Source organism: Triturus cristatus, chromosome 10, assembly GCF_964204655.1.
Source record: "Triturus cristatus chromosome 10, aTriCri1.1, whole genome shotgun sequence".
NCBI lineage: Eukaryota > Metazoa > Chordata > Amphibia > Caudata > Salamandridae > Triturus > Triturus cristatus.
The window spans coordinates 693874515-693946603 of record NC_140593.1 but is presented as its reverse complement, the minus strand read 5'-3'; positions in this window follow the sequence as shown (position 1 = coordinate 693946603).

The window sequence follows — 72089 nt, the reverse complement described above, 5'->3', positions numbered from 1 at the left end:
AGGGAGACAGAGAGAGAGAGGGAGGCAAAGAGGGGGACAGAGGGAGGGAGACAGAGAGGGACAGAGGGAGGGAGGGAGACAGAGGGGGACAGAGGGAGGGAGGGAGACAGAGGGGGACAGAGGGAGACGGAGACAGAGGGGGACAGGGGGAGGGAGGGAGGGAGGTGGAGAGAGAGGGTGACAGGGAGGGAGAGAGGGTGACAGGGAGAGAGGGTGACAGGGAGGGAGGGCGACAGAGAGGGAGGGCAACAGAGGGAGGGTGACAGAGGGAGGGTGACGGAGGGAGGGGGGAGACGGAGGGAGGAGGGCGTTGGAGGGAGAGAGAGAGACAGGGAGAGAGAGACAGGGGAAGAAAGAGACAGGGGGAGAGAGAGACGGGGAGAGAGAGACAGGGGGAGAGAGACAGGGGGAGAGCGAGAGAGAGTGACGGAGAAGGAGGGGGAGAGAGGGAGGGAGAGGGAGGGGGAGAGAGGGAGGGAGAGGGAGGGGATAGAGGAAGGGAGAGGGGGAGGGGGAGGGAGGGAGGGGGAGGGAGAGGGAGAGAGAGGGAGGGAGAGAGAGAGAGAGAGGTGTGTGTATACCGGGTCTCGTGGCTCAGTGGACGAAGGCGTCTGCTGCAGGGACCTGTATTAAACTTTATGGTCACAATTTTTTTTTGCTTTAGCCTCGCCCCTCCCCCTCTGACCCCGCCCCCACCGGTGTGGCCCTCGGCCACAAACCACACTGTAAATTTGGCCCCTGAGAGAAAGTTTGTGAGTACCCATGACCTAGAGGATCACCCATATGCTGCACATGCCTAAAGGACCTGCTGTTGGCTGTCCACGAGGGGTTGGATGCAGGTGCTGGACACATACATTTTGGAGTCATTTTGTTTATTAGAATTTACTCCATTTTTCTAAACTGGTTTAGGATTATTATTGCATTGTTTTTTCAGGTTATTACTGTTTTTGTGCTGTGAAAATAATGTACACATTGCCTCTAAGTTCAGCTTGACTGCTTTTGTGCCAATCTACCAGAGGGTTAAACATAGGGTGATTTAATGACTTTCGTGGTTCACCATGACAAGGACTGTGGTTGTTGCTTGAGTGGGTCTTTCACCCCCTTCCTCAACAAACAAACAATTTCTTACATCTAGACCTATAGTTGTCCATATTGTTGCTTGAGTGGCTCTTCCACCCCCTCCCTTAACCACTTACCAATTTTTGTCATCCAGCCCTATAGTATCCAGCAATGTATTTACTTTTGGCTTCACTGACCATTTGACTAGGTATCCTCTGATATAGCAAGAATCATCATTATGTTGTTGATATGACACATTATTCTTTATATTTATTGGCCAAAGGACTACATTGCCCCCTTGATCCAATTCTCTTGTCACACCATCTGATCTTTTCATTAATTTGTACACTAGGTTACTGCATTCCTTTGATTTTGTTAATATCATTTTTTTCTTCATAAGGCAAACCTTTGTGTACAGAATCATAAGTCCCTGTGTAACTAGGTCAGAGAATATGTCTCCAGAAGCTCGCTGCATAAAAGGAAGAAAAGATGAAGGGGACGGAATGTGGTTGTTCGCTCCCATACCAATCTAATACAATTGGGCTAAAGGGTTCTCACTCAGTAATTGTTTTAGAGATTCCTAATGTTTCTTTTTACAGGTTTCTTTTGTTCTCACACGAGTTTTAGGTCAGAAACTTGCAGGTGTTCTTTGTAACTTTGATTGTTTTTTGTCTTTTGGTTTGACTTGACTATGTATTGCGGCAAATAAATTATCAATTTTTATTATCCTGATAAATTTGAAAATGTCAATCCAAGTTTGGCTGTTATTAAATGATGGTCGTGCACAACAAGATGGACCTAGGGATAAGATAAATGTTTGTACTTCGTCAATGTAACAGGCAAATTAACTACTGAGTTGGGGTGATAGTCTACTTCCTTATCTTCCATTTAATTTATTTGACTATCAAAGATCCTTTTTTTTCCTGAATCCCCTTCTTTGTCTGTCCCACATACTTTGATTTTTCTTGTGTTCCTCTTTCACCCTCTGATCAGCTCTCCTATCTAGTCTTAAAAAATGCAATTCATCAATAAATGTTGGGATAGACATAACTGACTATTTGTCTCTTCCTGATGTGCCATCCTTCGTTCTGAACTTACATCAGAGCAAGTATCTGACTGTTGCTGCTTTTGGCGTTTTCTGTTACTGTCAGTTAACCTTTGTCTCCTCAATTTATCATATCTTCTGCTGAATGTAAATATTTGGCTTCTTTCATAATCAAGTTTGTCACGCCTGAACCTTTTGGTTTTTCTATTCTTAATCAATTCTTCCTGCTTGGACACTCTTTCATAGCATTGGCAAACTATTGATGTGTTCCTTATCTGCATCTTTTTAAAGATCTAACATCAAACTACTTATTTCCTTGAGGATGTACTGCCAATCTAAATTGGTATCTTCTGGATGAAAATGGACTCATTAATCTTGTCCACAGCCCATTTTCTAAACATGTCAAGGTGTGGATTTTCAAAACTCAGTGCAATGAGTGTGAGGAGACTTTGTGTGATAAATCTTACCTCCAAGTACCTTTTTACTGATTTACTCTCCCACCATTTTGATATTTCATTATGGGGAAGACCATAATAGTAAATCTATTCTTACCTATATATACTTTACTTCGGGGAACAACCTTTACAATGCAACTTTTACAACGCACTACACTTACAACACATTTTTTACAACGCAACATCCACTACAACGCATTCCATTACATAGCATGACACTACAACGCATTTTTAAAAACTACCTTTACAACGCATTCCATTACATCGCATACTACCTTTACAACGCATACCATTACAACGCATAATATTACACTACACTATCCAACACTTACCCTACTGTTGCACCCCCTGGAGTTAGAATAGTAATTTTTACCCCTATACTATCCAACACTTACCCTACTGTTGCACCCCCTGGAGTTAGAATAGTAATTTTTACCCCTATACTATCCAACACTTACCCTACTGTTGCACCCCCTGGAGTTAGAATAGTAATTTTTACCCCTATACTATCCAATACTTACCTTAAATGCAATTTAATATTATGCGTTGTAATGGTATGCGTTGTAAAGGTAGTATGCGATGTAATGGAATGCGTTGTAAAGGTAGTTTTTAAAAATGCGTTGTAGAGTCATGCTATGTAATGGAATGCGTTGTAGTGGATGTTGCGTTGTAAAAAATGCGTTGTAAGTGCATGCGTTGTAAAAGTGTGCGTTGTAACGACATACATCCCTTTACTTCACAACAAGATAGGTAATGTTTGGCCACAATCTTTGGCAGGTCAATAGTAAAATCTCAATATAGAAAAATACATATAGTGGTGCACCAACAGTCATATAGATCCAAGTGTTACAGAAATAAAAAACATATTTACTGTGTTTCGTTCACCACAGGGTTGTAATATAACAAACACAAAAATACTTAAATAAAATTACAAATACAATACATAATATACCAAAACTACAATAAACCCCCAAAAAAACATCTATACCCAGCTTTGAAAAACATAGAGAGGGCATTTTCCTTAAAAATATTATCCTGCTGCCTACATTGGTGCAATGGATTCATAGAACTGCCAAAAAACCCACTAAAAACAGTCACCATATACATTGTGGAGTAGCAAGCAAACATGCCCCACAAATGTCTCATGCAATACATGTTACGGTTACATACGATAACACATAATACCAATTATTCTCAATATTTATCTCAATATTTATCTCAATATTGTGACCAGATTTAATGGCATACATCAACAAAAGTAAGAGATACAAGAGTCCATAGATTCTAAAGTATATAAACATGATTCAACTCATGTTCCAGTCAGTACACTTGTAGAATTCATAACATAACAGACAAAGGAAAAGATTGAAGTTGACAAAGTCAATCTTTTCCATTGATATACAATTTGTGGGGCGTGGCCAAGATGGCGGAGCGGTAGGACGTTCTTTCACTGGCTCCTGCCCGCCACCCGCCCGGAGCAGCACTACGCGGCCCGCGTGGCGCACGACCCGCTCATTGAGACCTGGGCTCCACACCCGAAGTGTTCCGGTCCTGCGGGGAGCCTCCGGGGATAGCGGACAAGACGAGGGTGAGCGGTTAGGCGGCGCCGAGCGGAGCTAGCACCGGGCGCCTGGAGCAGCCTGCCCAGCCAGCGACGTCACCGGAACGTGCGGTGGCGCCCCCGGTAGGCCTGCAGGGACAGCAAGATTTCTGGACTGAGGAGTGCGGCCCTGAGGGGCTACGGCAGCAGAGGATAGTGCGCCGATCGGGGCGGACCTTCGGCCCCCGGGAGGGGTCTGCTTCAGCATTGCTGTGACGGCGGCTCCGGGATCGGTGGGGGCTCCGGGGGTCGCGATGACTCGGCGCAGCCTGTGAGGCCTTGGAGACGACACGGGGGCCCGAGGAGTGGAGATAGCGGCCATGCAGTGGGTGGTGAGCCTTGGTGAGCAGTGGCGGCAGTGCAGTGGCCGCGACAGGTCCAGAAGAGTGGCTAATATCGGGAGTGGGGGGCAGAGACTGAGAGGCCATGCCGGTGGCGCCGGATGGTCCTGGTGGTGCAGCGCCCCCTCATCGAACACTTGGCTCCCCGCGGGTGTGCCCTAGGACTGGGGCAGAGCGCGGCGGATGCAGTGCCTCATCAGACAGTCGCGGTAAGGAGCAGTTGCTACGAGGGGATCCCGGAGGGGGCCAGGGCCCGCGAGTGATTGAGACCCCAAAGTAGCCCTGCAGCGCGACAATGGCACTCAGAGGAGAGATCCTACCAGAGCCAGGCTCGGACAGAAGAGGCGACTTGCGGCGAGTGGCAGAGGTGTGCGGCACCTCAGGGCTTCTCCAGGCTGTAACTGCTGATGCTCCAGTGAAATTCCTTGCCCAGAGGATCGGCTGCTGGAGTCGTGCAGCAGGGCGGTGCGGCCCCTCTGGTGGCAGTGGCGGGGCCCCCTCTCTGGTGTGACTAGGGGCGCTGGCCCAGACTCGGGGTTGTTGCTGCAGCCTGAACTCGACTGATTGCGTCCCGGGCTGCGCTCTGGACCTAGCCGGGGTGGGCCCTGCTGCTGAGAGTCGGGCCGGGATTGCGCACATGTCTGGGGGGCCCCTGGGCATGCTCTAGCGGACTCCCCCGCGGATTCTTCCCAGCGGCGGCGCTGGTCTCCGAGAGGGCTCGGCCCTCCCTGGTCACGTGCCCCCGGAGACCCAGCAGAGGAGGATGAGCATGTCCAAGACCAGGCCCCCCAAGCGGAAGCCTCTGAAAGATATTTGGCCATGGCTGGCGTGATGCCCAGCATCGCGCCCCCGGGCCTCCCTCGGGCACCGGGGAGGAGCCCATCACGAAGGCTTTCTTGGAGTCCCTGTTCCTTACCTTACATGCAGATATCCAATCGGTAAAAGCTGAATTTGCTGCTGAACTCAAGGACTTGCGTAAGGATGTCGATGGAGTTGGAGAACGGGTTGCCACCCTTGAGGAGAAAAGTGATACGGCGGTGAATGACACGGCCCTGCTTCAACAAGAAACCCTCAGACTGTGGGATCAGAACAGGGATATCCAAACGCATCTGGAGGACCTCGAAAACCGGTCCCGCAGACACAACATCCGGATCAGGGGGGTCAAGATCACTGAGGACACCAGGGACCTGCTAGCTTTCGCCGCGGCCCTCTTCCGGCACATCCTGGGGGGCGGGCCGGACACGGACATTGACTTGGACAGAGCGCATAGGGTGGGTCCGCCCCGGGGCCCCAATGCTCCGCCAGCAGACATCCTGGTGTGTGTGCAAGACTTTAAAGCCAAGGAGTCGGTTCTAGCCAGGGCCCGAATCCTCCATCCTATTTCCTTCCAGGGCCAGACCCCTGACCTATATCAGGACCTGGCCTTAATCACCCTCCAGAGGCAACTGCAGTTCCGCCCCGTCACGGAGCATCTCCTACAGGGGTGTATCACCTACTCGTGGGGGCATCCATTTCGCCTCATATTTCGCAACGAAGGGAGGCTCCACCAACTGCGCTCTCTGATGGATGCGTGCCAGCTGCTGGGCCTGGCGGCGCCAGAAGATGAAGGCGATGGCGGAGGAGTGGCGTCGGGCTCAGAGACTCCTTCATCTGGATGGCAGAGGTAGGCTAGACGGCGGCGTTCTCGTAGGCCGGCCCAGTCAGAGATCATCCAGAGTCAGCAGGCAGCACTGACCGCAGCAACGGAGGCACTTGCTGGGAGCGACAACACGGCCACGTGCAGCTAGAGTGCGCCTTGGATGAATGCACTCGTTGAGCATATGTGCTGATTCTGGGTGGGCGGCGGGAGGGAGGATGCTCTTCCGGAGGCTACGATATGGACCCCTGTTTATTGACTTACCAGTTGTCCTGGGACGACGGACTATGTTTCTTGTTGTGTGCGGTTGGTAGGTTGCTTAGGTTCAGGGGGAGATCCCCCCTTTTAGTTCTGTTGGGGCTTTTGTGTTGAGTTGGGAATGGTTCCTCTTGTACATCCTTCTTCCATCCACAGATAGGTGTTTTTCTGGTAATACGTGGTATCCCAAATGTCTCTGTGTTGTATCCAAGCATAGGCGCCGCGCGCTACGCCTTAGCATGTCTCTCCTCCATACACTGAATGCCCCAGAAACCACTTAACATTCTGACCCTTAATGTGCGGGGACTTAACAACCCAGTTAAGCGTAGGGCGGTCCTTTACTTCTTAGAACATTCAGCCGCAGACATATGCCTCTTAAAGGAAACACATCTCACCCCTAAAGACCACAATAGGATGAAATTGCGTGCCTTCCCCACGCAACTCTTCTCCTCTAACCCCACCAAAACAGCCAGGGTCGCTATTCTGGTCCCCCATTCCTTTCAAGGTAGGGTCCTGCAGAAGGAGGCTGAGATAAGGGGCCACTTACTTATCTATCAGTTCCTGGTGGCGGGGATCTCCCTCATAGTGGGCTCTGTTTACGCCCCAAATGAAGGTCAGGATAAATTTTTCCACACCGTTCTTACTGAAGCCACGGCCAACACGGGCCAACAGCTTATTGCTGGGAGGGGATCTGAACTTAGTTTTCGACAATATAAGCGACCGCTCGGCACAGCGGACGTCTCAGGTGGGAGCTCTCTCTCAGGCGGGCCTGGCCCGCCTTGGCGAGCTTGGACTAGTTGATCTGTGGCGCCATTTTCATCCCCGCAGCCGAGCTTACACACACTTTTCGGGGGCACATAAAACATATGCCAGACTTGATTACTTCATTTGCTCTCTCCCATTGCAGGCGCTCGCGACGGGCTCCGAGATCCTCACTGCATCACTCTCAGACCATTCCCCAGTTATGACCACCTTCCACTTCCCCCGAGCCCAGCAGTCACTGCGGCACTGGCGGCTACGCGACACGCTGCTCCACTCTGCAACTACTGTCGAGCAAATCAAGGCAGCAATTGCCAACTATCTCACCCTTAACGCGAACTCGGACATGTCCCTAGCGACATAATGGACAGCTCTTAAAGCCGTCCTAAGAGGGGATTTCATAGCCATCTCGACGGCTGGTAACATGGAACGCAGCCGCAAACGGGCAGAGCTCACCCAGAGGGTGAGGGAACTGGAGCAGATGCACCAACGCACTGGCGGTTGTGTGTGGAGCGGAAACAGCTAGCGGCACTAGACCAAGATAGAGCCGAATATGCGGCTCTGCGGCTGCGCCAGTCCTTTTACGTTGGCGGCAGTAAATGGGGCCGTCTACTGGCCCACAAGTTGTGAGCGACTCGGCAGCGCCAGGGAGTACAGACCATTCGTCAAGGCCTGGGGGGTGACCTCACATCAGATGATGGGGAGATTGCGGAGGCCTTTCGGGATTTCTACGCGACTCTCTATTTAGGCGACTCCCTGGACCCATCCCACTGCTCTGCCTACCCAGACACCGCGCAGATACCGGCTCTTACCCCGGAACAAGCTGGCCACCTCGATAGGGATATAGGGACAGAGGAGGTCATTGCGGCAATCTCGCGTCTAAAATTAGGCAATCGCCTGGTCCGGATGGTTATTCGGCAGCCTTCTACAAATCCTTTTGTGCGCAGTTGGCTCCCTTGCTGAGAGACCTGTTTAACACCTTCTCCCAGGATGGTGCCATCCCGGTGGAGATGTTAGAGGCATCAGTCGTGGTCATTCCCAAGCCGGGGAAGGACGCGACATTGTGTGGTGCGTACAGGCCGATCTCCCCACTCAACATTGATCTTAAATTATACACGAGTATCCTCGCAACCCGACTGGGGCCACACATGCCACAACTCGTGGAACTGGATCAGGCAGGGTTCATATCGCAGAGGCAGACGAGTGATAGTACCAAGAGAGTCCTTCACCTCATTGAAAAAGCGTCGCACACAGACGGGGAATACATGTTATTAGCCATAGATGCTGAGAAGGCCTTTGACAGGGTAGACTGGCCATATCTAGAGCAGGTCCTGCAGAGGTTTGGATTGGGGGAGAAATTGCGCACACGGATCCTGAATTGTTACCGGCTGCCCATGGCTATGGTCCCCGTGAATGGACAGACTTCTTCCCGGTTCCCCATTAGCAGAGGCACGAGACAGGGATGTCCCCTCTCCCCCCTCCTCTTTGCGCTATATATGGAACCGTTAGCTCTCCGGATCAGGCATCGCCCCCTCGTAACGGGCATTAAATTTGGCAGAGCTATACATACCATCAGCCTATAAGTGGACGATATCCTATTGTCTCTCACCGACCCAGTCCAGTCGCTTAGAGCACTCTTCATCGAACTTCATGGTTTTGGGCAGGCTTCCGGTTTTAAAATCAACATGGAAAAGTCGACGGCACTTAATATCTCCCTTACCCAACACACGTTGGTTAGGCTACAAGAGGAGCACTCGATACAGTGGGCGGACTCCACGGTCCCCTACCTGGGAGTGCAGCTAGGCCCTACCATCCGAGACACAGTCGCCGCTAATTATGATCGGCTCCGTGCCCACATCCGCAGTGAAATGGGCCAATGGAAGCATCACACCCTTTCTTGGTTAGGTAGAATTGCGGCCACCAGAATGACCGTTCTTCCCCAGATCCTATATCTTTTTCAAACGCTTCCTCTTCGCCCTCCAACTGGCTGGATCCAGCAAACTCAAGCAGATCTGGCGCAGTTTATTTGGCAGGGCCGCAAGCCCAGATTTAGGCATGCTATAGCAATCCTACCGCCCGAATGGGGAGGAGTGGGGGTTCCAGATCTGCAGCTTTACTTCAACGCCACACAGCTCCGTTATCTTGTGGAGTGGAGTCGTTTGGAGTCTGAGAAGCATTGGTTGTTCCAAGGCCAAGCGGTCGCGGCAACAACCCTGCAGGGTGTACCCTTTTTACGTAGGGCACATAGACCACCGAATCTCTATGCTTCCTATATTACGGGTACGATTTTGGAGGCGTGGGACCGTACCGCAGTCACAAATGCTCTGACAACCTTTCCCTCCACCTTATCACCACTCTTTAACGACCTATATCTTTTTCAAACGCTTCCTCTACGCCCTCCAACTGGCTGGATCCAGCAAACTCAAGCAGATCTGTTGCAGTTTATTTGGCAGGGCCGCAGGCCCAGATTTAAGCATGCTATAGCAATCCTACCGCCCCAACGGGGAGGAGTGGGGGTTCCAGATCCGCAGCTTTACTTCTACGCCACACAGCTCCGTTATCTTGTGGAGTGGAGTCGTTTGGAGTCTGAGAAGCATTGGTTGTTGCAAGGCCAAGCGGTCGTGGCAACTACCCTGCAGGGTGTCCCCTTTTTACGTAGGGCACATAGACCACCGAATCTCTATGCTTCCTATATTACGGGTACGATTTTGGAGGCGTGGGACCGTACCGCAGTCACAAATGCTCTGACAACCTTTCCCTCCACCTTAACACCACTCTTTAACAACCCTGAATTCCAACCGGGCATGGCAACCAAGGCCTTCGCACAATGGCGGCCCTCTCCGTGTAGATGCCTCGGGCATCTGTTTGACACAGATAGCATTCTTCCCTTCCCACAGATTCGTATGGACTATGGCCTCCCTGAGACCGAGAGGCTTCCATACCTTCAGCTCAGACACTGGGTCCTGCAACCCCAAGTGAAACCTGGCGCCCAGCGCTCCCTCACTGCTTTCGAGAAATGGCTTATTACTAGATCGTCAGATAAAAAGCTCATCTCTGATCTTTACAAGCACCTCCTGGTTACAACCACGCATACATACAAGGCGGGCCGGACACGCTGGGAACGCGAGATTGGCAGATCTCTTACCCACAAGGAATGGGATGACATATACTACAGGGCCCGACATTCAGCACATCACGCAGGCCTTACCGAGACAATGACCAAGGTAGTCACCTACTGGTACTACACACCAGAGTGCCTCCACTGTTTTGACCCCCGCCAGAGTGCTCTCTGATGGAGGGGTTGTGGAGAGGTGGGCACGTTAGAACATTTACTGTGGAGTTGTAAACACATTCGGCCATACTGGGCCCAAATCCTGGACGATATAGATGCTCATTTGGACACGCAGCTCCCACGCTTCCTTGCCTACATACTGCTGGGCTTACCAAATCCATTGATGTAGCCTCTTAAGTCCCAACGGGGGCGCCTGATCGCTATAGCCTTGGGGGCGGCCACACAGAACATACTGGCGCACTGGCGCTCTCCCTCACCCCCGCCCTGCTCAGGGTGGTTGCATAGATTGTGGATGGTACCGGGGATGGAGAAGCTTACTCTCACTCTGGCAGGCAGAGGCTCTGAATTCCCAGAGCTCTGGCGTCCCCTCCTCACTCTCCTCAGAATTTAATTTAGGGAACTAACATGCCCCCGCTATCTTAGATTGCTGCGTCTGGAAGATACACAGATTCCGCAGAAGGCCCTCCCACGCAGATCTACTAGACTGAGATGATCCGCTGTGGTCTCGGGCTCTCCTTTCCTTTTCCGTGGGTTTATAGTTGATGGACGAGAGGAGGGGGGGCGGGGCGGAGGATAGACACGTTTGGGGAATCTTTTGATTTATGTTTTTTAAAGGTTATCTTTATTTCTTCCAACATTCTGTTTCTTACTATGTTTTCTTTAGTAACCTCGCTCCATGCTTCTTACCTTGGTAGTGTGATTAGTAGCGGCACTTGTGTCAGTTCTATATTGTACTCAGGAGTCGAGCTCTAATTTCTCTCTTTCTATGGTTGATGTGTGAAAATTAATAAAAAAGAGTTAAGCTATAATATACAATTTGTACCATAATATTGTTTTGACAACAAAAAGGGGGGAAAGAAAAACACAACTATCGACAAAAATGAAATTCATCATTCAATGGACATTAGTAAGACTCATACTAACTAATATATCCATTGTGTGACCATCTATATGTTTTAAAAACAATTATCAATACATACCATACAGCCAATGTACCATGATATGTGTCTTGTGGAAGTTGCAGTTTGTCTACTAAACTGGACATGGACTAAGATAACAGTCATTTTTGTAATTTGGATTGCTGCTGTTTATAAATTATGATTCCTGGTGGGATGTGATATGTTCTGCTGTGGGTGCTAATGCTGTGTGTTATGCATTTTTGGTTGGGCCCCCAGTGATTTATATATTTTGTGTTAGTGTGTAACATATGATTTAAAACATGTTTTTTGACTGTCTGTAATGTGGAACGGGTAATCTAAATGTTAAATTTGGTCACTGAATGGAGCCTACCCAGGCTGCATTTTTCAGTAATGAGCAGTTTTCTTCATTTTTTAAAAAGGAAGTACTGTAGGATGGATTAAGCCACGCCCTATTTACAACACTAAGTTAGCATCAACGAGATAATTGTTAGCAAGCCAGCATGTCGTTTCTGCTGCGCTGCACATGACACTGTTGTTATGTGTTATTCATTTTAGAAATGCTGACTCGACTTTGCCTTAAAGGATAACAAACTGTTGTTTCACATTCTTAACAGTGAAATGTGCCCTTGGTCTGTACATCATGCAAAGAACGAGTCTGGGTCACTAGAAGGTACAGAGTGTTGTGATTAGATTGATCGTAGCACTTCTTAGACATATCATACATGCAGCTGCCAATATCTGAAGGACAAGCGTCTTTAATATTGCAGAACAGTTTGGGTTTGCATTCATTTGAACAGAAGAGCTGATGCATGAGAGAGCTAGCTGATCCTTTGATGTGATTCTACTAAGCTGATCTATACGGTATGGGGTCCCCCCTGTTAACCTAAGAGACCTTCTAATAGTCTAATAATAATAATGTATTAGATTCTAGAGAAAGGAGTGTGGCTGTATACCACTGTCATTATTAGTATGATTGCTCCTTTCATTCTGTATGGCATTGTAATAATGCTTGTGGTTCTGATCTGTACTGTTAGTCTGCTAGTGTTAGCCAAAGTACTGCATCTTAGGACGCGAGGTTTATAAAATAAACTCTTTAAACTTTACCGTGTCTGTTTTATTATGTTTTGGACTATCAAATAGATACGAACAGGTATTTCGGATTCCCACCACTCCTGAGAAATATCTAAGTTGCTTGTTCTGGTTTGTCTATATATTGGGACCGCCTAGCTAGGTCTAGGCTAATGAATGGGATACTAAGCTAGTCAGATAAGGGGTTCTGGGTTCTGAGGGGAGTTTTCTGGTACACCACAATTCTCTGAGGTCCTGGTCTCCTGCGCATAGTTCTGTGCATAAGCAGAATCCCTGCAACATGGCGCACCTAACGTTTGGTCTTATGATCTGAGACGCTTTAGTAGTACTTGTGTTAGTCCACAACCACCCTCACTCTCGTTTCCGGATAACAGGAGTGACGGTTTAACCTACCTAGGTTTTTAACTATAGGTTCTTACAAGCTTGAAAATTATAAAGGTTATAACTTTTGAGCCCAAGTGCTACTGTAAATATCGTTGTTACTCTTCAGGGTGTCCTTATGGCGGTTAATATTCCCGCTCATAGTAGGGTTCCTCTGCGCGCTTATTTGAGGGCTTATGGGGTACCTGATGACGGGATGGCCGTGGTCTTTGTGGTCAGTGCTGATGCCACCTACCCATGTGAGTTGTTTTACTCATGGGTGACCTTTGAGGAGGTGGATACGGACGATAATTTGTTCCACGAATATACAGCCACGCCTGTGTCTGCGTCTTATGCCCCAAATAGGACGCTAGAAATACCTATTTCTGCCTGCCAGCATACGATTTGGTTTAATGCCGCCCTCCCCCATGAGGTCGTATCGGCGAGAATGGGCCCGTTGTCAATTGCAGGGGCCACTTGGCCGGTACTGGCCGGATATACTCCGCACCCACGCTACCTGACGGTGGGAGTGGGTGATTTACGAATGCTACACACAGCCCTGATTACGGTCCATAGGGCTTTAGTGCAGTATGTGTCACGCACAGTTCAGGTGGGAGCACCTGCGGTTGCTGGGCACGGGACGGATCACCATCACGCGGTGGTGATTAGCCCTGTTGTGGTTAATGCAGTTGTCGGCAAGCGCCCCCTCAGTAAGGATGAATTTCCTTACTGGCTTGTGGGAAAATTTGATCAATTGGAAGCCGGGTTTCCAAACACTACACCTGTGGGTAAACACAGGATACTCACCATTACTTTGCCGAAGGACCTGGTCCCTGATCTTGTTGATTGTGACAATTGGGGCAAGGTCTTTGCTGCGACCTATTCTAAGTGCTACGGCACTCCGTCTATGTCTGTACTACCCTCCGTCATCAAGAAAGTCCAAGAAAGTCATGGTGCGGAGGCAGCTATTGAGTTAGGATTAAGGCTTGTCGACAGTTTCGATGTGGTTTGTTCCATGGTAATGGGCAACCTCAAAGGAGATGTCATGCAGTTCCAAGTTGGTAATATGCTGGAACTAGTGGATGATGCCGATAAACCCAGGGAGTTCGCAAAAATTATTGCAAAAGCCTACAGGATGGTTGGACGTAGTGCCTTAGGCGTGAAACCCACCATCAAAATTCCTGATGTAGTACAGCAAACTAAGGTGAGTTTGTCTACAAAAGACGAAAAGCCCAACTTTCCTAAACAAAGTTGGAGAGCCAAAAAACAAGAGAAACAGCAACAGAAACAGGTTTTTCGTTCTGCCTCACCCGTACAGTCGTATAGTGAACGCACTTATGATTTGCGCGATCGTACTCGTATTAAGTCACCTGATAGGTTTCAGGTTTCTGAACAACGCTCTCCTCGTTCTTCACAGGAAACATCGACTTCGCACACTGGTGGTGGAGAGCGTGGGAGAGGACGGGGTGCTCAAGGTCGAGACCAGCCCCGCCAGACTGACGGTAAAGGCAAGCAGGAAGACACTGCCAGACAACGTCCACCGTTTCAGAAAAAGAAAGTTGCTGCTATCTCGGCGAGATATGCATCAGATGGTCAGGACACAGCTTCGGAACCTGACATGGGCACTAACGCTGCTAGACAGCGCAGCGGAAGTTACAGTAGTGCGGCAAGCATTGCGTCCATTTCTGGAGGCGACAGCAACTGACATTTATGTAACAGTTGAAACTGCTGATACTCACGTAGCTCCCCCAGAAAGATTATTTGAAATAGTCCTTAATATTGAGGGTGACACACAACGCAAAATTAAAGTGTTTTTTTTGGGACAATCTTACGACCACCTATGATATTCTTTCGGGCGAGCCCGTCTAAGCCCGTCAAAGACCGGAGGAGACTGGACTGGGCCTCCCCTTGTCGATTTTAATTCCAGTAAGACTGTAAGACTTTATTCAGTTAACGTCCTTTTTTAGTTGCAATTTTGTAACACCGTTGCTGCCCACATTTATATAGATATTTTATCTTGTGGATTTGGGTACCTGAGATAGGCTTTGCAAATATGGTATTGAAAAACATCCCTCACTCTGGAGGTGTTGGAACTGGGCTAGTTGGCACTATAGACGCCTTCTTTACAAAGGCAGTGACTGTTCGGAGAAGGAGATAGCATTAACCGAACAAAGACTATCTCTTGATCCCGTGTTCATGAGAAAGTCGTCTTTGGGGAAAATTGCCAATGTTCTGTCTCCTGACCTAATAGTGACCCAAAATGTTCATATACCATGTCAACAACACAACCTCTCCACGGTATTGGACATAAGTGGCATTGACACAAGTCTGGAATCCTTCATGGCCTATCCAATTATGGAACCGTGTCGATGTCAAAGCCTTCCACCAATTAATAGCAAGCCTCCACTTGAATGTATTCACCCCGAACCAGTAGAGGGAAATGTTTCTAGTTTAAAACGTAAACGAGGCGGAAAGCAGCATAAGGGTGTGCGCAATAAAAAGAGTAAGAGTATTCTACCTATGCGCCACGAAAAGGGGGTCACATATAGGGATAAAAACCCCATACAAGTAGTAAATACTGATTCCACCAACACAAACTCGATTGTTGATATAACGAACAGTCCGCCTGTAATTGATAGAAACACTGTATGCTCACTGGATAACATTGAGCATTTAGTTAGGTCTTTAATTCTCCCATTGTTAGAACGTACCAGACGTTTAGGTACACAGTTAGAAGTTTTGGAAAAAATCACGAGGGAGAACTCAGCCCTGCTGAAAAAATTAGGGGACACAAAACTTATGACAAATAATTCTATTGTATCACCCAAAAATATACAAACACCATTAGCGAGTACTACATTTGGACAAGGAAATAAAAACCCGGCCTTACAGGAAGGTGAAATGATGATGGATACTGATAATACCATACAAAATGAAAAGGCCAGAAAAGTAATTAATATAGACAGCCTCAAATCATGTATAAATGAAGTTCCTGATAACATGGCACCTGGATTAGAAAAATAAGGGAAAACGAAGGAAAAGAATACAAAAAGAGAATTGATCTTCCACCGGACTCCTATCCCTATGTAATTGTACTCGCAGGGGTTCCAGAGTGGAGTAACATTAGGGATGAAACCACGTCTGAATTAAAGAACAAGGTTATGTTTTGGTTAGGGAAAAACAGACCTCTCATACCTGACCTATGCGGGGAAATCATTAATGTTCGTCGAGTGACTTGGCTGGGGCCTATAGCTAAAGATATTACCGGGGATTGTATCATCGTAAATTTTAGAGACCCAAGAGTTGCCCAATTTATTTGTGGTTTCCCAAACTATGGAAATCCTGGTGGAATCTTGTCTTTGGATTTAAGTTATTTCTATCCACCAGTTCCCTTTGTTGCTGCCACTGGTCAGAGACTGCAAAAAATACGCTATGAAGGAAGACCCCCTTACATTAGAAACCATCAAAATGTTAATAGGGTGCCCACGATGCATGGTGGTTTCAGATCGTATAACCCCGATCATTATCAACTGATAGGGAATTTATTCAATGTCCCAACGCATAATAGATTTGATACTCTATCAGGCTTGGGGGGGGTGGACTGACCAGCACGGGAACAGATAATTGATACCTGTGTGGAAAACTCCACCCCCATTCCAGTAGAGGGTAGCCAGGGAAAGGGTCTTTCTTATGATCGAGCAGCACAGGATTTGGTTAGTATTGAATTTAGACTTACCGAAAGGGTGGATATGGCACAATTGGGAACCCAAGATAAGAGAAAGGGTATTATAGATAAGAATATTGCTAATATTGCTAACCCAAGACATACCACATATGATAGGACTAGAAAAAATTGGACTATCATTTACTGGAATATTGCTGGCCTTAGGGCAAAGTTGGATAACCCGATATGGCTTAAACTAATTGAAGACCACGATGTCATATGTCTACAAGAAACGTGGGCGAAGGACTTATATCATTTGAATGGTTTTAGAACTATTTTTACTCCGGCAATTGGCTCAATACATGGCAGAGCTAAGGGTGGGCTCTGCACATACGTCTCTAACTGTTTTACTTGTCAAACTATAGAGGTCTTTTATAATACCACTTATTATCACATTGTTGGCTTACACATGAAGAAAAATTTCTGTATTCTGGTTATTAATTTTTATAATAATGTTCCCCCGGCAGACTTAGCTTTAGTACTTAAAAAGCTTAGTTCGGAAATCAACTCTATACTTTGTAATAAAGGAAAGGAGTGTGTCGCCATATGGGGGGTTGATTTTAATTATACAATTTGTAATAGAGCCAGAAATGGAATTTGTGGCCTAACATTGGATAAGGAGTCCGCACCAACACACTTTGAACACAATGGCAAGGGCGATGCCCTAAATGAGATTCTTTTCGTGAACGACTTAGTGTTTTCAAACACACTATGTCAACCAGAAGTTCTGCTCACTGCTACCTTTTGTGGTAGGGGACTCTCCTCTGTAATTGACTTTGTTTTGATTTCTTCGTGTTTTAGGAGTAGTGTCAGAAATTACGATGTTTTAGAAATATCTCTTAGTGATCATTTTCCCATTAAGGTGGAACTTAGTAACCCTCGTGCCATCCCCGATAGCATCCCTAGGCTACAATCTAGAGATATTGCTATCTCTAGACAGAATGGATATGCCATAAAATGGTCTAATATTGTACCTGCTGACTTTCTTTAAAACTTAATTAAGATATGTAATACATGTTTTAATACTTGTTTGGACATTGCGTCCAAAGACTCAGAAGTATTACATGACTTTAAATCTATTGTAACATGTATTAAGGAAAGTCTGTGGGTTAGTTTGAAAAAACATAATCATAGTAAAAGAAAAAAGGAGGGATGGTTTGACCAAGAGTGCACGAAGGCACACTCTAAACTTAAATTGGCACTAAATGGGCATGTAAGGGATAAAATGGAGATCAGGGAGCTTCGTAAATCTTATAAATTGGCAATTAAGAACAGGAGGGCCAATATAAAGAAGGAAGCTTGGGAGGAATTACTAGGTGCTTTGGAACGGAGAGATATGACTGCCTTTTGGAGGGCAGTAAATGCACCATTTTTTAAGGACGACACTAAGGCGAGGATTGAGATTGCCATTGGTGAGGATGAATGGGTGAGTTACTTTGAGTCCCTTTATAGCCCTGCTGACCCTTTGAGTGAACCGATAAAGCAAGATTCACCCAATATACCCACAAAATTTAAAAGCCTGAACCTCACTTTCACATTGAGTGAGGTGTTGAAGGGCATTAGCTTAAGCCAGGGGGGTAAGGCACCGGGCCCAGATGGGGTACCGGTAGATGTTTTTAAAGATAACCCAACACTATGGGCACCCGTAATAACTAGATTTTTGAATGCTGCTTGTAAGCTTGGTCTTCCTAATACCTGGTATGAATCAATAATAGTACCTATCTTTAAAAAGGGCGATAGGGCAAGCTGTAAATGTTATCGCCCCATATCCCTACTCGATTCTACCATTAAAATTGTGGGTAGGGTTATCCTTGATAGGTTGCAGGTATGGGTAGACGAGCATAAGATTATCAGCGACCTGCAATATGGGTTTAGGGAAGGGGTAGGGACTGTAGACCAAGGACTCAATTTATCCATTTTATTGGAAAAATATACTAAGGCTAAGGGTGGGAAAATGTTTTTAACTTTTGTGGACTTAACTTCCGCCTTCGACTGTGTTACACACAGTAAACTATGGTTATTTTTAATACGATTGGGAGTTGAGGACAATATTATTTGTTTCCTAAGGGAGTTGTATAATGGGGCCAGGGCTACAATTAGATATGGTCTAAAAGGAGAATGTACCAGAATGTTTAATATCGCGAGGGGAGAAAGACAAGGATGTGTCCTTGCCCCGTTTTTATTTACAATTTATATCAATGAGCTCGAGGATATCTTGCTGAGGGACTGCATAGATATGCCTTCGGCATCACAACGCCACATTCCGGCATTAATTTACGCCGATGATGCCGTTTTGATGGCAAGGACCCCTGTTGCAATGCAAACAATGATGACTTCCTTTTCCACTTTTATGACTAGTTTGGACCTGAAGGTGAACTGTACTAAAACTTTTTCCATGATTTGTGGCACTAAAACTAAACAGAGGAAAAAAGTCATGTTCATAGATTCTAAGCCACTAGAACATATTTCTACCTTCCCTTATTTAGGAATTATGTTTGAATGCTCAGGTCAGTGGAATGCTGCAGTTAAGGGGAGAAATATGCAATTCACTAAGTCCATAATGGCCCTTAAACTTTTTAGTAAAAAGATGGGTAAGAAACCATTGAATGAGCTATTGCGCATTTATAAATCCAGTTGTGTGGCCTTGGCAACTTATGGCGCGGGAATTTGGGGCTATTCAAACGTAACCAGTCTACAGTTGACAGAGAATAGCTTTTTGAAATTTCTTTTAACTACGCCAGAGAGCACATCCACTTATAACGTCCACGCTGAGCAACGAATGTTATATATTGAGGACCTTATTAGAATTCAGCCTGTCCTTCTGTGGTATAGGGTTTGGACTACAAATGAGTGCCACTTGAATCGCCTTATATTGAGGGATGCCCTAAACTTGGAGAATGTGCACCGAATGAAATGGCTGAGGTACATTAAAAGCTTCTGTGGCCATATTAACCATCCGGAATTTTATGATGATCCTGAGTCTATGGTGACGATCTCTAGGAAGGAACTGAAAAGTTTATGTATTATGTACCTAGAGGAGTTAAGAGAACGTACGGAACTGACAAAAAAAATAGTGATGTCCCATCAACTGACTTTAATTTCGCAGGATATTCAACCATATTTAACCCTGCGGTTGACGGAACATGAAAAGTTCCTGTTGATACGTTTTAGACTTGGGTTTCTTTTTAGGTCTGTGAGTTTTCCTGTTAAAAATGATTGGTCAGCTGGAATTATTAGATGCCCCTGTGACAACATATCCTCCCAATCGGATATCCATATTTTATTCTTTTGCAAATATTACGTTATTCCCAGGGAAAGGTGGATTAAGCCAATTATAAAATATATGAATCTTAGACAATGCCGACCTGCCTTTTTGATTATACGAAAACTTAGAAATGTTTTTCATTTAAGAAAATCGATATTGTTTTAAATGTTTTAGAGCCCATGTGTTTTTACCACTTATTTTATTCCATCACTATTTACTTGAAATTATCTGAAATGTGAAAAATGAAATGTGAAATGTGATATAACATGTTTTTATGTACTTTTATGGTTATCATTGTTTTATAACCGAATAAAGTCTTAATGAATGAATGAATGATATTCTTTTGGCGGAGAAAGATTGGCCTCCGGCTTTCATTTTGGACGCTCCAAGGGGAGAGGAAGTTATACTTCCTTCCTTTGGGCACGCAGTGCCCACGGATGAGTCTAATAGGTTATCCGGGGAGTGGGCACAGGTGCTTGCACCTGCGTTATATCGTAATCAGGTTGGCTGGGATAAATGTTCTCCCAATCATGAGATTCCATTGCGGTCCGATCCCCAGCCTCAACCCCAATACCCCATGCGTCACGAGGCAAGATCTCACGTCGCGTCCATCCTTGAACAATTGGAATATCAAGGAGTGATTGAGACATGTGTGTCACCCATGAATAATCCTTTATTCACTGTGACGAAGCCTGACGGGTCGTACCGCCTAGTTTTGGATTACCGGCATTTAAACTCGCATTGCCGGACGTGTGCGGTACAAAATACTCATAGTTCGGCTCTCGTCGATAGTCTTGTGAGAAAACGTTTCAAAACCACGCTCGACTTATCAAATGGCTTTTATTGCCATAACCTGGCCCCTCATAGTTATGAGTGGATGGCATTTACCTCGGGTGGAAAACAAAAATTGTTCAAGAGGCTCCCGATGGGCTATAAATACAGCCCTGGAGTTTTTTCCACTCGCGTGGTCTCTCTCTTGGAGATGGTAGACCCGGAGGCATACTCGTATGTTGATGACATCTAGCTGACAGATGACGAGTTGCTTCCACACCTTGTTCGTGTGGACAACATAGTGACTATGTTTGCAGACTTCGGTTACAAGTTTAACTTTAAGAAGTCCCACATTGCTGAGTTCACAGTGTTGTTCTTGGGGTACGAACTCAATAATGAGAGTCGAGGCTTGGCACCGCACTTCCTTGAGAATTGCGCACGCCTTCGTATCCCTACGACACTGAAAAAACTACAATCATTACTGGGCTTTCTGAATTTCGGTCGTTCCTACATTCCTGATTATGCCCAGCGTATCAAGACGCTTTATGCTTTGGTACAACCAACTTTTACCAGATCTTGCTGGCTGCCAGAGCATTCATCTGCATTGTATTCTTTGCAGACTAATCTTCTTACTGCTAAATTTTTACAAACTGGTGATAACCACACCAACCTGGTCATTAGAATTGTTCCAGGCGCGGAAGGTTTCACGTACTTAACGTTCAATGAGGGCGACACAGTCCCCATTGCTTACAAATCTCATCTGTACACTTCGGCTGAGCTGCGATTTTCCACTGTTGAAAAAGTCTTGACAGCAGTTCAGATGGCGATCCTGAAAGAACGAGCGCTATCACAAGGAAAGCGCATGCTGGTGGTAACACCGTTTCCTGCTCTCGAAGCAGTCACTAAAGCTAGTGTACCGAATTCTAAGGCTTTGCATCCAAGGTGGATACAATGGGCGACCTCCTTAGCTTTGCCTGACGTCGAATACATCTTTGACGCGGCGTTGCAGACTCAGGAGAGTTTGGAGTATGAATTTGTTCATCCTGCTCCTCTGTCATTGCGCCCTATCGAGGAATACCATTGTGTCATATACACTGATGGGTCGGCGCAACCCGCAACTGGATCAAGGCACGCTTATTCAGCGGCTTGCGCAATTGTAGTCGGTACTTTCGTAAATGGAGAGTTCCAATCTGATGCAGTGCATACGCAGTCATTGGGTGATTGTACCGCGCAGTTGGCGGAGCTTCATGCTCTGGTGCTTGCACTTGAGTTTGCTGATCACAGGGTCACAACTCTTATAGTGAGTGATTCTTACTATTGTGTTCAATCTTACAACGACAATTTGCTTTCTTGGATTATGAATGGTTTTCGTGATTCCAAAGGTGGCACAGTAAAGCATAAAATGCTTTGGGCTCGGGTGGCTGAACTTAAAGGGAGTCTGCCACTTGTGAATGTAATTCACACTCTTGGTCACTAACGAGTTGGTGTCCATGCTGTCGGTAACAGTTTGGCTGACGAGGCAGCTAAAACCGCAGTGGCGACATATTTAGTAGCAGCAGTTACAAGATCAAAATCTAAGATTGATGCTGACATCTTGGCAGCTATTGCTGCTTCTGAGACAGGGACAAACTTCCCTAGAGGTTTCCCTTTTCGATACCATTATCACTTGAGTCCTGATAACGTCCCGCTAGTTAGGATTAACGACGTTAGTGATAGATTGATTCCCAACGCAGACTGCAGACCAAATTTGATAACGGCTGCCCACGAAGGTGTTGCGTCTGCGCATGCTGGAGTGTTAGCAACTGTGTTTCTTTTACAGCAGCGTTACTGGTGGTACGGTTTGTATAAACAAGCGCGGGCTTATGTACTTAGTTGTGACATTTGCCAGCAGATTAAACCTTCTTCTGTTGCGCGTCCACCTCCAACGCAGCTGCATATATCTAATCAACCACTTGCGTGTGTTTATTTAGATCACTGCGGTCCTTTTACCTCTGATACTGCGTACAAGTACATCTTGGTTGCAGTGGATTCGTGCACACGTTTTCTGTGGGTGTGACCACAAAGGAGTGCTGATGCCAGGACTGTCATCAAAGCATTGCGTGTCTTTAGAGGGAGTTTTGCGTGTGGTACCCTTCACTCTGATCAGGGCCCGGCGTTTGCCTCTAAGGCGTACAAAGAAGCAATGAGAAGTTTGGGGGTCCAAGTCAAATTTTCGTCTCCATGCCGGCCTGAGGGCAATAGTGTTGTGGAACGGATGAACCGTGACCTAAAGCAATCGTTGACAGCCAAGGTATTAGGTACAGGCCGGAACTGGCTTGCCCACTTGTATGACGTCCAACGTGCACTTAATAACCTCCCTAGAAGGTCTCTGGGTGGGAGGACCCCGTACATGATGCTCTTTGGAGTGAGAATGTTTGTTCCGGACCTTGACGGTCTAGACATGGCGGCGGCTGCCGCGCCTTTTGACCTAGATGACCGCTGTGCTGTATTGCAGAATCTACAAGAAGCAAGAGACACTCTGGCAAAGGAACACGTGCCCTCTACATCTGAAGAAGCGCTCCTGATTCCGGTAGTCGGCTGGCTACCTCGTGTTGGTGACCTGGTCCGTGAGAAGGTGGAGAACAAGAAGGAGTTTGGCCCCTCTTATCGTGCACCAGTCCCGGTGCTTGGAGTATTGGGTACATGTACAGTTGTTTTACCCCCACTTCCTGGTCGCAAGGGTAACAGGTACATTTCAATTGAGAATGTCAAGCTACACAGGGTGGCCGATTCTCCATAGTATGACACCTTCGGTTTCCTGCCCTTTGATGCTGAGAAACTCTGTTGTGATGCCACCCTCTATCATCGTGCCTGAGGTTTCCGTTGAGATGCTTACAGTTACTGATCCGCCTGTGCCACCTACTGCTGTTGGTTTGCCTGATGATCCAGGGTATGCTTATCCTGCAGACGTCCCTTTGCTCCTATTACATACAACAACACTTACCCAGTCCCATTCTTCCTTTGAAACTGATTCATTGACTTCAACTGCCCCTTCCGAAATTTCTATATTTTTTGTCTGGTTCAAGAGACATTTTTTGGTTGCACCTTGGACTTACATCTGGTTGGTGCTGATTTGTATTTTTTTATTCATGACAATTGGCTTTGTGGTAGTATTTTTTAGACTTATCAATGGACACTACCTGAATGAGCGTTCTACAATTCAATTAATTGATGGAACTTTGGCCCCCCATTCCTCATCACACATCATGAAAAGAGACCAGACATTTGTGAACATCACCGCCTGGCCTGTACGTGATGGGATTGCTTGGGATGCAGTGAACTTTCAAATTCATGGTCCCACCGAAGTTATTAATGTGCCAACTGTTTTTCGTGTTTCTATGGGTGATGTAGTTAAACAAAAACATCCGCTCAGATGATTGGGATGTACAAGCAATAGAAGCACTGTTTTCTGATTTGAAATATTATGCTGCATTTGATACGGAAGACCTGTATTTAAATACTGCAAACTACGATGAGCAATTTTGTTTTCAACATTATGGCACACATTTCCTACATAGGGCAAATACTTTTCGGAATTTTGTTAATTTCACTCAATGGGAACATTGTCCTGTCCCTATGCCTGGCAGCTCTGCCACTTTATTGCAAAAAATCACATACTTTTCGGATTTTAGTGTGTCAAACCCTGATTCTTTTTATTTTAAGGTGGCGGTAGAACCCACTTCTAAGGTCAGATTGACACTCACAAAATTATTATATTCCAAATCCTTTATGGATGAATTGGCTATTGGCGGTTATGACGTATGGAAAGCTACTATCGATCTTAAATCGGTTTGGGGAACTAAACCGTGGCAGGTACAAGGAACAGAAGCGTTGCATCGTGCCTGTCTTATCCCAAACCATATATTGTTTTTGAATTCATCTATTTTTCAGACCACCTGTTTTAGATTGGCTATGTCTAAAAAATTAATTTCCCCCTCGATACCGGATCTGGGTGCTTACCCTGGTTGGGAGAATCACTCAGATCTGTCCCTTACTATGTTGCAGTCCCTTGTTTCCAACGACACGTTCAATATTTCAACATTGAATCCTGAGGGTTGGTTGGTTTGGCAAACAAGCTCAGATTCCTGTCAACGACGGTTTCTGGATCTGGCTCCAGGGTATACACATCTTAGGGTTGACCCTCGTTTTACATCTTCACACACTGTGACTACTTACTCTGTAGGTAAGTTATGTCAGTCGTGGCTACAGCATTCCACGTTAACTTCAGTTAAGCTACATTTATCACGATTAAATGACAAAATAGATTTGAATGATTTTATTAAGGGTCCTGCAAATGGCAGGTCCAAACGATGGGCTTATGCTATTTACAATGAAATTTGGAAAGTGTCGCAAATTGAAGCTGCTTCAAGATTACGTGCTATTGACCAAGCCAATATGGAAAAAGTATTGACTGTGATAGATAATAGTATTAATACTTTGTCTTCTAGAATTTATAAAATTGATAATATTGTTTCTTCTGTCGTAGACATTGTGCAGGATGATGTATCTGTGTTGTATCATGGCCAAAATCAGTTGCGTTCAATTATGCAGTTTGCATGGACATTGCAAATGTTAAAGGCAGGGAAAGTCCCTTGGGATTACATGAATATTTCATCGTTGTTCCTTCCTTTTAATTTGACAGAAAAACAGCAGTTCATGTCCATGAAAGATGCAACTTATGCATTGCTGCACATTGAAAAATTAGAACCTTTACCTTTTTCTGTTGCTGAGTTGGATTCAGCCATGTGGCTTATACACGGATTGGTCACTTTACCTTTTAGTTTGTTTAAATTTAGTTTGTGCATGAAGCATTATGCCATTGGTAGATATGAACAACTTGGTGATGCGTTTTTGCACGAAGTTTGGTCACTTCCGTTCACTTACAGATGCGTAAGGGATGGCAAGGAGGTTTACTTAAAAGGTGAAGAATGCACTTCCGCTCCTGATCATTCTGTGGTTTGTAGACATATACAATTACATGGCGCTTGCAATATACACGCTCCAAATTTGGCTTGTGTCCTAAAGGGGATTCCAATGCCAGTTATAACGTCTTCTTTTAAGCTGCTTGCCAACGGTAGTTATTTGCTTTTAAATAGTGAAGCTTGCTGTGGGATGCTAGTGGGTATTCCTTACATAGTCACTGTTTCGCAAAAGGTGGTTTGCTGTAATAACCTCCTTTTCCCTCCCCCGCAAGGCCGACTCGATATATCCATCTGGCCGGCGATTCCGACGCAGAGTTCAATAGGATGAGCAGAATAAGGGCTCTTTTGTCTAAAAAAGAAGTTGCGTTGACTTCGTCCCGTGAAACATTTCTTCTTAATGTGGCAAACACACACACTGAGGTACAAGCTCTTTTAAATACTGCCCTCCCCCTCCATTTTGGAACCTTGATTCAAACTATCTTTAATGCCTCGTCTACGACTGGCGTCGTTCATTTTTTTTAAATTGTGGGCTCGGGCCTCGTGACATCTTTCCAGACTGTTTTTGGTGTAATACCCGCATTTTTACATTCTATTTTTTCGAGCGTCTTCGGAGGGTTCCCCTTGCTCCTCGCTTTGGTGGCCGGGATCCTCTTGTTGATTTGCGCACTTCAATATGGCTGCACACCAGGAGTTGCAAGACAGTATGCTCCGCCTGCTCCATCTTCGTAGTCGGATGCTTGATTATTACGGCACTTTCCCTTTGGCGGTCTTAAGCCTCAAGTATGGATTGTCTTTCCGGTTTCCCCTTTTTACCTGTGTGCAACCTGTCTTTCATTGCCTAGATTGTCCCTTCCAGTGGGCTCTGGACTTGTGCCTGTCAACCTTGGCGTCACCTGACCCGGATTTTGATGAACTAATGTGTCCCTTAGTGGCTCAAGATTTTGATTGTTCTAGTGTTGGGTTTATGGCTTTGGGTGCTGCACAAGGAGTCCTTGCTGACTGGGATATCGGAGAGGCGGCTATTGAATTCCTTGAAAGGAGTTATATCGAAGATGCTGGCAGTTGCCCTATTGTGGTACTGGATGCTCCGATAATTGATGAACACGTGTGTTCCTTTCCCTTGCTAAATTGGATGGCAGATACTTTTGCGGAATGCTCCAATGATTTTCTCTTGGAAGCTGTTGCAACTTACGGTGCATATCCCTTTATGGATTGACTGATTGACATTGTCAAGACATCATTTTTAATTTTTATTTTTTTAAATACATTTTTCTTCCTTTTAATTCTCGGACTTTAGACTTACCTTATATGGACTTATAGTTCATGCCCTTGGTTCCGTTCTATATCACTTGAACTCTGCGTTCTTGATAAGTGTATCCCTATTGGTTCGTGCTCCGATCATGGGGGGGGTGTAGGATGGATTAAGCCACGCCCTATTTACAACACTAAGTTAGCATCAACAAGATAATTGTTAGCAAGCCAGCATGTCGTTTCTGCTGCGCTGCACACAACACTGTTGTTATGTGTTATTCATTTTAGAAATGCTGACTCGACTTTGCCTTACAGGATAACAAACTGTTGTTTCACATTCTTAACAGTGAAATGTGCCCTTGGTCTGTACATCATGCAAAGAACGAGTCTGGGTCACTAGAAGGTACAGAGTGTTGTGATTAGATTGATCGTAGCACTTCTTAGACATATCATACATGCAGCTGCCAATATCTGAAGGACAAGCGTCTTTAATATTGCAGAACAGTTTGGGTTTGCATTCATTCGAACAGAAGAGCTGATGCATGAGAGAGCTAGCTGATCCTTTGATGTGATTCTACTAAGCTGATCTATACGGTATGGGGTCCCCCCTGTTAACCTAAGAGGCCTTCTAATAGTCTAATAATAATAATGTATTAGATTCTAGAGAAAGGAGTGTGGCTGTATACCACTGTCATTATTAGTATGATTGCTCCTTTCATTCTGTATGGTATTGTAATAATGCTTATGGTTCTGATCTGTACTGTTAGTCTGCTAATGTTAGCCAAAGTACTGCATCTTAGGACGCGAGGTTTATAAAATAAACTCTTTAAACTTTACAGTGTCTGTATTATTATGTTGTGGACTAACAAATAGATACAAACAGGTATTTCGGATTCCCACCACTCCTGAGAAATATCTAAGTCGCTTGTTCTGGTTTGTATATACATTGGGACCGCCTAGCTAGATCTAGGCTAACGAATGGGATACTAAGCTAGTCGGATAAGGGGTTCTGGGTTCTGAGGGGAGTTTTCTGGTACACCACAATTCTCTAAGGTCCTGGTCTCCTGCGCATAGTTCTGTGCATAAGCAGAATCCCTGCAACAGTACCGTAGCCTGACAGGAAGAATGCATGGCTTTCATGCAATGTGCAATGGGGTTTGAGACCCTGGAATGGAGGACTAAGATTGGTCAACTATATTGTGTAGTCTTAAATGTGCATTTTTTGATCTGTGGTTTCATGTATGATTTAACTTTTATTTACTTTTGATATGGATATATTGTGATTTATTATATTATCGGAATATGTTATACTCCCAGGTTTGGACTGGCCCAAAGGGCAATCAGAAAATGCCCCATGAGCTGCTCTGGCAGGTTATTGTATGGGACATTTTCTTAGCAGTTTATGGGCCTGTTTTATGGCGAGATGGGCCAATGTTTGCTCTTGATTTCTCTGATATTACCAACAGCATTGCCTACAGCAACCTAAAATGCATGCAATGTAACATACCTTGCAAAACACCTATGCAGCCTGTCTTTTTGAGTGCAAAACTGATGTGCAAATGTGGGCCACTTTTTTATCTCTGTGGTTCGCTAATTGGGGCCACTTTATTTTAGTGCTAGGCCTTTTTAGTCTCAGTCCGACCCTGCTGCCTGTTTGTATTTTGTTTTCTATCCAGAATTCAAAGGGCAACTATTTATTCTCCAAAGTTAGGCCGGAAACCAGAAGGCCATCCTTTTTGGTATCAGTTCTGCCTAACTCACTGAGGGCCATAGGTATCAACCATTTTTTGCCTTCTGCAAATCGGACTTTGCGAACGAATAAAATGCCTTTCTGATGCAGCAAAACCTATTTTGCGATTCGGTAGCCTGTTACCGAATCGCAAAATGGGTTTGCGATTCGCTATTAGGAAGGGGAGTGTTTAGGGCGTCCCTTCCTATTACCGAATCGCATCAGTATGCATAAATGTTTTGCTACCTTAATGCGGTTGCAAAACATTTGCATTTTACCACCTACTTCAAGTAAGTGGTAACCAATTCACAAATGGGAAGGGGTCACCAAAGAACCCCTTGCCCTTTGTGAATGTCTGTAAATGCATTTTCTAAGTGCAGGCAGTGTTCCCACGGACCACTGCCTGGCCGTAGAAAATTAAAGGAAAAGTTTTAATTTCCTCTTTTGTAAAGCATCCCGTTTTCCTTTAAGGAAAACGGGCTGCTTTACGAAATAAAAGTTTGCTTTATTTAAAAGCAATCACGGACATGGTGGTCTGCTGACCCCATCAGGCCACCATCCCCGTGATATTAGCGATTCCTAAGGGTCGCAAATTGCGACATACCTCATTAATATTTATGAGGTAGGCCATTTGCGATCCCCTAGGAATCGCAGAAAGTGTTAAACACACTTTCATGCATTCCATTCTGCGATTTTCTAATTGCGAATCTCATGAATTCGCAATTTAGGAAATCGCTAAATGGATTGTTGGTGCATCTGGCGTTGATATTCAGCTAAGGGAGAAGAGTCGCTATCATGGATGCTGTGCAGAGGTGACGTTTATGAACTGTCTTGAGAAAGGATCATCCACAGACAAGGAAGAGAGGGGGGATTCCTGTTAATACATTAGATTATCCAACTAATCCCAACCGACTGAAACAATTGAATGAATATGATGGTAGTAAACTATTGGGCGAGCCAGAGAGATTCCTAAACACTGTTACCAATAACAGAAGTTCGAAACAAAGTGTTGACGACAGTTGTCAGATATTAAAATACACAATACTTTGCCTGGCTGCGGTCTATTATTTCTTCCTAGCAATGTGCCATCCGTCCAAGCCTAAAGCTGGGTGCGTCGATGTAAGAAGCGATTCTTAGGAAATAAATGAAAATAATTACAGTATGAAATTGTTTGTTAAAAGTGGCAATTACCATAATTGGAATGTGCGTGAGTTGGTGTCTTTTATCAAGGTGTGCGGCTTCAAGTATTCTTTCACATTCACATTCCCGGGCTGTATAGGCAGAGCTCATAGGAAGGTCTCCGACCGAAACCCTCGTTTCACTCTGACCACCAGCCTGTTATCGTTTCAAATCACTGACACGGAGGGAACATCCTCCCGAGGTTCATATATATGACGCCACTGAAGTAGAATGAGTACTTTATGCTTAATACGCACACTCTGCTTGTATCAAGCAATCATTAATTTTCACGAAAGAAAACTTCCAAGCTTCGGTTTGCTCTTTCGTCTTCCGGACCGGTTTTTCATTTGCAATTCGTCTGTGGGTGTTGTACGGAAAGCTAGGATGTTGGAGTTGGCGCTGCACCTCTGCATTCATAGGCAGGCTAAGTCGTACACTTTAAAAGATTGATAATTCTGTGTGGTAAACCAGTTTGATGTTTATTCTGCGCGGCTTTCAATTCTGCAAGGGCGCCTTGGTGAATATTGGGAGTTCTAATCCGACGAGAAAGACGGGCAGGTCTCTCGAGTCCAATCAAGTGCAAGAAAAGCAACTTCAAAGAGCATCACAAGTTACCGAGTTTACGTTTGTTGAAGTGGTTAGAGGATTGACAAAAAAAACACGTTTTAAGAATGATGTCGATGCTGTTCCAAATTTGTACATGACCTACATGTCCAAAGCATTCTCTCTGACGGATGTTCAGAACTACATATACATTTGTAAATGATAAAGTTCCGCAGTAGACATTAAAGTGCATAACTAAGGGCTTATTTACAAGCCCAGTACCCTGCCTAAATATTACTTTTTAAGACGTTCCGGAGTGCGCTCTTGGCGTACCCCATATCAACGAGGCCAGATAAAGCCACCCTACGTGGCTTTTAATGGCCTCTTAGATAGGGTGGGGCAGATTTATGTTTCCTGGCGCATCCCTGCAAATCAGCAGGAATGCGCCAGGAAAGATTTCACTGCGTCACTTTTCCGAGGCTTTTTCCGACAGAACGCCCACCCTGCATACATTAAACCTGACGCAGGTTTAATGTAGCGCAGGGCTTTACAACGTGACGCATCTCCTTAGATGCGTCACGTTGTAAATAAGGCGCAACATGGCGTATGGTTTACGCCACCACTGCGTCACAGAAGTGACGCAACGGCGGCGTAAATGTCTTGCAAGGGGCTTGTAAATCTGCCCCGGTGTGAGGCAATGCAGCGCAAGTTGCTGCGTTGCCTCGGACTTCGATGGGGAGGTGTGCCATGGACGTTACCGTGGGTGTTTCCACTTACCACCCATGGCATTTGACACATTCCCAGATTTACAACATGCTGTAAACCTAGGAATGTATCAAAAGCCTATGCCTTCCCAGGGGTGCCGTAAGGGTCGTTTTTGGAAAGGACGGTCTCCCTTCTCCCACATAAACAACATGATTTCCACACAGACACACTTGCTATGGTGCAAGCGTGCCTGGATTGACGCATGTCAGCCATTTGTACGTCACAGCTGTTGAGCAGGACATGATTGTGCTGTATCTCATATTTAGGTGTATCCAGCACTTTTCTTCTGAAGTAGGGCACTGTCCTACCCCAGAATATTGTAAATGAGGGTCCAAATGTCTTCAAGACTTTGGGGGTGATTACGATGGCAGACGGACTAAAGTCGGTCCGCCATTGTCCCGGGCATTGGCACCGCCCGCCTATATGACGGCGGTCCCGCATCACAAATTACAATGTAGCCGCCACCACCGTGGCCGCAAAAAGGCAGTTCTAACATTGCGGTGGGTGCTGCTGGCTGCAGCACCTGCCGCAATGTAAAAAGTGCAGGTTTTTCTTTTCCCTGCACTACGTGGCAGGCACCCCGCGGTGTCTGCCACATGGTGCAGGGAAATGTAGGTGGGCACCAAAGGAACCCCCCAAGTGCAGGGGGGCCCGCAAAGGGCCCCCAAAGGCAATCCGCACCAACATGGAAAGGCTAGAGGGATGCAGCATCCTAATGTTGCGGACGGTGCCTGCTAGGCACCGCCACCAATCTGGGGATGTGGGGTGGGTCCAACAGGCAATCGTAATAATTGCCTCTGTCAGACCTGTGGCGGACGGGCTTTTCGCCCACCAGCACTCCGCCTGCCATGCATATCTGGTGGGAGGGGAATAGCCTTATGATGGCTGTGAACCCGCCACCGACAGCCTGCCAGTGGTGGGTTCACAGCCATCGTAATTAGGCCCTTTGAGTGAATAAAAGTCAATACCAAACAAATTGGATAAAGAATGACGAAACACGCAAAGGATGTTTAGTTGTATATTGCACAAACTTAATTTACAAGTTTAATGACAATTTTCTTCCTGGGCTGCACACAGGCTTCAACATGCCAATCATGGTACGTTTAACAAGAAGTAGACTCATGGAGAAAACAAGGTTGATTTTAGCAAAATGTGAAATGGGTATTAAAGGGGCATTTGCGAAATAATTCTAAGAAATCCTTCTAGCTTTGTAGATAGAGGGGAGTGGGCCAGTGCTTAATTTGAACCGGAGCTTTCCGGTGCTGAGCACCAGCAGGTAATTGGTTTCCGGTGCTCGGCACCGGGACCTAATTGTCAACACCACACTTAGGGCAGTCTGCCACAAGGTGGCGCTGCTCATGGAATTTAGAGAGCAGCAGATTAACAGTTGTTTAGGAAAACAATATACATAAAAAAATTACTAATACCTGCTTCACCAGCCATTCCTTTAGCTTTGGGGACCTAGAATAATCTGAACTGTCGTATTTACATGGGAGAGAGATGGTTAGTGGTTGTTTTGGCAGCGATGACAGGGGTCATGGGTGGTGCAAGCTGCAGTGGCCTCCTGGTCAAAGCCCTGGCACTTAATATTTTCCAAATTAAGCACTGGAGTGGGCAGAGGATTTTTGTATTACTAGGCTGAGCCCTCACAGCACTCTTGCCGGGACAAATAAAGCACAGCCTTAAACTGTCCTTGCGTAACCCTTCAGCGGCATAGGACACACTCAAACGTAGGTCATCATTACGAGATGGTTGGGTTTACACAATGGTATTTTGGTCCAGGGCAAATTGTATGTTGTACTTTGTGGTGTAACCCCCCAACCAGGCAAAATGAGTGGTAAACTGCAATCGGAGTGTGCATACTTGTTCAATGCAGATTTTCTCTATTTCCAATCTCTTTTATCCAAAACAAATTCTGAAAGGTTTGGTGAAATCTGCACAGCAAAACTTTCATCAGCGTGGTATTATAGCAGCACTTGGAATATTTGATTGGGGAGCAAGCAGTACTTGAGTCTAATCCGGCCATTTCCTGCTAATAAAAATGGTTCCTAACCCTTTACAGGCTGCTATGTGTGGAGGCAGAGATTTATAGCTCATCAATTCAAGAAGCAATTCAGTTCAATAATAAATGGTGTAATATCCAAAAAAACTACAGTAATAGCACACATATATCAAATTACAGCCAAAAATGTGCCAAAATAAAATAAGTGAAACATAGAAAATATATAGATGAGCAAATTTCAATAAAGCAGTTGGAGACATTCTAACAAAGATGGTCCTTGGAATCAATGTAAATTAAGTTCAATGGAAAATGTTAGAAAAGTTAGAAAATCTGCTAACTGTCTGAGTCTATTCGGAAAGACTAGCAGGTTATACAAACACGAGTGCATGCAGTCAGTCCAGCATAAAAAGATAGGTTGCATAAAAACATTTGAAATCCTATCTCATTTCAGTCAACTCCTGCAGTTGTGGCCTCAAGGCAGTATCTGGAGAAGATTCATTGCAATGTCTTAGTAAGCATATAACTGATTACCAGAGGTAGAATCTTATTTTTTTTACTTCAAGCCCACCGCACTCTGGAAATGTTTAGACCGTTTACCTTAGAACCAAGTACCAGAACAGCATATAGTCTAATGTCATCACCTCTCTCTTTATGTATCGAGCTAGAGATAGGTTTTGCGCTGTCAGTCTTCCAGCCTCAACAAAGAGCCTCATGTTCCTCCTTCTGCCCTCACTAGAGTCAACAGCTACCATCACTCGGATCTCTAGGCATTTCTGTTACCCAAGCAAGCAGGGCACAGACAGATGTTAGGATAGATCTGGAACCTGGTTTCTCCAGTGTTAGCACGCATGTTCAGTCTAAGGTGAGACATCTGGAACATGGGAACAGGTCTTGCCGGCCTTGGATGCAGGAGATCCAATCCCTTCAAAATAGTTTTAAGGTTGGAAGTAAGGGATTGGAACTTTCATTGAGGACAACATTAGTTCTACGAATACAACTGTCCCTAAATCTAGAGCACCAACCCCAAAATAATTTGAGCTACAAGCCCATTTTAGTTTTATACCACTCCAAAAATCTGAAGGGATTTGCACTGAGACTGACGACTTCATATATGCAAAATGACTCAATACCTCAATTCCAGTGAGGAACTCTATTTTCCTGATTTGCTTTATCAAAGGCACAGACATTTGTATTTCATAGGAAAGAAAGAGGTACCACAGGCTCTGCTTTGAGAGAGTAGTCTATGCTGTTCTTTCAGAGAATAATAGCCTCTGCCACCTGGTGCGTATATTGCTCCTAAATGAGCCAACCTTGGAGGATTCCAGAGTGATATCCAGGAAAAAATAAAAATTGGTCTTTTAAGCCATGTCCATAGCCAGAGGAAAATATTCATGATTGAATAAACACAAATCGAAGTATTAAACTTGAAAACATATATATTTGTGAAAAAACACCAGGTCCAAAAAAAAGTCTTTGAATCAGTTTAAAGTGTATTGTAGGTAATAGCATGTAGTCTGATCATGTGTTTGTGTACTAGCAGGCCCAGTTCAGAACAAAGGTCACAGTACATAGGATGAAAACGCACATTTCTCTCCAGAAATATACTACAAGCTACATAGTAACAATCAGGGCTTCTGTCTATAGGCATAAGACTCATTCTCTTGACTTAACAATATCTAAACAGGAACATGCTGGCACTACAGAGGATGACCGCAGCCTTAGTACTTGTACTTGGCTGCCTTCCCTATTTTTAATCATATTGTGAGTACCTCAATTTATTTTGTATGTTTTTTAATTTGAATTATCTGTATTTGTTTATGTGTATTTTTGTGCGCCATGTTTTGATATCTTGACTTTTATGTTTTTTTCTTACAAAAGCCAAATAAAGTATTGTTGTTGTTGAGTACCCACCAAAACGGAAGGAAGACCCTTTGGTTTTACCTCAAGGTATTTTTTACAAAAACACCTGGTTCCGTAGATTATCTGGTAACTCTTAGTAAGAACTCCCTCACATCGAGGTTGAATCCACACTGACACTATCACCTTATCAGGGCACAATGAGGTTGACTAGGATGAAGGTTGCTACTAAAGTGTGGGTGAGGCTTCCTAATCCAGTATATCCTGCATAGTCTATATGGCCAGGTTGCTGCAGGATACCAGGACACCTCCGGGTGACCGTCGCGCTTTATAAGTGCCGATAACATAACATAACACAAAACAGTAAATAATCTTGGTCATCATCACATCTTTTTGTGGTTTTGCGTCTCCCACATGCAACACTCATAACAAGCGTGAGTAGTATGGGGTGAGCTGGACATCTGTTACAGAGTAGCATATGAGGACCTCAGGCAAGGTCAAAAACAAGAGTACCATAAAAATTTGGAAATTTAATTAGTCAATGGGATTTCTTACAAGGGAATGTCGGGGCTCCCCACTAAAAATGTTGTTTGGCTGGAGTCTTTGTGCTTCAATAGCTGCACACAAGAAGAGAAGTGCTGAAATATTAAATCATATTTGGCAATTACTCCAGTGAGAAAAAGATAAATGGCCCTTAAGAGACAAGAAATAGGTCAACTATTGAATGGAATCATGCATGGCCATTGATAACTGTGGGAAATGGTCCACAATTTCAACATTAAATAACCTTAATATTAGTGTGAAAATGTCCTCATACCAAATTGTAAAACCTATTTTCAGAGACGAAACTGTGTTCAAATGAAACATAAATCGATATTAGCCTGTCTAACTCATTGGTCAAATATCTTCATGTCGCCATGAAAGAGCTTTCACCCCAGGCAAATCAGTGGTTCCTTAATCAATATGGAACTGCTCGAAAAATCAGACAAGCAAGGTGAACATTAATTATTTTATGGCCCAATTTCTAGAATTACCTTCTAAAGAAGTCCATTGAAATAGTAAAATGGAATTTCTACCCTTCTGGGAGGGGGGGGGGGGGGGGGGGGCGGGGAGCCAAGAGAAGCGCACATAATGTGATTCTGCAGGTAAAAGCCAATCATGGTTTTATGAAAGAGCCAAGAACCTTCCCTGCGGCAAACTAATGAAAAGAAATTAGATCCATAGTAAGAGAGAAGACTGCAGTAACAGCCCCACATTAACAGACATAGCGAAGGCAGCTGCCATACTGCCAACTCACAATGAGCATAAACCGTAGGACATAAGGACACAAAAACCGGCACATGCCCTATAAAGGAAGGTGGTAATGAACGCAAAAATCAGCAAGTGCAATAAATGTAAAGTTTAGCATGCAGACTAGCAGCATTATGGCATCCCAGACTGATTGACAAAAGTGACACTAAAAGAATTAACCCCTTCCCTGCTCATGACGGAACCACTCCGTCATGAGCCACGGTTGCGCTGTGCTCATGACGGAGTGGTTCCGTCATGCTGCGGCCGTTGGCCGCCGCTCCGCCCACGTGGCGCTAATTCCCCGCCTTTGTGGGCGATTAGCGCAGTGGGCGGAGACGTGACGGAACCACTCCGTCATGAGCACAGCTCAACCGTGGCTCGTGACGAAGCGGTTCCGTCACGAGCACAGCGCCACCGCGCTGCCCCCAAACCCACCCCAGCGCTGCGGCGGAATTCCTGCCGCGGCGAAGGGGTTAAAACAATCCAATTAGTCTTCTAATACTGAGGATGGTGGAAGCCACCTGCTCCCTTCACACTTGCTTAGTCAGATGTCCCAACCTATTGAAGCCATCTTGGGAGAGACCTGATCCAACAGCTTATATAATAAAATGATGCAACCATTAAATCAAGCCAAGGGGAACTACAAAATCACAGACAGCAAGAAATCCCCCAGCAACATTTTGCATATGTTGTCTGAGATGCTGACTAACTAACCATTAAGACACAGACCTACCCCCCTACCATAGCAATGAAATGGATGAATTAAAGTATTTAAACTTGAAAAAAGAAAATTCAATGGCTAGTAAAAATGAAACAATTACAGACACTAAAAACTGAATCAAATTTGTCTTGGTCCATTCAACAATTTATAAAAAGCAACTGAGCTGCTGGTTGCTATATGATCTAGAAGGTTTAAATTTAACCCCTACATCTTCATACAAGTAACAGGCAGGGCGGGGGATGAAGGAACTTGCCCATGAACAGTCCCACCCTGCTATTGTTCACCACAGAAGCAGAGGGCCTGGACAGGGCAAAAGGACAATGTGAAAAAAGGGAATGCAGACAGAAAGCAGAACAAATAGAGCGGAAGAAAAAGGGAAAACGTTTGAAGAAGCACTGTGTATATCAACAGATATAGCAAGAGAATAATGGTGGAGAGAGAAACAAAAAAACAATCGGAGGAAGGGGGGTAAATGTTGGGAGAAGGGGAAGACACTGACCAAAGAAGATGAAGCAGGAGCGGTGAAAATGCCATAGTGACCACAGTGAAGATAGACTCGCACTGGGTGGAGGATAAAAACAAAGAGGAGACGTAGAGTGAAGGGTGATGAAGTGATACCTGCCACAGTCCTGGAGGATTGTGGCAAGTCAGGTGCAGGCCAGAAACCAATGTTACAAATAGTGCCCCTTGGGCACAGCAGGCAGTAGCAGCCATTTTGTGTGCCCCGGGTGTACTAAAGTATTACAGAAGAGGCTGCAAACCCATTCTGTAATACTTATAGTGCTCAAGCACATGAAGCATCAGGGCTATCTTTAGAGGGCATTCCCTCATTTGCATGGGGGCGTGGAATCAAAGAAAATGTAGGATATAATCCATCAACTGTCTAAGGGACACCAAACCTAGAAGAGGCCTGCGAGACATTCAAGAGAATCATTACAACAGACCTTCCAAATGCAGACAACCAATTAGCCTAGTGTTTGAAACTCAGAATACAGCCATAGGGAAGATGGCAGATGTCCTGGGGCTAGTTGGACACTTAAACCAGACTGCAGTTTACATTTCACATATGAAAGGTTTCCTTAAGAGGAGCATATGGTGTGTACATCATTTGAATGGAATGGTCTTCAAAATCAGTGCGGTCAATACATAGAACTTTATAATAGAAATCTTTTTCCAGACTACCTTTTTCTTCTACTACTACAGCCTTGAAAAATCCCCAAGCGTAAAAGCTGCAAAACAGGTGCAAAACACGTGTTTGCTGATTCTCAAACAAGTGGAATACTGTAAACAATAAGATAACAACATATATTTGAACTACCATGAGACTACTGAAGAATCTCTGTTAAAAAAGGTTTGGGAAATTAGCACATAAGTCATTGTTTCAAATACACTGGACGAAGACTGTTAACACCCCAAAAAATCAAAACGTTTTATATTATGCAATTCATGACTGATAATAATTTATGACATTAGAGAGGCTTTTACAAAAAGTGAAAACGGATAAAATGTATACGCTGAATATTTTTGTGATAAATAATACATTGTGCAACTACACAAAGTTGAATTGAATCAAAATTGCATTTCAATATTGAATATAAAACATTTTTGGGGGACATGCAGTTTTTCAACTTGCCTGTTCAAAGAAGTATAGGTGTCCCTATCCTCAAGAGGTGTACAATTCCCTGCAAAAGACATCAAGTAGGGTAATAACAAGCAAGCCAGGGAGTATCGTACCAAAATACTGTTCTGATGGCTAAACACACACTCTACTTCCTGCTCCAACCCATACAATATACCCATAAAATATATTGACCATGGCAGATTAAAAAGATCATAGAGAACCGAGGAATTCCAGATAGCATGAAGTATTCAAAACATCAGGGACTGACAACAGACATACTCACCAAATTCACGTTCAGCTAAGATTACCTTTCAAGCTCTAGAATAAGCATGGAAAAAGGAACTGCTAAGTGTTGGGAAGGAGCATCACTTAAGCAATACAATACAATAAGAAAGGCCTTCGAATCTCTTAATACTTCAACTTGCCAAAACCACATCATGAAATACTAAAACAAATAGAAGACAATCTACTTACAGCTTCAAATAATATGATCACACAATTAATAGACATTCATTAAGAAGAATATAAAAAATATAAGAAGGAAGTAGATACTCTAACTAAAAAATTGAAGAAGCCAACTGGGGAGAAGTAACAAAGAAAAAACTATGAAAGTCTAAGCAAAGTAGTTAATAAATATGACGAGGATATCATAAAAAGGAAACTTTTCTTTTTAAGAGACCAAACTGACTACCAACTTGGACTGGTTTACACTTTTGCTAAACAATATGATGACATAAAACCATGAAATATACCTACTGAGCTAATTAGTACATCTTAAACATCATTAACATCTGATATACAATCCCCTGGGGAGGAGGCAGCCCCATCTACAAGGAATGCTGGAGTACATTCTAATGAAGACGCCAACAGACACCGTCTGGGAAATCTAAATGCACAAGATACCAGAACCAGACTTCCAAATACCAAAATCAAAAGACCATCAAAATCAGTGGTTCAAACACAAGCACAGAGGAAAGAACAGGTCAAGGGCAAGAAAACAACAACCAATTAGCGGTGTTATATTCCCAGATTAGGCCCATGTAGCGAGGCATCTTATCCCTTACATTGTCCTAGAAAATAAAATGTCAGCTGTAAACCTTTGCACACATTTGCAATGTTGGATTAGTTTCCCGGAAACTACTTTTTTCACACATCCACCTGCACACAACATTATCACGATGCCTTGAAAATTATGTACTAGGCCTCTCTATGCACTTGGTACAAAAGTCGTCCTATCTTCATCCACAAGGCGACAGCGCTAGCCACAGATCCATAAGGCTGCTTTTTATTAAAAATAATAGGCAACCTGATAGATTGGTAGAGGAGGCACTTCTGCTGACACCGAAGGTCCCTGCATGCTGAGAAATCACCAAACACCAGTCTGACATTCTGTGAGGGGCATCCAACTCGAGACCAAGACAGAGCCTTTCACTCTCTCCTATCAGGTAATAGGGTTGGATTGTCTCTTGGGGGACTCTTGGCCTTACACCCATACACAATCTAGGTACACTTTGGTGCCGATCACGATCCGGTAAAAACCGGGTACGAACCGTCGGAGGGAGCAAATTCTCCGTCCGACGCGTACCCGGTCATCAATTTTTACAAACAAGGAATTACGATTCGCACGGGTACACCATTCCCGTACGAATCGTAAAAAAGCCCGACTGAACAAAAAAACATACCAATGCGATCCGGGAAAGTGCCGACCTGACGTCGGGACGCGCGCAGCCAGCCATTCACGACCCAGGAATCACGATTCGCACCGACGTCATCCCGCACGGTGAATATTTTCCGGCTGCCAAAAACTGCCGGGAAATCAGGACGACGCGAACAAGGACTACCAGTACGCGACGGACACACAGGACGACGCGACCAAGGAGGACCAGTACGCGACGGACACACAGGACGACGCGACCAAGGAGGACCCGTACGCGACAGGACGACGCGATCAAGGAGTACCAGTACGCGACGGACAGACATGGACCCGAACCTACGAGTCATCCCTGCCCTCATAGCAGTCCACCTCCTCTACAGGTTCCGACGCAGACGCCGCAGAAGGTCAGAATAACTAAGGGAGGGGGAAAGTGGGGTGGGGTGGGGGTGGGGTGGGGGTGGCAGGACCAGGGCAGGCCACAAAACCCCCACCAAAGTCACACAGCACACATGGCCTGGACATACCTGACTCCCATGGCCTGGTCACTACGAGGGGGTGGGGGCGTGTCCAGCTAAGCCAGCGACCGCCACAACGGAAGTCCGTCACGACGCGAACCGGCAACACAACCAGACAGGTACGTCCCGTACCCATGCCTGAAGAGCGTGGGTACGAGACGTCCCACGCCCACACACACGTCACCCCAACAATGGCGGGACGGATCGTACCCACGTGGCAAAGGCCTGGGTACGGGCCGCACAAGCATCACATAGCGTGGGGACGCATATGTACGGACCCTACCCCCACCCCGTATGCAAGGAGCGTACCCCCCACCCCAACATTGTAAGTACGACCCATACCCTCACCCGCGTATGCAAGGAGCATACCCCCCACCCCAACAGTGTAAGTACGACCCGTACCCTCACCCGCGTATGCAAGGAGCGTACCCCCCACCCCAACAGTGTAAGTACGACCCGTACCCCCACCCGCGTATGCAAGGAGCGTACCCCCCACCCCAACAGTGTAAGTACGACCCGTACCCCCACCCGCGTATGCATGGAGCGTACCCCCCACCCCAACAGTGTAAGTACGACCCGTACCCCCACCCGCGTATGCAAGGAGCGTACCCCCCACCCCAACAGTGTAAGTACGACCCGTACCCCCACCCGCGTATGCAAGGAGCGTACCCCCCACCCCAACAGTGTAAGTACGACCCGTACCCCCACCCGCGTATGCAAGGAGCGTACCCCCCACCCCAACAGTGTAAGTACGACCCGTACCCCCACCCGCGTATGCAAGGAGCGTACCCCCCATGCCAACAGTGTAAGTACGACCCCTACCCCCACCCGCGTATGCATGGAGCGTACCCCCATGCCAACAGTGTAAGTACGACCCCTACCCTCACCCGCGTATGCATGGAGCTTACCCCCAACCCCAACAGTGTAAGTTCGACCCGTACCCTCACCCGCGGACGTACGGACCGTACCCCCACCCCCACCAGTGTAAGTACGACTCCTACCCCCACCCCCGTATGCATGGAGCATACCCCCACCCCACCTGTCTAAGTACGACTCCTACCCTCACCCCGTATGCATGGAGCATACCCCCCACCCCAACAGTGTAAGTACGACCCGTACCCCCACCCGCGTATGCATGGAGCGTACCCCACATGCCAACAGTGTAAGTTCGACCCGTACCCTCACCCGCGGACGTACGGACCGTACCCCCACCCCCACCAGTGTAAGTACAACTCCTACCCCCACCCACGTATGCATGGAGCATACCCCCACCCCACCTGTCTAAGTTTGACTCCTACCCTCACCCCGTATGCATGGATCGTACCCCCCACCCCAACAGTGTAAGTACGACCCGTACCCCCACCCGCATATGCATGGAGCGTACCCCCACCCCACCAGTGTAAGTACAACTCCTACCCCCACCCGCGGACTCACGGACCGTACTCCCACCACACCAGTGTAAGTACGACTCGTACCCTCACCCGCGGACGTACGGACCGTACCCCCACCACACCAGTGTAACTAGACTCGTACCCTCACCTCGAATGCATGGAGCGTACCCCCACCGTGTACGTTCCAAGCGTACATATCCAGAAATAGGAGGTGTGTGTGCAGAGTCCACCCAGCAGTGCCCTGAGACAGGAGGGGTGTGTACCTATCACTAACAGCAGTGCCCAGAGACAGGAGGGGTGGGTGTGGAGTCCTCCCAGCAGTGCCCGGAGACAGGAGGGGTGTGTGCAGAGTCCTCCCAGCAGTGCCCAGAGACAGGAGGGGTGTGTGCCTATCACTCCCAGCAGTGCCCTGAGACAGGAGGGGTGTAACACATGTGTGTGAGGCTGGAATTACCTACATGCATACTGCCTACAAGGGAACATGTCCCTATGAACTCATGTCAACAGACTCCACACACAAGTACAGTGATCACCAAGGATGCCACGATTGTTGCAGGTGGAGACATGGCCCTGCATGCATGGCCAAAGTAGAAGGGCTCCGTCACACACACAGCTCATGTAGACACAGCTCTGCGCTAAACATTGGGAACACCCTGCAGGGAAGAAATCAGGGTACACAGAGGAAGGAATACACCCTGGGACAATTGCACCATGCAGTAACTGCTTACATGAACAAAGAAAGTTAGCCAACACCTTGTGATGGCACACAGATCCCAGGGCCCCCCAATGAGCAGCACACTACTACATATCCCACACACCCAAACCCTTAAACACCACCCAAAACCATGTAGCAGCCCCACCAACACCAATACCAGCATAGCAGTAGTGTGAGAATGAAAACAAAATCAAGCTTTATTCAGCATGAGCACAATGTCCGTGGATCGCAGGCAGTTCAATATTCACAAAGCCCATAGGGCAGTCAATGATTCTCAGCTGGATGGGGGACACAGTGGGATGCGTGTCCCCTACCTTGCCTGCACAGTCACATGGCATCGTCTTCCACACTGGTGAGGGCATCATGGGGGGGGGGAAGCAACAGGCACCGCAGGGACATCAGGGCAAAGGGGCGGCGTTGTGGGTGCAGGGATGGAGGACTCCACCACAGGGGGTGGGTCAGGGCCAAAGGTGGAGGCCAGGATGGCACTACACACCTTAGCAAGGTCCTCCAGGGAGTCCCCTGCACCCGAAGGATCCACAGGCCCCAAGGAGGGGGGGGGTCAGAGGGATGGGTCGCAGCGCCACCGGGGGAGGGTGGAGACAGGGGGGAGAATCAACCACCCTGACCCAGGACTTCCTTGACCGCTTGCGTGGTGGTGTAACTGTGGGGCTCAGGGACAGAGCGGCCATGAACGAGTCCTTGGGGGAGATGTGGCCAGGGGAGCTGAGGGGAGGGGATTTGGAGGCAGTGGACTGGGTGGAATGCGGACTCCCATTATGGCTGCGTGTCACACGTTTGCCCCCCGACCCAGTGGGTGTGCCTACCTTACCCTGTGTGTGCGTGTCAGGAGGAGTGCGGTGGACCTTCCCTGCTGGTGTGGTGCCTGTGTCTGTTGATGTGTGTGCATGCCGACGTCTGGGTGTACGTGGGACAGGCATGGGAGTGGGAAGTGTGGATGGGGCAGGGGTAGGTGGGGGAGGTCGCGCTGCAGGAGACCCACTGCTGCAGTCAGTGTGGAGTCTATGGACCTCAGCAAGTTGCGTTGGTCAGCCTGCGATGAATGAATGCCCTCCAAGTATGCCTCGATGTTGGTGAGGGTTTTGCCGTGGGCATGGAGGACATTAAGGATCGCAGCCTGACCAACCTGCAGTTGCCGCTGGATGTCCACAGACTCAGCATTGGCGGCAGCAGTGGAGACAGGGGCAGGGGGTGCGGTGCCTGGCAGGAAGGAGACATGTGGGGACCGGGCACGCTGGGAAGGGACACGAGCACGTGGGAGGCGGCTGATGCCAATGGAGGGGGCGGTGCCAGATGTAGGGCTGCTGTCAGATGGTGGTGCAGCCACCGCCCACTCGGAGTGTTCACCCTCGGACCCGTCAGCTTCATAGTCTGTTGTGCCAGTCGACAGGTCCCCGGGGTCACTCTCCACCGCCTCTGTCCCACTCGAAATGCCAGCACTGATGTCACCGCTGGCACTGGTGCTCTGTCCCTCCGCGCCGTCTGTGTCCATGTCTCCCTCCGTGTCCCCCGACGATGATGTGGACAGGGTGAAGAAACAGGAAGTTATCATACACCTGTATACATAAGTCACATTAGTCAAATCTACGTAGGTAACAGTGCAGAGCCTGAAACAAAGGAAGAGTTATATCTACATCACAAGGTACATATGTAGGGCATGCAAGACACAGTTTTCTGACCCACCATGCCATTGAAAATCCATGGAGAGCATCACACAATAGCAAATGAGATGATATGGAATTGTGACTGAGGAGCATGGCCCTGGGGACAATCCAGCACTGCATCTGCACCACACAGCGTGGCAGGAAATTGGGATGAGCAAGGACAAAATCCAGGAACTAGAGGCACATGCAGCATAGGTAATACTGAGAACATGGCCACCCTGACTGGCACACTGCACCTTGAGTGTATGTCCATGCAAACATCACACACTGGGCAGTCCTAGCAAGGAGTTATCAGGTCTTGAAATGTCGGACATGCCCGCACCACCCACCTCCTACATGAGACAAATCAATGGAGACACAGGAAGCACGTACATCTCTTAGTCTGGGTGAAATACACATGGGATGCTAAACTTGTATATTGCACACAAACTACCCAAGGTGCGGCAGTGCAAATCATCATGTACAAATGGGCAGCATCAGATGATTGCAACAAGACACAAAGGCAATGGCCACCGTGAGTATGTAATAGGAAAATCAGGTCAGGCTGTACAGTGGACACTTGTAATACATCTCACGTCAATAAACATGGTGCCAGGGGACAATGGCACAGAGCACAACCTATGCTGTAGACACAGAGATTGTCGACATATTAGGATTACACACATGATACCTAGGAAAATATGCCCCTGGGGACAGTAGTGGGCAGACAACTCCATGCTCCTGAATGGGAATGACTGCAACACACGCTAACATCCCTGCACAATGCGTAACGCACAATCATGCACATCATGTCACAGGCCACCACATGGGACATGCCTGCTGGAAGGCCTGCCACTCGAGGGATTAACTCCCATGTCTGGACTCAGCATTAGTCCCAACTGACATGGAACCCACAAGTCCAGAACTGGACAGGGCACATGCAAGGTCACTAAACCTGTTACACACCACCCCCACACATGATACTGCAGGCATTGTACACTTGGAGAAGGTGTCAGGCAACATAACCTTGTGATGGAGTGACTACACACAGACCATGGAACACATTGCAAGGAGGGGAAGGGAGGCAGGAGAACACTGCAATACTGAGGGGGACATGATCTGCACAGCACCATAAACCCTTGAAGTGTATCCATGGAACAGTGCACAGACAAATGCTGGTGAAACACAACAAACACACACATGTACCTACCCCTTTCCGGCTGCTGCATCTCCCGTAGACGCCTGTCCAAATCAGGAAAGACCACCGCCAGCACACGTTTCTGGATGTGGGAGAGACGGCGGCGCCCGCGGTTCTTGTGGCTCTCAGGTGAGTCCCCCAGCAGGAGCCGTGCGATCCTCCGCGCCCAGCACCGGATATCCTGCCAGTGTTTCCTCACCTGGGGCAGGCGCCGCTTCCGACTATCCGCACTCCTCACGGCGCTGACGGCGTCCAGCCATATCTTCTCCTTGGCAGAGGCGTCTACCTGTGAGGATGGACAAGTGACACTACATCAATACACCTGGCACATGTCACAGGGACACAGATTAGAACACATTCACTGTTTACAACAAGGCCTAGTATGCATCCAACGCATTGCACCTTTGTCATAGGGACATGATCCTCTGGTGGAAGGCCAAAAGCAGTACGTGCCATTGAAAAGACACAGGTGGAATGAGGGCAACTACACAATCAATGATCCAGGCTCACACTGTGCATCACACCCACCCCTCCTGTCTCAGGGCACTGCTGGGAGTGATAGGCCCCCACCCCTCCTGTATCAGGGCACTGCTGGGAGTGATAGGCCCCCACCCCTCCTGTCTCAGGGCACTGCTGGGAGTGATAGGCCCCCACCCCTCCTGTCTCAGGGCACTGCTGGGAGTGATAGGCCCCCACCCCTCCTGTCTCTGGACACTGCTGGGAGTGATAGGCCCCCACTGCACCCACCCCTCCTGTGTCTGGGCACTGCTGGGAGACATCAGGCATTCCCACCCCTGGGACCCCCCTACAGTACATAGCATGTGGGTCACACCTGGACACAATGCCAGAAGTCACAGTCACGAAAAAGGGGCACAGTCTGTGCCAGTGGACACTGCACTCACCTGATAACCTGGTCGCCCATACAGCATGGGGTACTGTGGGAGGATCACATCCACCAAAGCCATGTTCTCCTCCAGGGTGAATGGCTGTGACCTCTCCACAGCCCTTGACATGGTTCCAGGGAATCAGTAGCAGCAGCTGGGCCGTGGAATACAGAGATGTGCAGGCAAGTGCTCCCTCATGGGACCTGGCTGCCTTATATCTGCCTTGCTGGCCCATCTCATGCACAGGGGTACAGAGTGATTGGTCACTCACATTTGCATCCTATGTTTCCTCCAATCCCTTCAAACCTAGCAGTCTGTGGGTTCTCTATCGGTTTCATTCTCCTGCATGATGTCAGCCCCACACACACATTGCAACAAAGTAGAAGAATTCCAACTGACTTCTGCTGTGCACCTTCCAGAACAATTTCGCAATTTGAACTTGGTCTCCATGACAACCAGCATGCATGTAGGCCTTAATACTTGTCCCCTATGTAATTTTCGGCGTCAGGTACGGTGCGTTTCGGGGCCCAAGGGCACCACAAATGCATTGCAACGGCCCCTACACTCCTGTACGCTCACTATCACTATGGATGGCCTCGCGTATGCGTACTCGTCGTGGTACGGGCCGTACCCATGCCTGTACGCTCACTATCACTATGGATGGCCTCGCGTATGCGTACTCGTAGTGATAGTGAGCGTACAGGCGTGTGTACGGCCCGTACCACGACGAGTACGCATACGCGAGGCCATCCATAGTGATAGTGAGCGTACAGGCGTGGGTACGGCCCGTACCACGACGAGTACGCATACGCGAGGCCATCCATAGTGATAGTGAGCGTACAGGCGTGGGTACGGCCCGTACCACGACGAGTACGCATACGCGAGGCCATCCATAGTGATAGTGAGCGTACAGGCGTGGGTACGGCCCGTACCACGACGAGTACGCATACGCGAGGCCATCCATAGTGATAGTGAGCGTACAGGCGTGTGTACGGCCCTATCACTATGGGTGGCCTCGCGTATTCGTAGTCGTCGTGGTACGGGCCGTACACACGTCTGTACGCTCGGCATCACGATGGGTACACATACGGCAGCACTCCCATAGTGATATGGGAACATACACAGGCCCTCTTCGCAGCAGTACAGCGGTTTTCACACATCACAGTGGTGACAGGCGGCACACAGGTAGGGATAGGGCGGACATACTTGTCCATGGATGGACATACTTGTCCATTGATTGACATCAAGGCATCATCTGTGCATTCCTACATGTGTGGGGCACAGGTGTGACGGCCTGTGATGTGGCACATGACTCCAGAGTAGAGAAGGCACCAGATACATGATGAGATGTGTACAGATGTACCGTGTGATGGTGCAATGTGTGCCAGGCATGGCCTTGACTCCTTTGACATGTGTGCATGTCGTACTGCACACTTGGGGTTAGCGTCACTGGCATGGCATGGACACCAACACACGGAAGTGTCCCCTGATGCCCGGTACAGGGGTTATGACACCTGCCTTGTCACTACCCACGGTGCACAATGGGACTATGTCATGTATGTGTGGGGGCTTCCCATCAGGTTGATGTTGGAGCACCCTCAAAAGCTGCAGCTGTTGCAGCAACCAACATGTGTCTGTGTGTAGATTGTCATTGCACACTGTTCCGCACACCATGCCACATGTGGTATCGGATGTGAGGTGCACATGTATGCATGGGACACGGAGTAGCGTGACAAGGACATGTCAGCATCCTCACAAGGAATGTGTGGTGAGTCATTACATGTGCACCTTCATGGCAAGGTGTGTGGGCTGTCCTAGTGTTATGTCATGTGACCTGTGGCTCCAGTGTTCCGCTACCAGTCTCTGCAATCGGCATCCTACTGCTGCTGATGTGTGGGCGTATGTCACTCCTGTCTTGCGTCTGGCTGTTCACTAGCACTGGGACACAGCTATTCCCATGGCGTGGCATGGGGAGGTTCTCAATCTCCGTGTGTAGCTGGGTCTTGGAAGGAGTGCCACCTTGCATCCATACGTGTCCTGGCCATGTTACACATACCTGATTCCCTATGTAGCATGTGTGTATTGCCTGATTAACATGTGCTCAGTACACATGAGTTGTTGTCGTAGTGCACTCACTCTTCCTTGTCACTTTCTAATTACTGCAGAGCGCCACCTCTTGCCCGGATAATTCCAGACTTGGCTGCCATGCAGGAGAATGACAGCATCCGGCTCTACCGCTTCACCCAACCGTTGATTCTGGAGTTGACGGCGAGACTGGCACCACACCTGCAACCGCTGCACAGGTATCCCACGGCACTGACACCCCAGCTGAAGGTAATGGCTGCCCTACATTTTCTTGCCACGGGTACCTTTCAATATACCATAGCTCATGTTGGTGGCATGTCCCAGAGCATGTTCAGCGGTGTGCTGCATGATTTCTTAGAGGCCATGTTGATTCACCTGGATGACTTCATCAAGTTCCCAACCCCTGAACAGATGACAGAGGTCAAGCGTGGAATCTATGCCCTGGGAGGGATGCCCCATGTCATTGGGTCCATAGATGGGACACATGTAGCTTTGGTACCACCACACGCACGGGAGGTGGCGTACCGCAATCGGAAGCACTACCACTCCATCAATGCCCTTGTGGTGTGTCTGTCCAACATGGTGATTTCACATGTCTGTGCTCGTTTTCCAGTTTCAGCACACGATGCCTACATCATGAGGCGTAGCGGGATGCCTGATATGATGATGCAGCTGCGCAACGAACGTGCATGTGTTGTTGGTGGGTACAGTCTGTGTGTCCTGTATTCTGTATAGCCTACCAGCACGACCGCTTCACCACTTCTAACGATGACCATGTGCTTCCCATGTAGGGGACGCTGGCTATCCCAACATGCCTTGGCTGCTGACACCTCTCCGCAACCCCATCACGCCGGCCCAGCTCCGCTACAACACCGCCCATGGCCGGACAAGGCGAGTGATAGAGAGGACGTTTGGCATGCTGAAGAGCCGATTCCGGTGCCTCCACAAGACCGGCGGTGCACTCCCTTATGCCCCGGCGAAGGTCTGCAAGATCTTCATGGTCTGCTGCATGCTGCACAACATGGCAGTTGAAAGAGCTGTGCCACTCATCCTGGATCAACATGACGAGGACCATCCACCCGTGGAGGACGAAGGGCTTGGCAATGGGGCTAGTGATGTGGAGGATGTGGAGCCGCAAGAGGCTCATACGCGACTTCTTTGCTTAGTGGTGAGTACCAGTCTCTGAGTGTGCACGCATTGGTCCCCGTGTGGCATGTGTTGTGATGTGTGTGTCCACCTGCATGTATGGCACGTGAGTCAGAGGTGTGTGTGGGTGTGTCACTGGAGTGATGATGCCAGTGATGGTAGTATTTCCCCAGTCATAATTGTGACCTAGCATGTTGTCATCCATACATGTGTCGAGTAAATGCACATGCAAGTGGCTGTGTTTTTTGTGGCTGACTTCTTGTGTGTCTCTCTTCCACAGGTACCTGCGCATGCCGTCTGCTGGTTGCATTGTTGTGGCACTGCTATTCCTCATGGACATGACATCGTGGGCTGACTCAGCGTTACAGGCACGGACACATTTGGAAGTCTCCATGGGGTAAGGGATGCATCTGGGGTGTATTGGTTGTGGCAGTTGTTCACGATGTATGCACACTGCCCCTGTCGATGTGTTGTTCCTCTGCAGCCATGTCGCATCCCCATGGGACACGACATGCAGCTGTGTACACCTGAATAGATGGTCTGCCTGGTTGACAGACATCAGTGATGGGATAGGGGATTGTGATGATGGCATCAATGTGTGTGACACTGCCCTCGGACACATACGGTTAGCATTGGCTTGACATGGTGTGGGACTTCCACATCAGCGGATATATGGTGTATGGCAGGCTCTCCGTGAGCAGCTGTGGGTGTTTAGCTGTTAGCCGACGCTTGTGTGCCAGTTCCATGGCTAACACGCATTTGTGCTGCAGAAGGGGGGTGCCAGTGTTGGACCCACATGTTACTACACATGATGTGTTCATGTATACTTCAAGTTGCCTCTGCAATCCCGAATACATGACTGATAAAGGTGTCCCTATGCCTCCAAGGTGCCTCTTCTCAGTCAATGCTGGTGTGTTGCCACGGTGCATCCTGCTTGTCTGGCATGGTATTCCCTGATTGTGGCTATGTGTCAATGTGTCGAGTGGCAAGATGCAAGCTGTGTGTGTGGGCTGAGACTGTGTATTGGGCATGATGTCCATGACTGTGTGGGTATTGTGACATGTGCCATCCCCATGCATCAAACGTTGGCCAGGCACCCATTCCCTGCATCCACCGGACTCAAGCTTGCAGGACATGTTTCTGCCACCTGTCTACACATACCTGGGTGCCCCCCAGGACACTGGACTGGATCCCTGACCTCTGCGCATGACTGTTGCTGTACTCAATGTGTGTGTCAGAAAGGTTGTTCGGTAACCCCCTCAGCTGGTTGGGCCCATCACGGGTGTGTATGGTGCTCCATGTCTGTCTTGCCTAATACACTGTGACCCATGTGTCCTGTGCCAGACTCAGGCCCCAGGGTGTGGATGGTTGAAGACAATAGATGACTCAGGCATGTTTAGACTTTACAAGACACATGTTAGGTAATTATGCAACCAGCAGGCATCTACTGTTCATAATGTGATTTATTATTGGGGGGGGGGGGACAACAAAGTGAGTGTCTTTCCGTGAATTTGGAATCCAAAGTTCAGTAGGGGAGTTGGTGTCCTTGCCATTGGAAATCCTCAGAGTCCATGCCACAGTCTTTGTCAACATTGGTCAGCCAGTGACCAGCAGGGCCATGTGGCAGAGAATGTCTCTTGATGCTGTGATGCTGTTGCTCCAGTGGGCCAGGTGCCAGGCCAGGTGTCCTGGGAGATGGTGATGTAGCGCCGACCCTCACGGTCCTTTCCGTGGACGACCCGGCCTCCTGCGGGGAACCTCAGCAGCAGGCCGTGACGACGTCTGGGATGCTCCGTCGGATGTTTCCTCCTCCTCCTCCTGGACCCTCCCTGTGGGTGGTGATGTTCTCCGCCTTCTGGCACAGGGAGGGTCGGCCATGATGTCGGCCATCCGACGGAGTGTAGCGTGAATCCCCTCGAATGCCGTCACTTGCTCAGCCTGTCTGTCCTCCATCCTCCGTTGGTGTTCCAGTAGACAGGCATGTTGCTGGGCCTGCTGTGCCTTGATCCCCTCGAGGACGGACACAACCTGGGCCATGCCCGTGGTGTCCTCCCGGTATGTGTCCAGGATGTTACGGACATGGGACAATGCCGGATCCCCAGCCAACTGGTCAGGCTCGCGCCTCCGCCGTCCTCCACTCCCACCACCCCTGCCCACTTGCGCCTGGCCTGCCCTTGTGGGCACATGGGGTCTCCGGGACCCCTGAGGGGTGGCATTGGCGTTGTCGCCTGCCTCCTCCTGGGTGCCCGGGACACCGTGTCCCTCCTGGCGAGCCTGGCTGCATTGTGGTGTTGGGGCAGGGATCTTGGGTGTCTCCTGGGATGTGGCAGGAGTGGGGGTGGTGGTTGGCACAGTTGTACCTGACGCAGGTGCTGCAGGTGGTTGGACACCAGAGGGGCCAGGTCGGTCGGGGTCGTCCGCAGAGTGGTGAGAGTGGTCGCTGCCGGTGGGATCGGGCTCCTGCAGATCCAGGTCCTGTGAGTGTTCCCCCCCAGTGTTGGGGGGTGCACCACGACGTTGACCTGTGTGTGAGAGAGACAATGTTAATTTTGGTCCATGCAAAATCCATGTTTCATCATTTTCAAAGTTGACACATTTCCTCTTGGAATTAGGATCTGTCTTGCATTCTACTCACAGTGCACTTGTGCATGGGTGTGTCCCTTGGCCACCACTTTGGCCCCTTTAACTATGTGTGGCACAGTCTTACTTGCTGCGTCAAGTGTGACTGCAGTCAGCAGTGGAGTGTGCAGGTGTGGCGAGCCATGCATTTGCGCCTTCCATGTAGCACTGTACATGTGCACATGGAGTGGATCCACACACTTATATGATCCAGGTAGCTGTCCTTGTGCTCGTGTACAGGTTGTGACATGGCCCTGTGTTTTGCCATGGTGAAGAGGGGGGGTTCTGGCACTGGCCACCCTTGTCTACATGCACGCAGTCTACCTGCTGACGAGCAGCCATTCGCACACGCCACACGGCTGATTTGCTCTCCCTGTGTCTCGCTCCCTCTCTGTCCCCCTCTCCCTCCCTCTCTGTCCCCCTCTCCCTCCCTCTGTGTCCCCCTCTCCCTCCCTCCGTGTGTCAGCCTCCTCCCTCTGTCCGTCTCCCTCCCTCTCTGTCCCCCTCTCCCTCCATCTCTGTCCCCCTCTCCCTCCATCTCTGTCCCCCTCTCCCTCCATCTCTGTCCCCCTCTCCCTCCCTCTCTGTCCCCCTCTCCCTCCCTCCGTGTGTCACCCTCTGTCACCTCGGCCCAGCTTCCTGGGCACACACTGTTAGCAGATCTTTGAGTGGCCCTTGGCTTGTTGATGTGAGTTTGTTTCTGATCTCCAGGCACCCATTGGGTGTGATGTGTGTCTGTGCGCTGCTGCTGTGGTGGTGTGTGCTGCCACTCTTTCACAATGTTGGCTGTTCATTAGCTGCTGTCATGTGCAAAACAGTGCCTTCACCCCCATGTGTTGATGCAAGGCGTCCGCCATTTGCTGGCAAGTCATTCCTGTGTTGGGACACACTGTTTGTCTGGCTGTGACCTAGGCCATATGGGCAGAGGGCATTGTTGTCTGCTTTGAAGTCGCACTATGTGATTTTTGGTGCCCAGCCTCCCGCCATCCGGGTTACCGTGTCATGTGTTGTTGTCTTCTGTGGCCTGTGACTTGACATTGTCCAGCTGGGTGCATGGGGCATGGTGGCAGCAGTAGCATGTGCCTGCTCATGGAGTGTGGTTGAGTCATGCGATGGCTTGTGGTGGTTGCGTGCCTCTTAGTGATTTTGGTTGTGGTTGCAGTTCCCCCCATGTGAGGTGCGTTGTTTGTGTACTCACCCGGGTCTCGGAGTCCTTCTAATCCTTCGACTGCCTCCACCGGCAGTATGGCCATCACCCTCTCCTCCCAGGGATGGTACTGTACGGGTCTGCGGGAGGGCCCTCCTCCGGTGGCGTTGGCCTGGTCGTGTTCCTCCTGCCTCTTGGCTCTGACCCTCCTCCGCAGATCGTACCACCTGTTCTGGCATTCCTGCTTGGTCCTCCTGGTGTCCGCAACAGCATTCACAGCATCGACGATGGTCTGCCACATGGCTGTTTTGGCTTCCAGGCTGGTGCTTCTGACCAATGTTCCAAAGATCTGTGGCTCGACTCTGAGGATTTGATCAACAAGGACCTCCAACTCTCGGTTACTGAACTTTGGATTATTGGTAGTGGGCATGGTGAGGGGTGTGGGTGGGGATGGTGGGGGGGGGGTGTGGATGTTGGGGGGGGTGTGGATGGTTGTGGGTGTGTGTGTGTGAATGTGATGAGAGGGTGTTTGTGAGGGTGGTCGTGTGAAGGTGTGCAAGTGTAAGGTGTGGTGTAGCTTGTAGTATGGTTCGGTGGTGTCTGGCAGCAGTGAGTCTGTTGCAAAGGCTCATGGTTTGTGTGTGTGGGCCCTTTTTATTGGTCCATTGGTGGGTGTGGCTGTGTTTGACGTTTGGGTGGGTGTGTTATAAGGAGTGGTGGTGTATTGGGCCTCTGTTTGTTTTTGGCAGTTGCAGGTCAGTGAATGTGTTATTTTAGTGGTTGTTGGCCATGTTTAGTGGCTTTGTGCCATTCGAATGGTGTATTCTTGTGTTGTTTTGTCCTGGTTGTGTACGTGCGTTTTGAGCGTGTGTACGGTGTGTACATGGGCCATTTGGTTGTACGGTGCTGTCCTTGTGTGTGGCTTGGTACGACTCGTACATGCGGTTGTGATGTTGGGGCCTGGGGTGCGCTCCGTACTTAGGAGGTTGTGTTGGGGGTGCGCCTGGAACGTACTGGGGTGTACATAGACGGTGGTACGACACGTACAGGGGTGGGGGTTCGACTCAAACGTACTGGGGTGTACATAGACGGTGGTGCGACACGTACTGGGGTGGGGGTTCGACTCGAACGTACTGGGGTGTACATAGACGGTGGTGCGACACGTACTGGGGTGGGGGTACGACTGGAACGTACTGGGGTGTAGGGACACGGGGGTATGACACGTACAGGGGTGGGGGTAGGACTCGAACGTACTGGGGTGTACATAGACGGTGGTACGACACGTACAGGGGTGGGGGTTCGACACGAACGTAATGGGGTGTACATAGACGGTGGTGCGACACGTACAGGGGTGGGGGTTCGACTCGAACGTACTGGGGTGTACATAGACGGGGGTACGACACGTACAGGGGTGGGGGTATGACTGGAACGTACTGGGGTGTACATAGACGGTGGTGCGACACGTACTGGGGTGAGGGTACGACTGGAACGTACTGGGGTGTAGGTACACGGGGGTATGACACGTACAGGGGTGGGGGTTCGACTCGAACGTACTGGGGTGTACATAGACGGTGGTGCGACACGTACTGGGGTGGGGGTTCGACTCGAACGTACTGGGGTGTACATAGACGGTGGTGCGACACGTACTGGGGTGGGGGTACGACTGGAACGTACTGGGGTGTAGGTACATGGGGGTATGACACGTACAGGGGTGGGGGTGTGACTCGAACATACTGGGGTGTACATAGACGGTGGTACGACACGTACTGGGGTGGGGGTACGACTGGAACATACTGGGGTGTAGGTACACGGGGGTATGACACGTACAGGGGTGGGGGTGGGGGTGTGACTCGAACGTACTGGGGTGTACATAGACAGTGGTACGACACGTACTGGGGTGGGGGTACGACTGGAACGTACTGGGGTGTAGGTACACGGGGGTATGACACGTACAGGGGTGGGGGTGTGACTCGAACGTACTGGGGTGTAGGTACACGGTGGTACGACACGTACTGGGATGGGGGTACGACTGGAACGTACTGGGGTGTAGGTACATGGGGGTATGACACGTACAGGGGTGGGGGTGTGACTCGAACGTACTGGGGTGTACATAGACGGTGGTACGACACGTACTGGGGTGGGGGTACGACTGGAACGTACTGGGGTGTAGGTACACGGGGGTATGACACGTACAGGGGTGGGGGTGTGACTCGAACGTACTGGGGTGTAGGTACACGGTGGTACGACACGTACTGGGGTGGGGGTAGGACTCGAACGTACTGGGGTGTACATACACGGGTGGGGGTTCGACACGTACACGGGTGTACATAGGGGGGGTGTACATTCACGGGGAGTACGACTCGAACGTATGGGTGCTGGGGGGAGTTTTGGGCGCGTATGCGGGCACATGTCTCCATCGTTGCAATGGGAGTTCGGTGCGGAAGGTGTTTTTACCATACGGTTGTGAGTTCGGACGCACGGGTGGGATCGTGATTCCTCGGTCGGACTTGACTTTTCACGTTTGTACGGTAAATCGTCCGAGGACGTGTCGGACACATTTTCCGACCCGAGGACGTGTGGGGAAATATTCTGAATGCGGTTCGTATGGACTTTTTACCATGCGAATCGTGATTGCCAGTTCGTACGGCACTTGTACGATTCGTACGGTAAAAAGACCGGATACGAGTCGCACGGGGTAATTTTTTACCGGATCGTGATCGGCACCTTAGTGTAGGGTCCGCATCATAGGAGTACGGTATTCATTGCTTCAGCACCATGGTAGAAATCTATCTACGGTTCACTCTTTTGGTGCTTGCAATCTCTTTTATTTGCTTTTGTCTCCTAATCATTGCAGAACATTTATTTTATGCAGGAATAGCATTGGTTTAATAAATATCATTGACTGTGTCCTCTCTATATATTTCTCTATGAACAAGAGAGCACGAGTGCCTGGAGCTAAAGGTTCTGTACTGATTCCACGATTCCTTTGTGATCATGGTTGTCATGTTCAGTGGTTGCCATAAACAGTTCACTCCCTGGTAGGTTAAGGGGGGCTTACGATGGCACTGTCATCAAGCAGGTCTATAGGCCAACATATCCTGCTGGGGTGTCCAGAATCAGTCTTGACACCAAGCCCTTAGTTTACGTTGTCCACACAATGTGCATATCCTATGGATCAGTAGGTTCTACACAACAGTTGTCAATTTCTTGACATGACACTGAAACTTTTCAGACACTCACTTCGCCACCTCAGTACAGACACAGCTGTCTGCAAATTAGTCTTGACCCTGTACCTCATGGAAATAGTCCAGCCCGAACTGCCAAGCCATGTCTTCCCTGGACCAGAAACAAGCATCCTGGGACCGATTTTGGGCTAATATAAAATATCATATAGCTAGAAGGAACTGTAGTTAAAACAGGGACTTCCAAATGAAATCAAACAAAATCCGTCAGAGACTGAGCAACCACTTTACAGAAATCCTTTAACATAATTGAACAGATTCGTAGAGGTCTACTTCTACAAGACTCAAGAAAACCAAACAATAATAAACCAGAAATTTGGTTTATCAATCAATTTAGTAATGGACACTAACATTTCAGAAATATTTTCTGGAAACACTGGTCTCTACTAACCAACAACCCTACCATCAAAAATAATATCCACTCTTTCCCACAACTAAGTTTCAGAAGTGCCCCCAAATCCGAAACAAACATTATGCCAAACATTTTTTCCAAACATAAAATAGGACAAAGGATCACTCCTGAATAAACCAAAACATTTATTCACGTGCAAAAATTGTTCTACATGTAAACTAGTTAAAAACAAGAAACCAAAACCTTAATCAATGCTCAACAACAAAACATGCAGGAATGCATGAACTGTGACAGCAGAAATGTAATATACAACATATCGTGTCCCGGCAACAATAAATATATAGGAAGTACTTTCATACAAGAACACTACCATATCACTTATGAGCTAAACAAGAAATTGCCATAAATTGAACATTCTGATGGGCATCATCCTCATCGACGTACATTGTTTTTCATGGAATGGAGAAGAAGCTTAAACAACACACAAGTGTGGGCAATTTGGAATTGACACTTCAGAAATGATAAAGCAAACATATTTTCAAATTTGACACAGTCAATCGGGACGCAACGATGATGCAGAAGTACACAATTGGCTTATTGGCTTGTATGAAACTTAACAAATGTTTGCTTTAGTGATCTCATTTTCATATTCAGCAAATTAACTGTGAATCAGATACAAATATAAAAAATTCACCTAGACAACCTTCCAAGTTTGGAAGATCCTTGGAACCACTGTCCAGGCAAAAGGGTCTCATCTTAAAATGATAATTCAATAAACAAAATTGGAGCTAATTCCAGAATTGTATCTCTAAACATTATGTAATAACCATGTATCATCAACATAATATGTCGGCAAAGGTATTCGGAAGATACTTTCACTGGTAATAGCAATTTATATACAAGGAGGATAAATGTTTATATATTGTGAACTCTGAAAGTATGGCATGTATATAAACTGTTGGAAGAACAGATTAATACAGAATAGAGGTTTGTTTTTGTGCTTCTACTAATAACCTTTCTACCACACATAATAATGGGCTAGAGGACATCTAACAATAAGACTTTAGTGTTTTGGGTTGCACATAATTAATTTTCAAACTTAAAACTCCCCTTGAGAAAGTATATACACTGTAAAAACAAGGGTAGAAAATATATATGAATGTTTCTCTTTCTCGTTCCCAAAATATTTTAAATGAATTGTAACATGGCCATAATTGAATAAATACGGATTAGGAGGTTCACATAATTCGACATTCCAATATGGCATCCACTATTGCATGTTGTGAAATAGTCTTTTAGGTAATAACATGGAAGACGGGCTCAGTACCTCTCTCCCCTCCAGTTTAGGACGACTTGAATCACATGAGAAGCAAGGAAGAATGCAGTGATGGATGAACGCAAGGGGATTTAGCCTGTGACGGGTACATTCAAAATTCTCTTTTTTTGGACTAGTGTTTGATATGGGATATCTTACCAGCACTATATTTGTACCTCTAACTGTATAGTTAGTCATACAAGTACTTTCCATATATTACCTAATGTTAGTGAGGAATGCTTTCAGCCAAAATGGGTTACATATTAGCAATAGCTGTATTGGTTACCCAGATTTACAAACCTTCCGGACATATTTAAATGGTGGTTTTGCATGTTTCAACTGAATTTATTAGAACATTCTGTCATTACTGCTAGACTGACACTTATTTCATCTTAAAATTGTTTTTTAAAATACTCCATTTATTTTCCAAATTTGCTTGAAATATAAAAGTGACAGAATATATCTCTTTTGAATCATAGATTGCACTACACTCCAAAGACCAAATCATATGAAAGCAAAAAGTAACTTATAACTGTCATTTGATATCTGATAAATAAGGTGAGGGATACAACTTAATTACAATGGCATTACTACGAGATATAGAGAACAATAAATACTAGTGATAAAATATATAGTAAAAACCCAATATCCATTATATTTCACAGCATGCCAGTGCACCACAGAATCGGGTTCACAGTATAAATAATACAGAGGAAATTCTTTGATTGGATATGGCACTTTGAATGGAAGTCAAATGCTACACATATGCTATAGTCTCACTTTCACGTATGACAGGTTTACTTAAGGGGAACACATAGTGTGAGCATCATTTGCGGTGAGGTGAATAAATGGAACTTTATAATACAGAGCTTATGATAGATTACCTTTTTCTTCTGCTATACCAGCCTTGAAAAAGCACTAGGTTTGAAAGCCACTTAGGGGGTGAAACAAATGTTGTACTATTCCCAACCAAGTGGAAAACTGTAAACACATCAGTAACAAATATATTTGGACTACAATGAGACTACTGAAGAATCTCTGTTAAACAATATTGCAAAATAGGTACATTAAACATCATTTGGTATACACTATAAGAAGACTGTGAACACCCAAAAAAAAGTTCTCTATGATCGATTCCATGACTAAAAATAATATATGAAGATAAAGAGACTTTTATGAAAAATGAAATATATTAAAAACCTATACGCTGAATATTTTTGTGACAAGCATTATATTGTGCAACTACACAGAGTTGAATTGAACCAAAATTGCATTTTGTTATTGAATATAAAAAATTATGGGGGTAACAAAACACTAGATGTTTTGCAAAATTCAAAATGTCTATTTGAAAACAAACAGAGATCTTCCTAATGCTGCAACAATATCAAAATGTTCCATTTGACATATCAAGAAAAGTGTTCTATGACATTCCTTAATGCCATAACATGAATTGATTGCACATAAATGTTTACAATGCAAATCTGAAAATAAACAGAAATCAAGAACCAAGTGCATTGATGAATTTAAGATTTCAAATATATATAAAACATTTGTCAACATTCTCGGTTACAAACTCCATTAAACCTTCAAAAGCATGATAAATTCCTAGATTCCATTTCAATCCATCTATTTATAAGTAAGAGATTGGAAAATCAGATGTTACTTTGTTAATACCTCACTGCCATAATGACCTGCAATCAGTTGGACTGAGCGTTTGGATTGCACACCATAAATCATTAGTTTGAATGAAAGATTTAATTTACTACTTAAACATTGTTAACCTTTTAGATCTAATTTGATTTCAGCAGTACCTGAACTCATCTTTATCGAGCTTCTAAAGATGCTATGTTCCACATATGGCAAACATTGTCAATTCTTGAATCATTTATAAACAATTGCATACAGTTTATGTACCTTCTATTCACTAGATTATCCCATGAACAAAATGTCTGTCTCATGCAAATAAGGAGGAATGGTATATAATCTCAGCTGTTCCTAGTCATCAGAGGTTCGGGCAGCGTTGTCTACTCTCCCCATTACTCTTTGCTCAGGAGATTGAGCCACTGTCAGTTTGGGTTAAAGGACAATGACTTGTATGTGGATTGGAATGTATGGGGATGATATCCTTCTTTTGGTTCTCTATACCCAATGAAGTAGAGATAGGTTAGATCAGATCAGTAATATATATGGCGAGTTACCGGGCCTACTGGTAAACTGAGATACATCTGTCATTTTCTGTGTGTGAAATGCCAACCATGTGGGGTAATAGTCCCCATGCCTGAAGAAACTAACTCATGGTTTTAAACAAGTATAGGTACACATTGCTTTGGCTCAACTGTTGTGCTGGGCGCTCACCTTAGACTCCCATATTGCAGACCTGTGAGAGAGTCTTTTAGTACTAGAATGTTCTTCCCATGAGGTACTTATAGATGAACCACTCTCTTTTACATATTGGTCATCTAGGACTTTTCTACATGATCTAGAATTATCTATTTGTGATTCCAGACCAGTTTTTTGACACCATAAAAACCATGCCCCACAAATGTATAAGGGAGAGCAAATTATCACTTATCTCATAGGAATAATGCATACAATCTACTTATAAGGTTTTTCTAGGAATGGTCATAATTTCTTGCTATGACTGTGCCTTACAATTGCCTGTAATAAATGACTGACCTTTTGGTGATATGAATAATCTGATGACCAACCAAACCTAAATCTGATCAAGGGAGCAATACTGATATATTCTCTATGATTGCTTGTCCCCTGCTATCTCCCACCACCGACTTACGTTGGTCTATGTTGCAGGCAAGAAGCACTGAAGTGGACCAGTTGACACAGTAAAATAATACAAGAAACCCCTTGTGATGTAGTGTGCTGCAAGGGCAGGTAACAAAACTCTAAATTTGGAGATGTATCGGGACTATTTTACTTCAAATCATTTAGGATACTCTCGAGAGAATACAGATTACATAGTTAACAATTCTTTAGATACTTGCAAATAGATAATGCACTAGAACAATATCAGTGTAACCTAAGTTAAATGCTCTTCCAGATTTCAATTCCCTCAAGACATCGGAGTAGGTGAGCATCGGATACAAAAATTGAACCATAGGGACATGATGGATAAACTGAGGTGAGATTGACACTACCTCTGGACTTATGCAAGAATCACACCACCTCTTGACTGAGGTGAAAATGATACTACTTATAGTGACATTTAATTTGAATAGCTTAATAAGTATTACCATCCCTGTAACAGATTGTGGAATATGGGTATGTTACACTCTCCAACATATCCAAGATGCAGTGCAGGTAAAGGTGACTGGTTGCAGATACTGTGAAGCTACCTTTGGTCCATTGTTAACTTTCAGAGAAGTGGCTCTGTGCTCACTGGAGTAGTAGAAAAACCTGTGCCACTTACTCCAAAGTTATGCTTTCTAGATGTCACGAGTGATTGGAAGGTAAATCTTCTGTATCCTGCAGGTAAGAAGGACATCATACAACACTCACAATCTTCTAGGCCCATAACGAGTGATGGCGGAAGTAGATGATTGTACGATGATGGAGAAGGCTATAATTACAGAGGCGGAACTTCTGGATAAAACAATGAAATATCTGGTTTGATCATTTTGACATAGAGACAGCATGATCTGTCGTGTGTGTTCACTGATTCATATAGATTTTCCTGCCTGTTGAATTTCCTTGGCCACATATATCCACAGGTATGCTGTGTATTTAATTATTGTGCTGTATATGTTTTGAAATCTTAATGAAAATGTTTCTTAAAAAAAGGAGATATTTTTTGACCATGCATGCAACATTGCCGGATTTCAAAACCATGGCCTTTTAGAGATGAGCTAGTTATTGAATCCAGTTTACTGGTGGCTGTCAGAACAATGCTATTTACTAATCTGCAACATTCAGCACTGTCCCCTCTTTTCATCACTTCATACATTTGTTCCCAATTCTTCAACAAATAAACCTTTTCTCTTTGTGAAATCTGCTTATTGTCCACCCTCGAGCATTTCATAGATTTCAAGAATCAGAAGTCCCCTGAAACCTATGTATGCAAATATTATTTCTTAAAAACTTTTACAATTTCTTGCATTTATTTTTTAACCAACATTTAACATTCTCTTTATCTTTTCCAAGATCAGAGAGAAACAGGAATTACAACAATAAAAGAAGTTCTCAACCTGAGACATTATTTAGTCAAACTACATCAAAAAAATTCCAGAAAAGACTATTTACTGAATCCATTTCAAATTCTGTTAGTTTACTCAAGGCATCGTCATTACATCATGTTTTAGTTGTTTGGTAATAATTAGTCTGCAATGTTGGAGCAACTGTCAGTTTGAATGAGCAGTTGAATAAACAATTGCTGCAAATAGAGGAAAGTGTGACTTTCCGCCCTTCAAAGTCATCACATAAAGAGAAAAGATTTGCAAGGACAAAAATGTAGTCATTTGGATTTTGTCCATTTTTTACTTAATTAAATCACTGATTGGTCAATCAATGACTTAAGTCTGATAAAAAATAAATAAGTAACAAGTTGAGGTATATGTTTTGTAAAGTTTGAAACAAGGCTCTGGAGAATAGCATCCGATTATAAGCTCTATGCAGTAGAAAACAATCTAATTAATAAAAGATATTGGGCCTATTGAGGAACTCTTTATAAATACATATTTGCTGCCCAATCCCCAATGGTTCCTAGTGCAAAGTACCTCATTTTTTATCTGCACTCTAGTCATATGTATTCATAGTCAAGGAGTAATATTGAAAAGCTGGCCACATAGCCATAGAAAGCTGAGTTATTATGGAACTATTCATGTTTTTTAGCAATATAGGAATGTCAATGGGGCTGCTTAAGAATTCTCTTTCAAACTCTTACACTCTTACAGAATAATTAATTCTATTCTACATTAGCTAACTATATTGAAAACACATGGTTATCATGTGTTACGAAACCCAAGGGCTTCTTCTATGCTACCAGCAAAAGAAATATGCATGCCTGAGGTAGTGCATGAGCAAGCACCCTATTTGTTGCTCTGAAGAGTAAAAATGATGCTACAATAAAGGGGGTTGTAGAAGGAGCAGGTCAGCTTTCCCTCATTCTTCCCATGGACTCATCACTTGTTCATTTTTTTTACCTGTTTAGAAGATCCACAAGTTGATAAACAATTGGCAGTGCTCATTATACAAGTAAACATTCTCCAATGGAAATTCCTTCCTTGTCAACAACTTTTCAACGATGTAAAAATACAGGGGCATATTTATCACTGAGTTACAGCTGCCTTGCGTCGCGCAAGGGTGTGTAAGGGTGACACAACTACTAAGGGCTTAATTACGAGTTTAGTAGTCCATTGGACCGCCAAAATTGCTGTCGCATGGCAGGAACTGCTGTACTTGTAGTCATACTGCTGCATTGAGAGTGCAGAAGTCCCACTGCCACAGTACTGCTGCAACTGACGGGGATCCATGATCCCTTGGCTGAGGCGCAGCAGTCTGGCCTAGCAATATGCTGGCGGTGCCGCTGTGGCACCACCAAGCATATGGTGAGTTTCCTCACAGCCAGTTTTCATGGTGGTTCGCCTGCCATGAAAACTGTGGCAGTGAGGAAACTAAGGGGGCCTACAGGGCCCCTTGTCACCTCTGAGCCAGGGGATGCATGCAGGGAGGTACATTGTGTCCCCCTGTATGCCTGCTCCCACAGTTACTGCATGGCATGGACTCCACAGTCCATATTATGCAGATTCGTGCTTTGGAGCTCCCATTGCAGTGCCTTTTCTAACAGGTACCGCCAAAGCACCACCTGCCAGACCATAAATAAACTTGTAATCTGGTGGGCGGTGTGCTGACGAGTGGTCCACTCCCACACCGCCAAAGTCGTAATCATGCCCCAAGTCAGATTTATCAAGCCACACAAAGCCACCTTCAATTAATCAATCAGTACATTTGTAGAGCGCACTCCTCACCCGTGAGGGTCTCGAGGCGCTGGGGGGGTGGGGGTGCTGCTACTGCTCGAACAGTCTTGTCTTGAGGAGTCTCCTGAAGGCCAGCAGGTCCTGGGTCTGCCACAGGCGGATGGGGAGGGTGTTCCATGTTTTTGCAGCAAGGTGGGAGAATGATCTGCCGCCGGCGGTCGCTCGTCGGATGCGGGGGACGGTGGCGAGGTCAGCGTAGTGAAGCTGGCGGTTCGGGGTGTAGAAGGTGAGTCGTTTGTTGAGGCACGCAGGTCCGGTGTTGTGGAGTGCTTTGTGAGCATGGGTGAGGAGCTTGAAGGTGATCCTCTTGCTGATGGGGAGCCAGTGCAGGTCTTTCAGGTGGGCTTTGATGTGGCTGTGGCGGGGGATGTCGAGGATGAGGCATGCAGAGGAGTTCTGTATGCGTTGTAGTCGTTTCTGGAGTTTGGCTGATGTTCCTGCGTGGAGACCATTGCTGTAGTCCAGCCTGATGCTGACGAGGGCCTGGGTGACCGTCCTCCTGGTTCCGGTGGGGATCCATCTGTAGATGCGGAGCATGCGGAGGGTGTTGAAGCAGGAGGAGGAGACGGTGTTTACTTACTTGGTCATTGACAACGCTGAGTCCAGTATGATCCCTAGGCTGCATGGGTGGTCAGTAGGCATTGGTGCAGCTGCCAGAGCGGCCTGCCACCATGAGTCGTCCCAGGCGGAGGGGGTGGGTCCGATGATGAGGACCTCCATCTTGTCCGAATTCAGTTTCAGGCGGCTGTTCATCATCCATTCGGCAATGGCCTTCATTCCTTTGTGGAGGTTGGATTTGGCGGTGGTGGAGGCCTTGGTGAGGGAGAGGATCAGCTGGGTGTTGTCGGCGTATGAGATGATGTTAAGGTCGTGTGATCGGACGATGTTGGCGTGTGGTGCCATGTAGACGTTGAAGAGTGTCGGCTTATTGTCCACCCTCGAGCATTTCATAGATTTCAAGAATCAGAAGTCCCCTGAAACCTATGTATGCAAATATTATTTCTTAAAAACTTTTACAATTTCTTGCATTTATTTTTTAACCAACATTTAACATTCTCTTTATCTTTTCCAAGATCAGAGAGAAACAGGAATTACAACAATAAAAGAAGTTCTCAACCTGAGACATTATTTAGTCAAACTACATCAAAAAAAATCCAGAAAAGACTATTTACTGAATCCATTTCAAATTCTGTTAGTTTACTCAAGGCATCGTCATTACATCATGTTTTAGTTGTTTGGTAATAATTAGTCTGCAATGTTGGAGCAACTGTCAGTTTGAATGAGCAGTTGAATAAACAATTGCTGCAAATAGAGGAAAGTGTGACTTTCCGCCCTTCAAAGTCATCACATAAAGAGAAAAGATTTGCAAGGACAAAAATGTAGTCATTTGGATTTTGTCCATTTTTTACTTAATTAAATCACTGATTGGTCAATCAATGACTTAAGTCTGATAAAAAATAAATAAGTAACAAGTTGAGGTATATGTTTTGTAACGTTTGAAACAAGGCTCTGAAGAATAGCATCCGATTATAAGCTCTATGCAGTAGAAAACAATCTAATTAATAAAAGATATTGGGCCTATTGAGGAACTCTTTATAAATACATATTTGCTGCCCAATCCCCAATGGTTCCTAGTGCAAAGTACCTCATTTTTTATCTGCACTCTAGTCATATGTATTCATAGTCAAGGAGTAATATTGAAAAGCTGGCCACATAGCCATAGAAAGCTGAGTTATTATGGAACTATTCATGTTTTTTAGCAATATAGGAATGTCAATGGTGCTGCTTAAGAATTCTCTTTCAAACTCTTACACTCTTACAGAATAATTAATTCTATTCTACATTAGCTAACTATATTGAAAACACATGGTTATCATGTGTTACGAAACCCAAGGGCTTCTTCTATGCTACCAGCAAAAGAAATATGCATGCCTGAGGTAGTGCATGAGCAAGCACCCTATTTGTTGCTCTGAAGAGTAAAAATGATGCTACAATAAAGGGGGTTGTAGAAGGAGCAGGTCAGCTTTCCCTCATTCTTCCCATGGACTCATCACTTGTTCATTTTTTTTACCTGTTTAGAAGATCCACAAGTTGATAAACAATTGGCAGTGCTCATTATACAAGTAAACATTCTCCAATGGAAATTCCTTCCTTGTCAACAACTTTTCAACGATGTAAAAATACAGGGGCATATTTATCACTGAGTTACAGCTGCCTTGCGTCGCGCAAGGGTGTGTAAGGGTGACACAACTACTAAGGGCTTGATTACGAGTTTAGTAGTCCATTGGACCGCCAAAATTGCTGTAGCATGGCAGGAACTGCTGTACTTGTAGTCATACTGCTGCATTGAGAGTGCAGAAGTCCCACTGCCACAGTACTGCTGCAACTGACGGGGATCCATGATCCCTGGGCTGAGGCGCAGCAGTCTGGCCTAGCAATATGCTGGCGGTGCCGCTGTGGCACCACCAAGCATATGGTGAGTTTCCTCACAGCCAGTTTTCATGGTGGTTCGCCTGCCAGGAAAACTGTGGCAGTGAGGAAACTAAGGGGGCCTACAGGTACCCTTGTCACCTCTGAGCCAGGGGATGCATGCAGGGAGGTACATTGTGTCCCCCTGTATGCCTGCTCCCACAGTTCCTGCATGGCATGGACTCCACTGTCCATACTATGCAGATTCGTGCTTTGGAGCTCCCATTGCGGTGCCTTTTCTAACAGGTACCGCCAAAGCACCACCTGCCAGACCATAAATAAACTTGTAATCTGGTGGGCGGTGTGCTGACGAGTGGTCCACTCCCACACCGCCAAAGTCGTAATCATGCCCCAAGTCAGATTTATCAAGCCACACAAAGCCACCTTCAATTAATCAATCAGTACATTTGTAGAGCGCACTCCTCACCCGTGAGGGTCTCGAGGCGCTGGGGGGGTGGGGGTGCTGCTACTGCTCGAACAGTCATGTCTTGAGGAGTCTCCTGAAGGCCAGCAGGTCCTGGGTCTGTCGCAGGCGGATGGGGAGGGTGTTCCATGTTTTTGCAGCAAGGTGGGAGAATGATCTGCCGCCGGCGGCCGCTCGTCGGATGCGGGGGACGGTGGCGAGGTCAGCGTAGTGAAGCTGGCGGTTCGGGGTGTAGAAGGTGAGTCGTTTGTTGAGGTACGCTGGGCTGGTGTTGTGGAGTGCTTTGTGAGCATGGGTGAGGAGCTTGAAGGTGATCCTCTTGCTGATGGGGAGCCAGTGCAGGTCTTTCAGGTGGGCTTTGATGTGGCTGTGGCGGGGGATGTCGAGGATGAGGCATGCAGAGGCGTTCTGTATGCGTTGTAGTCGTTTCTGGGGTTTGGCTGATGTTCCTGCGTAGAGACCATTGCTATAGTCCAGCCTGCTGCTGACGAGGGCCTGGGTGACCGTCCTTCTGGTTCCGGTGGGGATCCATCTGTAGATGCGGAGCATGCGGAGGGTGTTGAAGCAGGAGGAGGAGACGGTGTTTACTTACTTGGTCATTGACAACGCTGAGTCCAGTATGATCCCTAGGTTGCATGGGTGGTCAGTAGGCATTGGTGCAGCTGCCAGAGCGGCCTGCCACCATGAGTCGTCCCAGGCGGAGGGGGTGGGTCCGATGATGAGGACCTCCATCTTGTCCGAATTCAGTTTCAGGCGGCTGTTCATCATCCATTCGGCAATGGCCTTCATTCCTTTGTGGAGGTTGGATTTGGCGGTGGTGGAGGCCTTGGTGAGGGAGAGGATCAGCTGGGTGTTGTCGGCGTATGAGATGATGTTAAGGTCGTGTGATCGGACGATGTTGGCGTGTGGTGCCATGTAGACGTTGAAGAGTGTCGGGCTGAGGGACGATCCTTGGGGTACACCGCAGATGATCTTGGTGTCTTTAGAACGGAATGGGGGAGGTGGACACTCTGGGTTCTGCCGGTGAGGAAGGAGGTGGTCCAGTCTAGGGCTTTGTCGCGGATCCCTGCATTGTGGAGGCGTGTGCAGAGGGTGTGCTGGCAGACGGTGTCGAAGGCAGCCGAAAGGTCCAGGAGGATGAAGGCTGCGGTTTCTCAGTTGTCCAGCATGGCCCTGATGTCGCGGGTGGCGGCGATGAGGGCTGTTTCGGTGCTGTGGTTGCTGCGGAATCCCGATTAGGACGGGTCCAGGATGTTCTTCTCTTTGAAGAAGGAGGTCAGTTGCCTGTTGACAATCTTCTCGATGACTTTCGCCGGGAACGGGAGTAGGGAGATGGGTCGGAAGTTCTTGAGGTCCTTGGGGTCTGCCTTCGGTTTCTTGAGTAAGGCCGTTGATCTCGGCTTGCTTCCAGCTCTCCGGAAAGGAGGCGGTCTCAAAGGAGCTGTTGATGATCTTGTGGAGATAGGGTGCGATGGTGGGCAGGGGAGCAGCCTGCGTGGTCCTGCGTGGCTGAATAAATCTAGAGTAATGCAAGACAGCACAAATTTAATGGGTGGAGTGTGGGTGTTCCCACACATTAACCCATGGTTTTTGGTGCATTCCCAGATTTACCATTACTGGTAGATCTGGTAACATGACAAAATGCTATGTCTCCCCAGGTGAGGCTTAATGAGGAGAAGCATTTTTATTTCTCCTCGTATTTGTATCTTTCTATGTGTGCTGCATTCTGCAGCACAGATACAAAAAGGAAATGCCTCAGAGGATTGTTTTTGTGCAGGAAGGTGGCCCTTCCTGCACAAAAACAATCCTGTCTGCAAGCAGGCACCTTTGCACAAGGGCGCATTGTGCACCAGCACAAAGAAAGAGCAGGAACAAGCTGAAACGAATCAAATACAACACATTCTTGTCTTTTCTCTTTCACCTAACATAGGGGCTCATTAGGATGGTGGTGTTTGGTACATCCGTGAATCTGGGGATGGCGGAAAGCGTGCTTTTCCGCACTCCAGCTGCGGTCCTCGCGTCTACCATATTACAATGGGCAAAGATAGCCCATTTCCCGTCTGCTGCGGAGTTTCGGGATCCGCCAGGAATTTCCTTCCGCAACAGTGGCGGAGGGAGCCAATAGAGAAAGATCGTCGTGCGAAATGACGTTACGACCACCGTACAAATTATGATACCTCAAAAAGCCAAAGTGACATCTGAACAATATCTCTGGGATACAGCAATACCATACCACACCATAACATTTATAGAGCGCTCGGCACCAACGCGGTATGCATAGGCACAGGAATGATAGGAAGTGTCAGAAGCCACACAGTGACCAGCCCCACATCTGTGTCAACTACCTTGAAAAGTGTGTGACACCAGCACTACACACATGGCTCATTGTCATGCTCCCTGACTGTCAAACCCAAGTAGGATCTTCACACATACCCCTCATCTACCCATCTCACACCTGCACTACTCAACACCTGTGAGAAACACACATTAAGGTGCAAATAAGGTCCTGTGAGTTTCCTGACAACCAATCACACACCCTGGTGTGTATCTACAAATGTCAGACTCACACTCAGGGATGTCTGAACCAATGCTGATTAAAAACCAATAGCCAAACACAATTCTCACAAACAACATCCAAAGAAGCTCAACAAGACTAACACAAACATAAATACCACACCAGTTTTCAAGTGGGCATGGTGTCAATGTGTACCACAAGCATGCACATGCACAATCCTGACAAGTGGCAGGTCAAATAGAGGAGGGCATAGCACTATTGTGCACTCAAAACCAGCTCATGAACAAGACTCCACATTGCTGCATGTGACATACACACAAGAAATGCACACTACACATTAAACACACATCTGAATGTATTACAATGCACAAACTACTCTCATACAATGTCATGCAAATAGAACATCACACCCACATGCACCTGTCAGTAGCCAACACAGGCCAAACAATGCATACATCAACAACAAAAACACAACATATGCCAAAACATTTCATCACATAGTCAACTCAGCTGGACATCAGGGGGATGCACACCAGGCAAGTACAAGGCAACATACACTGACAGCACTGCATGCACAGTAAGCAGTGTGTGAACACCAACAAAACCAATAGCACACATATCTGAGAGCCCCATGTTGAACTTCCACACTACAAATCATCACAGCACACAGATCACACCACACTCAGGAAGGGTAGCAGTACCTCAGCAAACAGATATTCAGCTTAGCCATCACCCACAGCTGCACAACTGAGGAAAATCCAGATGCAAACAACATGACTAGAAGACTGTGCTGCTCAATCATATCCACTGCCGATGAGCAACCTTGACTGCAACAAAGTAGAAAAAATAACACATAACTAATTGTGAAACTGTCCTGAGTGGCACATTGGTCTAGCACACAGATCATCCTCTAACAGTATAGTGTCACACTATGAAGTTTTGGGGAGGGTCTCACACTGGCAAGGCATGGGGTGGAAGACATGAAAGTGAAGTAGTGTGTACATCAATATTAGACAGGTCAGGAATGTACAGTGCAAAAACACATAGAGGAGTAACTCACAATGTGTAGGCAACAGAAGCACCTATAGGGGATGGTATGACTCCTCATACCACATACTAAACTTGTCCCAAAAATGTGTCAAGTGACAGCAATGCATGAGAAAACTCATAAATAATGCCTGTGTGGCTGAGCAGGTCAGCACAGTGAGCACAAACTTAAACAAGGCCTATGGCTGATCAACAAAACACAACACAGACTTTGCAGTGACACACTCTGCATACTCACAACTGAAAGCGACAACAAGTAGGTTTCCCCCAGGAGTGCAAGGACACATCGGCACAGTGCTCAACCTACAACTCCTCCAAGTGCCCACAATCTGAAGCACATGTCTGACAATGTAACCAAATAGGAATTTATTACCTGGATCATACATTTGTGTAGTTGGCATGTGCAGGGGCACATACACATCAACACCACTGACAATGACAGGCCAATCACACTGTATGACTACTCAAGTGCACTCATTCAAATGTACCCGTGTGGCTATGAAGACAGGCCTATACAAGATGACTACCCATCAACACTTCTGTTCACACATCAAGAAAAATCCCACAGATATGATGGACCCCGGCCACCCCACACATAATCCTGTGGATAGAATTCACCTCTGTTGTGGTATTGCATCTTAACATGACATGTGTACAATTTAGCAAACCTGAGCATAGAATGATTAGTATAAGAGTAGATCATCACAAACAACCACCATTGCACCCTTAAGCCTCAGACTCAAGAAGAACAAAAGTGCCTATCATCTCTGGAAACCCCTGAAAAAGTAATTGTCAATGTGAAAGTGGCATACAGTGCATGTGTCACATGAACCTATATCCATACATAAAAACTTTTATTTAGCAAGGGCAGCAACAAAGCAGACAACATAAGTAACAGTCTTTATTACATAATATCCAGATAGGCATCAAAAGTGCAAACCATCAAGACCATTGGCCAGTACACATTCCTAGTATGCACATCTATGCATGACAAATTGCACAGAAAATGGGCATCAAAAGTAATAAACAGCAAGGCCATTGGCCAGTACAAATTTGTAGTCCGCACATTTGTGCATGAGAAACTGCACAGGAAATGGGCATCAAAAGTAACAAACAGCGAGGCCATTGGCCAGTCCATATTTCTACTCCGCACATGTGTGCATGACAAACCGCACAGGAAATAGCTATCAAAAGTAACAAACAGCAAGGCCATTGGCCAGTCCATAT